The sequence below is a fragment of the Melitaea cinxia genome, chromosome 19 (genome assembly GCF_905220565.1).
Source record: "Melitaea cinxia chromosome 19, ilMelCinx1.1, whole genome shotgun sequence".
Taxonomy (NCBI): domain Eukaryota; kingdom Metazoa; phylum Arthropoda; class Insecta; order Lepidoptera; family Nymphalidae; genus Melitaea; species Melitaea cinxia.
This window is the reverse complement of record NC_059412.1, coordinates 11,722,349-11,794,437: the sequence shown is the minus strand read 5'-3', so window position 1 is coordinate 11,794,437 and position 72,089 is coordinate 11,722,349. Positions and strand designations below refer to the sequence as shown.

At 34.2% G+C, this 72,089-nt stretch overlaps 2 protein-coding genes across 2 annotated transcripts; one reads left to right on the top strand and one right to left on the bottom strand.

Annotated features, from left to right (window-relative positions):
* Positions 1-14,476: 14,476 nt before the first annotated feature.
* Positions 14,477-49,121, bottom strand: LOC123662753 (UHRF1-binding protein 1-like). Its single transcript, XM_045597552.1, has 28 exons — positions 49,078-49,121; positions 48,544-48,745; positions 37,582-37,692; positions 36,885-36,962; positions 35,836-35,940; positions 35,299-35,425; positions 34,541-34,701; positions 33,973-34,123; positions 33,213-33,339; positions 32,821-32,926; positions 32,024-32,108; positions 31,481-31,572; positions 31,177-31,312; positions 29,985-30,160; positions 29,149-29,263; positions 28,625-28,759; positions 26,759-26,928; positions 25,661-25,836; positions 25,070-25,206; positions 24,256-24,396; positions 23,986-24,157; positions 22,348-22,462; positions 21,610-21,744; positions 18,086-18,217; positions 17,391-17,534; positions 16,815-17,113; positions 15,511-15,622; positions 14,477-15,335 (listed from the first exon to the last, which is right to left on the bottom strand). The coding sequence occupies exons 1-28, from the start codon at positions 49,119-49,121 to the stop codon at positions 15,300-15,302; spliced, it is 3,720 nt and encodes a 1,239-aa protein (XP_045453508.1). The 3' UTR covers positions 14,477-15,299.
* Positions 49,122-50,325: 1,204 nt separating this feature from the next.
* LOC123662902 (cilia- and flagella-associated protein 97-like) lies at positions 50,326-54,241 on the top strand. Its single transcript, XM_045597678.1, has 3 exons — positions 50,326-50,814; positions 51,675-51,894; positions 54,117-54,241. Exons 1-3 carry the CDS (start codon positions 50,360-50,362, stop codon positions 54,171-54,173), a joined length of 732 nt encoding a protein of 243 aa, XP_045453634.1. The 5' UTR covers positions 50,326-50,359; the 3' UTR covers positions 54,174-54,241.
* Positions 54,242-72,089: the final 17,848 nt, after the last annotated feature.

The following is a 72,089-nucleotide window of genomic DNA, read 5'->3' as shown; positions in this document are numbered from 1 at the left end:
CAGGTAAAACAAAAAAAAAAAAAAAAGAACTAGATAATTCTATAATATTGTTTATTCAAAATAATTAAACGTTACATTATGGCATATTTTTGAGGATTTTGACAGGTTTCTTATCACTACAGATTATTTTAAGCTAAACGATATCAAAACTCAAATATTTTGAACTTTGCGTTTTTGTACGCCAAATGTTTTTGTTTTTTCACGTCATTATCGAGAACACTTTAGACTTTAAAAGCATCAAGCTAGATCTACGCAGTCATAAAACATAACCAACCTAATTTTCAAAACATATTTATTTTTTAAATACTTAAGTAGTCATTATTTATAATCGAATACAATGTTCTACTAACAAATAGCGAGCGTGCATTGAGAACAATCGCAGACCTCATTTTACTGATGACTAATGAGTCGATTAAATAAATTTAGCAATTGCGTAATTTTAAAATCACTGAATCGTATATTATTATCTATGCTAATATTATAAAGTAGAAAATTTCATTTAAATGTGCTAATCAGGAAACCCTAATGGCTCAAAGGGAAAAATTATTAAAGGTTATAGGGTATTTTTTCCTTAAAGTAACGCATGTAACCGCGGGCACAGCTAGTGTCTATTATTCCTCAATACGAATTATAAAAACCACATTGCTATTAACAATGATCTGTTCAAATATTTATAAACAATTTTAACTTCTGAAACATTCTAACAATATTTAGTAATTGTATCGCGTACCTATATATCTATATTTTATTAGATGTAATGAATTATCTCTATTCTGTATATTTAAATTAGTCTCATTATATTTTAAGGACGTTTGATAACTTAGTTCTTACGCTTATTTTTTACTAAGAAAAAATAATAGATTATTCAATATTTATTATATTTTTTATTGCACTTAAAAAAAAACAAGTAAAAATCATATTTACAAAGAAAGTTGGCAAGGGCAAACTAATCTCTACCAGTCATCCATGGTATGGTGAGAATTGATGTTACCGCGGGGCACAGAAGTGCAAGAGTGATTAATAATAATGATTATTAATCTATAAAACACATATAAATAAACCAAAACGTTACTATTATTGCATTTAACAAAATAGACAATGTTTATAGTAAAAAAACAGCTTAAACCTAATTTATCAAGGGAAGAACTAATGTATTTTCGATAAACCACAAAAGCCGGACCGGATAGAACCAGTTATTTCTACATATGTACTTCCGGAAACGGTCCGCGCCGGCAGCGGAGCGTGATTCCATTCGCTTTTGCTATTTCACCTTCCAACAGGATTAGATATCATTACGTTTCCCGATACAATCCGCGGGGCCATCGCTACGAAACGATCCTTGAGTCGATATTTTGCAATCGTTATAATTATCTATCTAGATTTCTAATCGACTTTCAAGTTTCGATATTTCGAAATGTTCAAATCGTGTTTTAGGTAAATGTTTTTAATGTATTCATACTATACCCTGCAGATGTCCTTATTGAAAACATTCTAGAACGGAATTTCAGTACCGTTTTCTAACTCTAATGATTAGGTGTAAGTCTAAACCATCTACACGTGCCAGTCATCCAAAGACTTCGTGGAAGAGAACCAAGACTGATTTTTCTGTGTTAGTTTATGCCAATCGACTTTTTTCCATACTCACAGAATAATTACATTTATGTTTATTAGTCAATATAGCTCAGTCTGGACATTTTTTTTTTATATCACTAGTTCAGCAAACAAGCGTACGGCTCACCTGATGGTAAGAGATTACCGTAGCCTATAGACGCCTCCAACACCAAAAGCATCGCAAGTGCGTTGCCGATCCAATCCCCAATCCCCCCAGGAGCTCTGGTTACCTTACTCACCAACAGGAACACAATACTGCTACTGCTAATATTATTTAGCTGTGATCTTCTGTAAGGTCGAGGTACTTCCCCAGTCGGGCTGCTCCATATTTTGAGCAGGAAATTCCTGCTGTGCCCTACCTCAGTTAAATTAATTAAAATTTAAGGGTTTATAAAAAAATGTTTTCAGGTCTTAGAATAATCGAGGTTATAGGTCAAGGAAATCATTTACTGAAATACCGATTAATCGATAAAGGTTAATAGAACAAAATAGGAATATACACAAACTCAGAATAATGAACACGAATAAATCCTACCTTGATGATATCGTACGGAAGTTCCATAAGAAATATAGTTATACTAGTCCAGATGATTCATGTGATGAGATAATACAATAAGGCACCAACTTCTTACAGCGATAAGTGGTACGCGAGTGAATTATCATTGACAAGTGGATAACAGTTCAAGAGATAATACTAAACGTACTTAGCAAGTAGTTTTTCCAGAACCGGTCTGATTTTGCGAACCGGGATTTTCGGTATTTTGTCTTAACGGAACCGGGATTTCCCGGTCTTTCAGTTATTTTTAGTTTTTATTATATAAAATAAGTGTTATTCTTCAAAGTATACTACATACAAATGTTAAAGTGTTCCAAGCTTATGCGTGAATAAATTCTTTGGTGAGTAATGAGTAAAAAATTACTTAGGAATATCAAAATATGTTATTTTTACATTGTCTTTGTTTATTATAATTTAATGATAACTAGTGGTCGACCCGAGGTCGAAATTCGACCATAAATAAAAATTAAAATTAAAGGAAACCAAAAATTTATGAAAATAAAGAACCCTTTAAAAAACAATTTGATTACGGCTGTATGGCTTATAGTCTTTTGCCTTTCCCTATTGGGGATAAATTTTAAAACAACAATCAATTTGACTATAGCTGACTCGGCAAACGTTGTCTTGCCACTAAACCCTATTTAAAAATAAGGGTTGGTGGTAGAAGGGTGAAAATTTAGGGTTGTATGTATTTTTCAACGCCAAATCATAATAAAATAAAAAATATATATTCTATATAAAAATTAAAAAAAAAATTGGGGGTGGACTACCCTTAACATTTAGGGGGATGAAAAATAGATGTTGTTCGATTCTCAGACCTACCGAATATGCACACAAAATTTCATGAGAATCGGTCAAGCCGTTTCGGTGGAGTTTTACTACAAACACCGCGACACGAGAATTTTATATATTAGATTAAAAATAATTAGCATTCTGCACTCCTTCTATATATAAAACATAAATGTACGAAATTTCATACTCCTCCGTCCGCGCAATTTTTGTAAAAAGGGGTACAGTTTTTGCTTCACGTAATTAATATAAAGATTTGAACTGTTATCATCTAAAGGTATAATTTCTCAGTTAGTTAAAAAAAATCATATTTTTGATTGGTCAGTCTATCAAATTAGTAGTATTAATAAAGCAGTCTCAGATCAACAATCAACATTGTAAAAGCCATTATTGTAGTTCGTTCAATCCGACGGGCGCAGTTCGACCTTGTCGCGATTATGGCGTGGCCAATTCCCGAATACCGTAATCACATTATCTAGGGCATACCATTGTTTGCCGCCTTGACCGAGGCTCAAGCTAGATTATATCTGCGCTTGTTGTCTCTATCAGTTAAAAGATTAAAATAAAATAAATACAGCGTAAGGTCGAGAGCCTATAGGGATGGCACTATGTATAATAGTACAGAGTACAGGGGCTTTAGTTTTTATTTACTTTTTTACAATTCTTATCATGTTTGTACCGATACGCGAAGGCATGTTTTGTGTAAAAGTAAATATTTTGAGAATATCAAAGCACGTACAAGTCTAGTCAACAAGCAATAAAAAAGGATTTTCGTTTTTTGTTAATAACTCCGGAACTATTAACATTTAAGGAATTTTAAATAAGCTTCTTAAACACCCAGAGTTCTGTCTCTATTATTAATAATTATAAATTAACGCTGAAAACAGGGCTCCGCGCGATCGCCCAGGCATTCCCGCGCCGCTGAAAAAACAATTATGTCCCATAAAATAACTTTTTTTTAAGTCTTAAATAATAATTGAAAAAAGATAATATATATAGTGCATTCTAAAGTAAGTTCATAATTCATAGTTCATTTGTTAAAGTAAGTTAGTAATTCTAAGTTTTAATGTTCATTCTTTAACAAATAGTAATAAATTGTCCCGACCTCTGGCTACATGTAGCTGTGGTTAAGGCAATAGAGAATAGGTATAGCTACCTCAGTTTATAAGAAAAAAAAAAACAGATGCCGTTGTAAATATAATACAAAATAATTAATTTGTTGATTATTATTACGCTTCATAATCAATTTATTTTTATTTGCTATAATATATAAAAGTTTACATGGCCCGTAAAATTAAGATTTGAAGTTTATATTTAAAAAAAAAAAATATGTTGAAGGTTTTCTTTTTGTTTTAAAATAGTCTAATAGTTTATTTATAAAAAAATCTGCTGTGTGGCGACTAAGGGATAACACAGGTCCACTACCACCTTGGAACTTAAAAAGTCGACCGATGGCGGGATAGCCATCCAACTGCTTGCTGGCTTTGAAATACACACACCGAAGACGGTCAGCAGCGTCTTCGGTGCGACAAAGCCAAGCCCTGCGGTCACCAACCCGCCTGCCCAGCGTGGTGACTATGGGCAAAACACATGAGTTTACGTCATTTTTGACGCGAACATGGGATGGCCCATGTCCAGCAGTGGATTGCGATGGCTGAAGTGTGTTCATAGAAAAATATCAACTAAGTAACATTCAATGGTAGCACCTTAATCTGACATATTACTGCCAAAGCATCTGCTTGAAAAATTTAAGTAAGTATCTACTTACTTAAATTTGCCACTAATCCATAGATTAGCAATCAAAGAAATTAAAGAAGCCCTTTCTATAGCTAAGTAGGGCTTTGGCCCTTATTATATCTATTAAGTTTTTCTCTATAGCATTCAAATAAATTTTATTTATAGTGTAGTAGGTACATGTAAAAAAATAATATTAAATAAAGAACTTATTATTTTATTTTAACTAAAATATCAATTAATATCACAGTGCAATAAAAAAAAAGAAATCTAGACGATTAATCATAGATAAAAAATAATGTATAGCTTTTTTGTGTGACATTCAACCCACTGATGTGTAAGTTCAATAATAAAAAAATATTAACAGCCCATAGAATAGGAATAGATATACCTTGGTATTTGATAAGTAAATTAAGAAGTCTAGTTAAAGGCTTTATTCTTACAATTAAAAATTACTTGATCCAAATAGGCTTTAAAGGAACTTATGAACTGCCACTTTACACATTAAAAATTTATTTGATTTAATTAATTAATCATATTTAAAATTGGAGCTACCGCCAATTAAGAATGTAGAACTTGTAGAGAAGAATCGAAAAGAAACTCTGCAGTTACTCTAGTTTTATTATAAAAGGATATTGGATAGAGCATTCACTATACAACTTTACTATAGATTATTTAACAACCATGTCTCAAAATGTTTGCCCATCATTTAGATTTTCTCATATGTCCCGCCTTATTGAGTTTAAGGTTTTTCAACTAAGTATTATTTATTATTTTTATTTATCATATTAATGGTACAACTTTGTTTAACTGAGATAGGGCACAGCAGGAATTTCCTGCTTAAAATATGGAGCAGCCCGATTGGGGTAGTACCTCGACCTTACAGAAGATCACAGCAAAATAATACCGTTTTCAAGCAGTATTGTGTTCCTGTTGATGAGTAAGGTGACCAGAGCTCCTGGGGGGATTGGGGATTGGGTCGGCAATGTGCTTGCGATGCTTCTGGTGTTGCAGGTGTCTACAAGCTACGGTAATCGCTTACCATCAGGTGAGCCGTACGCTTGTTTGCCAACCTAGTGACATAAAAAAAAAAAACAAAACAAAGAAGATAGTTTGATTATACTATGATTTTCTTCAGATTTCTTGACTTAGTATGTAGTTGTCGTTGTTTTGCTCTTTTAAGTTGTAAGAAAAGTGTTGAAGTAAAATTTCTTAACGCATGTTTGACTTGGGGAGTAAGCTGGTGAATGGGTGACGAGAACGTTACGACAAGTGTGACCGGGCGAGGCGAACGAAAATTGAGAGATGTGCGAGCACATATTTTCTTTCTCTCTTTCTATCATAGCCAGATTTATTTTCGTATATCTAAGGCACCGTGCAGGCATATTGCTAAAATAGTTTTACTTCAATAGTGTGATCTAAAGCACACTAATTTTTTTGATGAATGAATGAATAAATACAATCCATTCAAGTACTTTCCGAGTTATTGTTTATCTACTACTTAACAGAGCTCTAAAAAATACTTTACTTAGTGATGGGATTTTCATATAATTGGGATTACCCCAAGACAAGTGGGTTTAAATAACAAAATAGAAGTTTAATTAACACATTAATGTAACCAATACATATTTATCGGTTTCTGAGTGGCTTTTGTCGCTTTTGATGGGATCCTAATGTTTTTTTTAATAGGGCTAGAGATAAGGTAAATTATTGAAACCAGCTATTAGTCAATACTTCTTTGATATTAGGCTTAATTAAAATAAAATAGAGCACAATAAATAAGTAAAATGGATAAATATATACATCATGTGAATGACAGAAAATAATATGTATTTGCTGTAAAGATGTATGCTAGTTTATTAATCAGTAATTTTTTTATTTTTAATTAAATCTATACAGATTAAAAAAGTACACTTTATGTATGATAATTAAAATTCATACCACTAACAAGAATGATAAAGATTCATACTAGTGATGTCACAAAATAATGCCAAGGCTGATTACAAATGATTTTCCTCTATTGATGCTTGTATGATAGCTAATATTTAAATTATTTATTTCCGATAATTTTGAAATGAATATTTTTTTTTTCACAAGAATTTGTTCTTATAGGATTTATAAGGTTTTTCAAATGCCATGTATTATTTATAGTCTCTATATAATAATTATAATATATAACAGTGTTTATAAATATGAATTACGCTTAGTAATACATGTCACAGACATGGATTAATGTGATTGACTTTTCATCCATGAATCAAACTACACATACAATAAAAACAAAGTGCTATAGACTTTGATTAATGATTTATTGACTTGTGAGATATTATTTGCGTTTGTACAAATTTCTTATAAGAACAACTTTACGATTTATTTGTTAATGTAATCTCGGACAATTTTCGTCGCTTTTAATAATTAAATAAATTACAATGTATTTGCTGAGTGTACTGAGCGAAATGACTAATGCGACTACGCCGCTCACTTTTTTAATATCTTGATATAATTTTAACTTTCAGCGGCAAATAGAGCATAAAATTTACAAATTTATACTTTAGGCCGAAGAAATTGTTAATATTTATAGAACATACGCCGCATTATATAACTGTTCTATTATAAAGCACGTTCGAGTGTAAGTAGTGGAATGTTATCAGATTCAATGCAATCTGCTAAACCGCCCGTTATCTCCCGGCTGGAGACGAAGACATCACGCGTATCGCCCTCGTGGCAAAATTACTTCGACGGAAAATCGAAAGACACATTTATTGACCGCATACCACAATCAAAAAGCTCACCTGTCTACTATATTCGTTGTATGAACTGGAAACTGTAATCCAATAATATAAATGATCACTGATCCGATCCTATTACTTTAAGGACACAATAAACATTCTGTGATGTATTTCATGAATAATAAAGTCACAATTGTAATGCACAAACCGACACAAGTTATTTAAAATTAAATTCAATTCACACTATAACACGATTTACAAGCAACTTGATAATTTCAGCACAAAAATACGACAACTACCACTTGCCTCCATTCCAACTGACTGACGGCCATAACTGAAAATGTTGCCACTGACGGCAGTCACGTTATTTTTGCGTCTGCGTGTAAGTTGCCATTTTTAAAATTACACTTACCCCTAAATTGTTCAAGAATTAGTACTGTTGTCAAAAAGCAACAAATTCAATCTTTATTTATTATTTTGAATACGTTTTACTGAATAACATTTCATAATTTTTTTTTGTAATTGAATCGATGTTACATAAATATGAGTTATGGCAAAAATTATATCATTTATTTTTGTTTTCGTATTGTACTTACCATAATTTTTACAATACACTTCAAAATGGGTAACACTGAAACTTTCTTTTAAATATTGCAAAACAGAAATTAATCTTCATTTTTTTATTTAACGTTTATAATAACAATTTATAAGGTTTTCTTAGAATATCCAATTGTTCAGGAGTGTAAATGAAATATTAAGACAGAATATCAAATTTAATTTTAACAATTCCATTTGTAATTAAATAAATTGCAACAACCATTTTTCTACATTTTTGTAACACTGAGTATGCATTTATATAGTGGGATTTACACTGATTATTCAACAGTAATTTAAAAGTTTCATATCTTACCACAGTTCTTATTGAGTAACACTGATATAAAAATAAAATTACTTCTGAAGGAATGAGTGGATTAACATTGTAAACAATTAAAAGTATGCATAATACTGTAAATTTTGACAGTTGCATAGATTTCAAATTCTATCAATACATGAACTATCTGACATTATAATTAAAAGCGCGGTAATATTCTTGTCTTAAACTTTAATATATAACAAACGAATAATGTTACATACAAAATCTACGTACTTAATTTTATATACAAAGAACTAGCGACCCCGATGACTGTTTATATTAGAATATCCTAATAGAAAAAAGGTTACACGATAAGATAAAATTGATAAATAGACACAAGGACGAAATTCATGAAATATTTACTAAATTTCACATATTAATAGTCATTTAATACAATGATAGACATACAATAGATGAGATAAATACGATTATATATCATATAACATATTACTGATACAAGGAAGCGAATTCTGACACAGGCACAATTTGTTTATTATATTTAACGCATAATATTTAAGAAATGAATATGGCCACAATTAAACGAAAACAATGAGACTTTTAAATAATTTTTTTACAAATGAGCAGTGATTATCAGTCAATATATATTTAACTACATGTACATTGTGAAACAATGAAACTACGAAACCATATATCGAGCTAGATAAACTTTTATTTTTATACGATTTAATCGGCAAACAAGCATACGGCTCACCAGATGGTAAGCAGTTACCGTATCCTATAGAAGCCTGCAACACCAGAAGCATCACAAGCGCGTCTCCGACCTTCTGACCATCCTCAGAAGCTTTGGTGACAATACAAATAGTATTATTTAGCTGTGAAGATCGTCACTAAACCGTAAGCTTCTTAGCCTGTTTGCCTATCTCATTTCTAAATGTGGCAAATCCTTTTAAACACATGCAAATTGAATTTTTAACAATTGATATTATATCGAAACGATGTCTATTAGAAAACATCTAATATTTTATTATAATTGAAAACTTATACGATAAATTTATTTTTTATTTTATTCAATGGAATTAAGAACGATGTACAAATTAAATATTTAAAATTATAAAAAAGGCCTATATACATATTAATTATGATTTAAATATTATATATGTGTGTATGTTGAACCAATGACTTTCAGTTATGCCAAAAGGCTTCGCCAATTTCTATTTTTTTTTTTCAAATAAACCTAGCACCTACTACACACCCAGCAATACTAATGGTAGCCCAGTGTTCGAAATTCGACCATAATTAATTTAAACTATAAATTTGAACATTAAACAAAAGAAGTATTTATGCGTTTTTTATTGATTTAATGTATTTTTAAGCATAATTTAAAAAAATGTTAGCCTTCTGCACTTCTTCTCAATATAAATTACAAGTGTGCGAAATTTCATACTCCTCCGTCTGCACAATTTTTGTAAAAAGGGCTACAAAGTTTTGGCTTCACGTATCAATATATAGCTATTCCATATATATACTTTTATACGACGATAGTAATAGTTTCGAAATTAAAAAAAATATTTAAGTCTTTGTCAAATATGCATAAGTTCAATTCTGAGGACTGGTCTAATTATAAGTTTTCTAAACCCTCATTTTCACTAATACCTATATACTACAATTTACACATAAAAGGACACTGTAAACTGCGATCGCGCCGAGGCAAAATGTATGTTTTTTTAAAAATTATACTGTATATTGTCTATTTTGATTTATATGTACAGCGATATATATCGCGTTTTGAGGATAATTTTGAATTTCCGATATTTCTCCTATATGGAAAAAGACGCCTATGCCCAGCAGTGGGATGTTACAGGCTGAATTCGGCACTATTGCAAGGTCACAAGTACACCCACGAACTCAACATGACCAACTTAGGGTCAGTTTCACTAGTTGTAAATTAAATATATCCTACAAAAGTTGTGAATAGACTTTATCAGCAGGAGATAAAACAGGCCGTTAGGACCTGTTTCTCCTCAATCAATAAACTAAAACCTTTGTTTTATATATGGGGTTAGAAATATCTTATAAATAAAGTGGAATTCGATGGTAAAAAAGAATAATATATCTTAAGATTTTATCTGTTTGACCCACAATCTGTGAAACGGGTCCTAGAACAATACATATATACTGTTTTACATATAAATCCGACAGACATCTCAACTTGTATCTTATAAAACTATTGCATATGGCTACGTTTAATACTTTGAAGACAACCATTTTTTTCGGCTATAAAACGTATATTTTTAAACAATTTAAAATAATAAAACATCATCACAGTAACATCAACTGCAATTACAAAATAAATATCACACAAATTGCAGTTGTTTGCACTGTTTTTTTTTTTTTTCATTTAAAAATAACATGGCATCAAAATAGCGAATAAATATATCATTTTTTATTTGGTATGGATGATATGAAAAATTTAATTATTATAAAAAATAAAACAGGTGTCATGCAAGTATTACGTAAGCAAATTTTAGTAATTTTCAACCCCTTCTTCCTTGTCAGCGAAAGTCAGCAAAACCCTCCCCTCCCCCTATGCTTACGTAAACATTGGTATGTATATTTTTAATCTATTCAGAAATAATAAATAAATATTGCTGACGTAACCACCATCTAGACACCCGGTCCCATGTCATCAAAAATAAGCAAAGCAAAAACCTTCCACACCACCTTCGGTTTTTACGTAATACTTGAATGAATGACCCCACATATAAAATTATATCTATTGCAATACTTAAAATTATTTAATAATTGATTTATATATAATCAAGTCCTTTTAGGAACAGAATCAAATTACGACTATTTGAAAATTTTAATTTCATGTACAACTAAATGTGTATAGTTATATCGTAGTATATGTACAGTTAGCTAGATAAATTTGTAGAATATTTTGTTCTAAAATTTTATGTCCAACATTACAATTACTAATACGAAGTAGACGAAAATTAATTGTAAAATGCAATGGTCTTCTGAAACACACATACCTTGAAATGTAGCATTGTAATAAAACACGTACAAAACATTTAACGGAATTCTGATAAACCGACCTAATAAAGTAGGAATAAAACAACATGATCGAAACTTTGGACCAAGCGTATCTTTAATTCATGCATATTACACTCACGCTGTCCGTCTAAAATCTATGTAGTTGTTAAAATTGATTAAATGACCAACATAACAAATCAAATAATAGACTTATTTCAATAAATTTAAAATTTTATAATAATTTTTATTAGATTATATTTTATTTTAATTTAATTTTAATTTTAAGAGCCATTTCACAATTTTACGCTCTGCAAGTTTAGGTAAATTTGGTCGCATTGCGCGAGTCGTACGAGCCGCGCGATCTTTGTGCTAGTAAATATAGTGTGACAACCAAAAGACCATCTTGATCATTTTCTGATGTATAATAAAAATTATAACTATGGTATAAAATGTTTTTTACATAATTAATTTGTTAAAAATTTCAAGTATGTTATATAACAACAGTCAATAAATTTAAAATAAAAATAAAAAATCAATTTTATGAAACAATTTTTTAAAAATTGATTTAGTTTTTTCAGTTTACGAATGAATCTAATATTTACGATATGAATAAAATAGCATTTTATGACATCGACAAACATATTAATTAACAAATAACAAGACAAACAGATTGAAATGCCTATTTGTGCTGATAATGTGAGAAAAGAAAATTAAATTATACATTTGTTTACAGAAATTATCATTATATTATTTTACAGTCATTTTCGTAACATGTTTATTTTATTTATATTTTATTTTAAAAGTATCAAATGCGGTTTATCCGCTATAACAACAGGCGCTTGCCGCGTGTGAGCGAAAGAGACGGCTCCGCAGAATTTGGCGTGGACCTTACCTCTAAGAGCGCTAGCGCTCGACTGATTTACTGGGCTTGATCAGTGTTGCCGTTAGGACAATCTATTTTGTGGCTACATCAAAGAAAAAAGTTGCCAGTTTTGTAAATAAATCACTTTCGAAATTCCGCTAGAAGTGGCTAAAGTGTGCGTTTTCCAATTACAGAGCATAATGTGACTCAGTGGAGCACAATGCTAAATTGTGCTGATGCTTAATTGGAACTTGAATTAGTTTTGAAAAACACCAAAAAAAACTACGAAGACTTTACTTTACTTTGAATTACTAACTATAATATACTAGCTGTGCCCCGCGGTTTCACACGCTTTAATTTAAAAAAAATGCGTATTGCGTATGCGTAAACATTAACAATATTGCGCTCCGTTTGACATTTTGACATAAGTAGTATTGACGTTATGCAAAACAAACTATGCACTACAACAATAGCAATACGGTCTATTTTCATTCGATCGAACCTAAATTACGTTAAAGATAAACATTCATTCGGGAATCCTCCAGCCATAATGCGGACATTATTGGTGTTGTCTAAAATTAACTATGTATTTTAGTTTGGTAGTATTGGTACCGTATGGTGGTATGTATTAGTCGGTAGACTTTTTATAGTAATAAAAATATGTATGTAGTAACAATCTAAAAAGCAGCCAGAAGTAGCTAGATTTATTTTGGTGGCTAAAATGGATTGTTTTTTGGCTAAAACCGTTGAAAATCCGCTAGATCTAGCCACAAAATGGCTAAAACGGCAACACTGGGCTTGATGCGTGGTAATATATACTATCTTTTTATTATTTAATATAAAATGTATTAAAAATGATTACATCTTTTAATTATTTTTTTTTGTATTCCTTAATGATGTAAGTTTACTTTGATGAAGATAGTTCGTTAAAATTTCTTAGTTTTCTAAGAAAAATATCGCTTTTAAAATTGTACTTATTTGGAAAATATTCGTAACTTTAAATTTTTTTTATCTTTTAATAGAGATACAAATGGAATAAAAATCTATGATAGTGGACAACAAAATTATATTCCACATATTATGATATTTTTTTAAAATGGTTTCAACGTAGAGGTTATTGAAAAGTAGGACTTCAAAGTATACATTGCGACCGTTTACCCAGGGAGGAGGCTGATGAAAAGGTTAATAATTTTACACACATAATATAAATCAAAATTCTGATCCGACTACTACAACAAAGGTTGCTTTTTTATATTTCAAGAATATAAATTACATTATTGCATCCAACACTGAGATTAACGACGTCAAAATATTACAATTTCGCGGATTGTTACCGATTTTTGTGAAATGCCTCTTAAATATAAATTTTTCGATTTTATTGAATTTATAAAGCCACATTCACATTACTAAAATTATTCACACTGGTCGCATGGACTATTCGGGAGTTTATAAATCGTATTGTGAATGTTTTAGTTCAATTACTAAGTTTCTTAAATAAGTCTTATATAAATCGTAACCTGAGTAAATCGTAAGTAATCGTAAACTGAGGTAGGGCACAGCAGGAATTGTCTTGCTCAAAATATGGAGAAGCCCGACTGGGGTAGTACCTCGACCTTACAGAAGATCATAGCAAAATAATACTGTTTTCAAGCAGTATTGTGTTCCTGTTGGTGAGTAAGGTGACCAGAGCTCCTGGGGGGATTGGGGATAGGGGTCGGCAACGCGCTTGCTATGCTTCTGGTGTTGCAGACGTCTATAAGCTACGGCAATCGCTTACCATTAGGTGAGCCGTATGCTTGTTTGCCGATCTAGTTACATAAAAAAATTAAAAAAAAAAAAATCGCCGTGCATCTGTTCTTGAGTGAACAGTTGTACGTAGTATATATGTAGTAAATATAAACGTTTGAAAGTATTTTCATAGCAAACGTAGAGAGTAGAACATGTATAAACAGTAGTTTGATGTCAAGATCAGAGACTTTATTAAGAGACAAATTTTCGGCCAATCGTACATATAACATATTTTCATATTGCACATGAAATCAAAATACTTCAGAAATTTGCTTACTATTGTCAAGTATTGTACTTATTTGTAAAATATAATAAATGCTCTTTAAGTACCACAATTGAATTTGTCGGACGATTCTCTATAATAAATATTAAAAAAAAAAAAAAAAACTAACAGAAATGAAAAATATAGTACCTCCATAGTTCATATTGTAGTTTTAAAAACCATTATAAAAAGACCTACATTCACGATAAAATAATTAGAAATTAAAGTCTTTGTGTTAAGGATTTCATTTACCACTACTTGATTACTATAGGTTAGTCATTTTAATAGACAGTTCGCGGTAGCAAAAGTCCACCTCTTATGGAAGTTCTTGAATTTTTTAACAAATTATATTGAACTCTCATATTCACTCACATTTGAAAGTTGATTTTAAGTTTCATAATATTTTTAGGGTTTAACAAGACTCTCGGATCCAGTGTCGTACGGAATCCTTTGTGTACAAATACAATTTACACTTGGCCGCTTGTTCTTATATTTTATCTAGCAAAAAAGTGTAAAAAATCCCCTTCATGCCATTTTATAATTTTATTTCCAACTACTAATTATTTACTTCTGGCAGCTTTGATGATAATTTATAAAGGTTGGCAACATCGAGTTTTTACTGTTCAGGTTTTTAACCTCGTTGTAGTTTCAGTACGTTCGCTACGAGTACATTAATTATACCCTAATATTTGCATCAGACGATGAATATATTCAAAACGCCATAATACCATAATATTAATCAGAGGTTTAGCTTCTATTCTCATGTCATATGCATGTCTTTTATTCTCATGTCATATTCAGAAAGTTGTACAATTTATTCCTATTACACAAATTATGAAAATCTAGTATATTCTATTTGTATTATTATCATGACGGTATAAATTTCTGATTTGCTGCAGTTATCTTCAAGTTTGGGGAGCGAACGTGTCAATGTGTCATGTCTGGTCGCGAACTTCAAGCCCCAGTAGCTCAGTGGCGCAGGTGGTCTAGAGGCGTTGTCCGCAGCAGGCGGTGCAGGCGGCGCAGTCGAGGCACGCCTGCGATCCGCCGCGGGAACGCTATCTCTTTCCGCGGCACGGATCCGACAGTTGCTCCTGAAATTTTACATTTCTTATTTTAATATTGGGAAACAATACAAGTTTTTGTATCTAGCTTATTTTTATATTTCGTTATGGTTTATTGGTGTATGCTGCTTGCACGTTGCCGCTACTACTGGACAGAGAGAGGGAGGCGGGGGCATGTGGGGGGGGAGTGTGGGGAGAAAGTTACCTGCAGCAGGCGCACGGCCTCCAGCAGCTCGTGCTTGTCGGCCAGCAGGCGCGCCGCCTCCTGCTGTGCTGCGTGCGCGCAGTGCCGCAGAGCGCTCACCTCCTCCACTTTCCTATAATTTCAATTACAGTGGATTTTTTCATAATGGATCCTGTAAGAAAATCTCAATGGCTCCCCACAATGGGTGAACCAAGAAAACTTCACTAGCGAGCCGGTAGGCAAAAGTTGAAACTAGAATTTGTAAGTATTAGGTGTGTGGCGAGCGAAAATTTTTTGCATGAAAAAAAAATCGACGAGACAGGTGAACTGCTGGCACTTAATCGATTTTATTGATTTTCGCTTCCCCAATTTTTTCGGCAAAGGAATTATTGACCGGTAAAATGGTAAATGTGCATTTATCACTACATAGTATAAAACAAAGTCGCTTTCTCTGTCCCTATATCCCTATGTATGCTTAAATCTTTAAAACTACGCAACGGATTTTGATGCGGTTCTTTTTAATAGATAGATTGATTCAAGAGGAAGGTTTATATGTATAATAACATCCATTAAATAGTGGAGAAATACTGTTATTTTTGAGGTTTCTAATGTGATGTCGTAAATAATTACATTTTTTGCGCTTACATTGCAAACGCAGGCTGAACCCTACGAGATTTATCAAAATAATGTACTAAGTATTGTACACATTGAAAAGGTCTACAGAAAACTCCGCTATGGTATATGTCTATCCCTTATGGATATCCCACAATAACATTTTTTTATCATTTATTTTTTACGACAAATAATGGCTAATTTTCGAAGTTATCTTAACCAATACAGCATTAATCCTTATCTAATTAAATAACTTAAATACATTGTTCATTTAATATAGATCTATAAGGCCCTTTACAGCACATGATTTAAATGAATATTTTCGAATATATTACAGATTTAAAAATTGCGGGACGTAGCGTTTGTGGCGGTTCCGGCCGGCCGGGCCGGCGGGAGCGTGCCTATAAGTATAATATAAAAAGTAAAATTAATGCAGTGTATGAATTTAGATATTCCAAAGATAGTAGGAAATCTTCATGGTTTAGGGAAAGAAGAATTGTTTTATTCTAAAGTTAAGGCGTGCGGGCCACCGGCAGTAATGAATAAATCAAAACTACTAGATCGATTTTAATAATTATTTCAGTGAATGACATAGGCTATACTTATATTTTATACCCGTGCGAAGTCGGAGCGGGCCGCTAGTGTATAATAAAACCTCATTGTTGATGCCTTATAAATACTATCGAAATCTACAATTAATCAAATTAGCTTACGCCCTCAGCTCTCGATTATCCTCAGCTATCCTATTCAACGTGGCCAATCTTTTCTTTAATCCTTCATTTTCTTCGTTCAACTTTTGTATTTCGTCCATCGCCATTTGCAGTTCAGGTGGTGGACTGCTGGGGGAGACTGTTCTTGAAGAAATCATGGGTCCCAAGTGGACAACACCTGAGGTATCCCGGTTGAGACGCAAGCTCGTGAGATCCAGGTCTAACGGTTGCGGTGGAGGGGATGATATGGCACGCGTTGGTCTGTCTTCGATTAGTCGCAATTTAACGTTTTCTATTAACACCTGTAAGTGAATATTTAGTATAATTGCTATATTTAGTCTCTGATTGGAGGTGTCATAATCGAATATATTGCAAATCCCTTCAAAAGAAATATTTATAGTTAGTTTTCCATGTCTAATATTTCTAGAAAAATAATACACTACTTCTTCACATTATTTCACTGAACAATCTGTCATAATTATTTAACATTTGATATAAAATTATATGTTCTTGAAAACAGCTCTAGACTAGAAAGTTGGCCAATATTCTACACGAAACAATGACATCCTAAAACTTTACCTCTAAAGGCATCGGAGGAAGCACCACCTCATCTTCAATAAACTCAGACAGCGCCAGGGCCGTGTTCATGTTGAGGGCAATGTTCAAGTCCCTGATACGTGCTTCTAATATTTCTTCATACGGTACCAAACCTGCTGGCTTGTCCTGTAATTGTAAATAATTTTCGCTTTTATCAAAAATTTGATTATTGTACACCTGTCTGAAAACGCCACATATTTCTATTTTAGGTTCACTTGTTTGCTAATCTTTAACTATGATTTTTAACGGTTTTGTGTTTACTTTGATACCACATATTAGGAAATACATTTTTTTATATTACATAAGTGGCAAACAAGCGTACTGCTCGCCTGATGGTAATGGATACCTTAGCTTACGGACAACTGCAACGCTAGAAGAATTAAAAGCGCGTCGTCGACCCTGTTTTCGACCATTCTCAGGAGCTCTGGCTGATTTGTCTGTGATAAGATTGAGGTACTGTACCAGTCGACAAGCTCCAAATATTATGATATTTCCTGCTGAGGCCTACTTCAATAATTAAAAAATTTTGAAAGATTATATTGTTCACGCAATAAGACGTTTTGATTCACCTGTAACATTCCACTGTTAGGTCCAGGCCTCTCTCTCCATGTAGGAGAAGAATCAGAGCTTGATATGGATTAAGTTAAAGATAAGACATATTCTTTTACAATTTTTACCATTTCACTTCCAATCCTCGGCAGTTCTGTCCGCATAAGCCTAGCTGCTATTTTTGGAGTCTCTCGAGGTTTTAGTTCGTCACAATCAAACTCTGGCCCTGACCAAGCTCGGGCGCGCATCGAAAACTTACTCTGTTGAAGAATTACATACAAACACATGTACATATTTTTACATGTATGAATAAATACGCATGCAACAAGCAACGTCTCGAGTATAACTATGATCTTCAATGAAGTTCACTAACGCGTTATGTGAGTTTGTCAGTATGATTTTGTTTGTGTTCTAGGGCGTTTTAAAATACATATACATCAAGCTAAAGCTATTTAAATAAGCAAAAGAATAAATTTGCTTGCAAATAAAAAATAAATAAACACTTTGCCACAAGCTTCAAAAGGACTTTTTAGAATATTTTAAAAATTCCTTTGTTATTTCTGTCTATAATGCAGGTATAATATGCAACAATAAATAATGGATTGATAGTTTATCTATATCAATATTTATTTATTTTTTAGTAAAAAATGTCCAATTTACTATTTGAATTTATTTTGAGGCTTTTTTATTTGATGATTTTTATGATATAATTTATTTTAAAATTAACAAGCATGCAATAAATTTGTCTATTCGATTTCAATAAAATATGTGCAATAGTAAACACGACCAGACTATTCTTTCAAATGAAAATGGATTTTATTGAACCCTTGATTAAATATGATCGTTACTTTTCATACAATGTTATTAAAAAGTATTTATTGAAATGAAGAGCTATAAGACATCAAATGACTAATTCAGGTCGAAAACAATGAGATGAGATGAAAACTATATTTACTATCGGATGCACAGTTAACTTTAATTTTTAAGAAGTACACAATACCAATAATAATTACTAGCATTTATCTGTATCTATTACACAGCAACATTTGGAAAATAATACGAATAAATGACTTAAGACTTATTTCGGAATCATTACAAATGATAATTTTATTTAAAAAACAAGTAAATACCACGATAGACTTTGTTCAATATTGGCCGACCAAATCAAAACAAAAATCTTGTTTCAAATTGACCTCACAAGCACTATTAAATCGATATCTAACGAATTTTAATTATAGACCAAGAGCCCGGGAGGGTAAGACTCGTTCGTAATTTTATAAAAGGTGATTTTTTTTAAATGTATCTAGATCGGCAAAAAAGCGTGCAGCTTCACCTGATGCTAAGTGCTTGCCGTAGCTTATAGATGTTTGCAACACCAGAAGCATCGAAAGTGCGTTGCCGACCCTATCCCCAATTCCCCCAGGGGCTCTAGTCACCTAACTGACCCACAGGAACACAACACTCCTTGAAAACAATATTATTTAGCTGCGATCTTCTGTAAGGTCGAGGTACTCGGGCTGCTCCATATTTTGAACGGAAAATTTCCTGGTGTGCCGTAACTCAGTTAAATCTCTCAGCGCATGCTTCCAACTTCAAAATGAAAAATATCTTTATTTGAATAGGCGTCAAAAGCTCAAAAGCACCTTCGAACGTCATTTTGCAAATGAAATTTTTAAAAGTGAAGCTATTAACGGTACGTTATGCATCGGTAGAAGCAGTGGCGAAATATGAAGTGTGACTTTGGCATATCCTCATTGACACTAAGGTCTGGCCCTCGCAAGCTCTTGGGCTATTATATAGAGTGTGTTATTATGAACAAATTGAATATAACTTGGTCGCATTTTAATTATAAACAGCTATATCATGGCATATAAAGGTTTTATAAATTAAAATATAAAAATAAATTATTATGTTATCTAACAATAATGGGTCAACATTGTGCATACTCGATTATTGCTTTAAAAAACGCTTATTTAGTGATAAAATGTGATATAATAAAGCTTGTAAAGATACTGCCACATAATCAACTGTGATAATGATTCTCGAGTGGAAAAGTGGCTCAAATTTAAAATAAAAATACCAAATCAAGTATTTTCTGATAGTTTATTAGATGGAATTTAAATTTTCAGTAATTATTAATAGATATGATTTGGTTATTTTTAATTATTCGTTTCTTTATCAAGCAAGCCACTCTTCCCGTAAATTTAAAATGTTATTTTCATATTGACAATACTTAAGTATCCAAACGAACACCATATAGGACGTCAAGGGCAATATCCTTTGTCTCACTCACTCATACACAGACAAAACCCCCTTGGCTACGACACATAACCTCTACAACTAATTGGCTCAACATAATACCACTACTGTGTCATGAAACACTAACGATCAGTTGATCGCTTAAATACCTTGAGTCGAGTCTTTCTCACGATAGCCGAGCGGGCGGGTGTTGCCATAGAGAAAAAAAACACACACAGACAACATAGTTAGAAAAGGATGCATTCCATAATAACGTTTTTATAAGATAAACAGCGAATTTTGATTGTATGGGGGAACGAAAAATGAGTTAGTTTATGAATGTGATCGTGCAATCAATAAGCCTTTATCATTTTATAATATTTAGTAAACAATTTATTTTAAGTTAGTATTTTTATATAATTTTTAATTTAATATTTGTTTGTATTATGTGCAAGAATGTTTCGAAATAAAACCCAGTATACTCGTTAGTTTTAGGCTTTTGAGTTTTTAGTTGATATCAACACTCAATATAAACAAATATAATGAATTTTATTTTAGAACTCTTTAAAATACTATTCGCAAACTATTGATAGAGGCTTATTCAAAATTGATGAACGATAAAGGATTTAATAAAGGTGATGTTCATGCTACGAATATCTTTTTCATATTATTTGCTATTGAAAATGGGTAAGTTTATCATATATGAGTTTGTATATGAAAATTGAACTGTGGCCAGTATGTTTAGGAGAATGTGTCGGACTATAGGTGGTTTTTGAATGATATCTTTTAACAAGTTAAATGTTTAAAGTACATGTGTGTGATTAAATATGAATGCGAAAAACCTACTGTTTCCTAGGAAGTATTGTTCAAATGTTTATATAGTAAACTTAAGTATAAATCTGTGCTTATGAAATAGTACTGGATTACATGCTTATCATTAAATAAATGGTAACGATTTTAATGGAAAAGGAAACACATAGTCAGGAAACAAAGTAGCGAAATGTCAAAGTGGGTTGTTTGTGAAATTTTTGTCTGTACAAATATTTCATGACCTATAACGATCGCAGATTATATACGAACTAGCAAATCTGAATGTTTAGATGCTTAAAACTTAATTAATTTATTTAATATTGCGAAGATATCTGCGAGTCTTCGATTTTAAGCAATTATATAACCGAAGGATCGCAGAATAAATTTAGACTAGCAACACTGAATTTTGAATTATTTAAAATTTACATTTTTTGACGAAAAAAAAAAACTGAAAAGATCTACGAGTTTTGGGAGACGTTTGGCTCTAATTATATCCAACTTGACTAAAAGCGTAGTATAATTAAGATTTATTTCTATTTTTCCTTCTCAAAAGACCCTTTCCAGCGAAGGGACATTTTTGACGTTGAATTTATAAGCATCGTACCTGAAACTCGTCCCAGGGTATCGAAGGGCACTCGTCGGTCTTCAGGTCATCAGCGACGAAACGCATGCACGATTTACCATTCGTGCTCTGCTGAACTAGATGTATGTTGTTCAGGCGGAACGTGCACGTTGATATCTTGAAAGAGAAGTCTGGATTGTTTAAAACTTTTTGATATGATTATTTATGTGTCATTATGTATGTGAGTCTCTTCATAAAAATCAATTTTGTCGAAGGCAACACACTTTACCCTGTACAATATTTGTATAATGCAGTTCCTTATAATGCCTGCAAAGTTAACGTCCAGATGTGATCAAAATTTAGAAGTATTAGAAAGTAAGAGTAAATAAATATCGATCCAACTTTATCGAGATCGAAATTAATTTGGTAATAATAAGTTAAAAGCTTAACCTTTAAAATGGTGCCATTATTATTATTATTATTATTTACCAGACATTCAGTTCACAAGATTGCGCGTGATAAAACTTTCAATACACCTTTTAAGACTGTTGTAGAAGTTAGGCAAAAATACAAAAATCTTTTTAGGTATCTTGTGCGTTTACAAAAAGTGATTTGTGATTGGAAGTCATCCCTTTAAGCGCATAAGCGCTTGTGTTAGGATATCCCACTCTTACATTACATAAGTATTTGTTAACGAATCAGTATTGAACTGGTTAATGATGTATCACTACCATCTTTACGCGATGTTGTCTGTCTATCTTAGAGTCAGTAAGGCCTCACCACGTCCCTTCGCTTGCAGGAGCTGGTGATGGAATGGTCGCTGGGAGATGAGGATCTCTCCACCACCTCGGCCGCCACCTCTACACCGCTAGCCATGCGTCCGTGCTCGAACTCTCTAAATAAAGACATATATTTTAAAATACACATAGTTGTGGACACAGTGACCAATATCTATATAGGATGTTCAGTCTGAACTCAAATTATTTTTTATGAAATTAAACCTTTTGCATGAGTACATTTTGTAATTGATATCACATGTTAAAAGTGTTTATTGAAAGAAAACCACAAGGCCGTCTGTATCCTTCAAGGTAAGCCACTTAATTATTTGTAACAATTGGCTATATCTATATAAATAAAAATGAAAGTTGCTAAGCGCATAACTCGACCAATTCTACTAATTTACACAAAAAAAAATAACCAATTCAAAAATTCTTTTTGTGTTGGGTGGTTCATTTGCTGAAAAACTCTATAGAGTATATAATATTTTAGTGCGATTTTTTTCTCAAATTTACGCGGATGAAACGGCGGTGCTCAGCTAGTTAATAACAAATATATACATACAAATACTTATATTACTTAAAGATACACCCAGATTCGGGGCGGAAACCAGACCAACAATTTTTAACAGAAAGCAGAGTACTTTCAAACTACGCCAACAGGCCAGTCAAAGCTCTGAAGGGTTTATATCATTTAAGCAAGCACGTTCAATTCCAAGTCAAGACTAACTAGCAATTGGTTGTTCTTAATACAACTTAAGAGTTAAGAGTTAGCTAGATCGGTAGTAGTGAAACTGATAACCAAAGTTGTAAAATCTAAGTTTCAGTATCTTTTAAAGATTTTCGATGGATTAGAAAGAGCAATCTTTTGAATTTGGTACATCAACATCTTATATATAAAATTCTCGTGTCACAATGTTAGTTACCATACTCCTCCGAAACAGCTGGACCGATCTTTATGTAATTTTATGTGCATATCGGGTCGGTCTGAGAATCGGCCAACATTTATTTTTCATACCCCTAAGTTACAAGGGGGGAGGGGAGGGGATTAAGGAAGTTAATTATATTTATGGCAAAGTAGCGTTTGCTGGGTCAACTAGTCATAATATAGAAATTCATATTATGCTGAAATATAAGCCATAGATATAAAATATTTGAGCCAAACTAGTCAATCCCCGGCTAAATAAGTCTGTCACAGACCAAATTCGTTTATCCAGTCTCGTGTAGGACATGGCCAAACAATAAAGTTTTTAGCAGTGTTTATGGTCCAGTGGCTGGTAAGGTAGCCCAAGCTTCTGTTGATAGTTAACGTTGACACTTTGACAGTGATAGGTTCGGCAATATGCTTGGTAAGCTTTTGGTATTTCTGGGGTATTTAAACTATTGGAACCGCTTTTAGAACTAGTGTTGAAGAACATTCAGCTGAAGGTGATGTACTGGAACCTTACGGAGCGTAGCACAGCCAAAAAATCGTACTCCCAATTAGAGTTATGTTCCATTGGTTAGTAAGATATTCAAAGCGAATATTGGTAGACTGTATTGACAAAAATAGGGTAGGCAACATACTTCTACGCTTCCGGTGTTTTAGAGTATTCTTAGAATATTAAAAGCGCTGTTAGAACTGGTAGTAATGGTGACTCACCTGAAAGCGACATCGGCGTCGTCTGGCGTCTCTGCCGCCAGCCCCACCACGACATAGCGATCGCTGTCTGAGCTAGCGGTGGAGGCAGCGTCACTACGTCCGTCATCTCGCGTCAGCGCGCTATCGATAGACGTCACCAGAGAAGTGATTCCACGCCTCATCGATGAGAAACCTGTAAAGACCAAAATTAAAATTAAAGTTTTGGTGAAAGATAGCAGTGAATAAATATCAAATTTTTAAATTCCTTAACTTCCGTCATCGTATTCTTACCTCCAAAATTCAATCCAGGACTCGGAGGTTGTATCTCCTCCACAGGTATAGGTTGGACGGTACACACTTCAATAGAACTCTGTGTTGCCAGCACGCCACTGTCTTTATCCAACATCGACGGAGCCATTGTTGCCTCTGATCCTAATAAATATGAAGAACTATAAGAATTAATAGAGCATTATATGTATTCGCACAACAAAGCTAAAAATAATTAGCTAATACTAAACTGTTGTGTTACGTTACACTGAGTGGACGCTGCAAGTGCCGATCGCTTTTTTTACACAACTACGTCAGCAAACAAGCGTACGACTCACCTGATGGTAAGCGATTACCGTAGTCTATAAACGCCTGCAGCACCAGAAACATCGCAAGGGGTTGCCGACTCTACCCCAACCCCCCCCCCCCCCCCCAAGAGCTCTGGTCACCTTACTTACCAACAGAAACACAGCACTGTTTGAAAACAGTATTATTTAGCTGTGGTCTTCTGTAAGGTCGAGGTACTACCCCAGTTGCGCTGCTCCATATTTTAAGCAGGAAATTTGCTGCTATGCCCTACCTCAGTTAATGCTTGACTGTGTTCTTTGTTTGAATTTTATGTTTATCTACCCTCAGTTTTGTTGATAAAAATCAGTGATTATGGTATACGATAATGTTTACAAAACTTATATGGCCTATAATAATAGTTTTGCTTATATCACCTTATGTCAAACAAAAAAAATAAAAAAAAATATGTTAGCCTTTAAATTTGAAAATCATTTAGCAAAAACTTATATAAGAATATGTTTTAACGTGGAATCCGAAGATAAAAACCTACCTAATTTCAAATCATTAAGGCTGGAAGAATCAAACGGCACGCTATCCAGATCTCTGGAAGACTCTTGTCCTGGACAGTTTGTCGGCAGAACCACGGTTACCTCCACAGCTGGTACGACTAGAGCAACTACTAATGACCTGAGAAACAATATAACCTTTTAAAGCAATTAACACCTTTTGAACAGTACTGCATTTACTAAATGCTCCTGTAATTCCAGGAAACTTTTCAAGCTCAGGGATAATAATAATAATAAGCTACAAATAAGTTCTCAAAGAAGCCGCAACTTGATTGGTTTTCTTTCAAAATAAAATAAATTACAAACGAAATTCCATACTATATTTAGTGCCCTATTTTAAGTTTTAGAAAAATAATGTTAAAATTTATCAGTCCAATTAAAATCAAATTTAGACAGTCTACTTATTGAGGAAGGGTAAAACCTTTCTTAAAACGACACTTTAGAGAAAATTTTTACTAAAAAGTCTATAAATTTGGCAACACTTTAAACTAAGCGCATAAGCGGGGATGTCCATATCGTCAATGCAAATTAATTTTCAAAAGTAATATTTTGATAAATTAATTCAATAAAGTTACCCTTGATCAGCTTCAGGCATTCTGCTAGCCTGGTGTCCAAGCCACGCCGTCAGTTCGCTAATACGTTCCAATTGCCGCAGTAGAAACAGAAGCTGGTAGTGGTTCAATTGCAACCCACTCAACCCACAGGTGCGCCCAATTACCCAGATACGAGAGAAGCCCTCTTCAAAACAGATCTGGAAAATATTAGCGTATATTTAGAATATAGGAGACACGAATCTGAGTGACATTGGAACTTTTAATATGGCAACAAATATGTAATAAATAATAAAGAGATGATGATAAAAAGGTTTTTTATTCAGTGAGTGGCGTTTGGAAAATTTTCATTTTAATCTTTCGAGGATTATTAGTTCTGAGCAAAATCGTTTTGAATCACGTCATTGGCAATGTTGGATCAGCTTTCGTCAAAGGAGCACAGGAATTTAAGAAAGGTCTGAGACTGAACTCAGAAGATCTGACATCTCTGAGCTTTCTACTTCCGGAAGATGGAGGTAGATTTGGCAGGTGTGTTACTTTATCTATAGGGGATTGGTTTCCAAGAAAATTACTTTGGACCATCTCGTTGGTCATGTTGGCCCAGCTTTCGTCATAGGAGCAGAGGATTTCAGGAACCGGTCTGAGATTGTACTACTATACGATGCGACTATGCGCTCGCCATTTCCAAAAGATAGCGGGATAGTTCCAAGAGAAATCACTTTGGTCCATGGTATGTGGTCATGTTAAACTAGCTTGGTCAAAAGTTTTCCAGGAAAGGTCAGAGTCTGTAGTCAGAAAGTCGTGCCGACTACGTGCTCCCTAAATTCAAAAGTTAGAGAGGTAGGCCCAACGCTTCTAATTTCAAAAGCCAGCGGGGTAGGTGTTAAGGGAGGTGTTACCCAGGGGGTGATGACCACTCTGGTGTAATGTTGCGTGTGCCCGGCAGCGCCTTAACAACAACGGATGCGGGTTGGATTCCCGCTCGGAGTGGTATACAAATATTTATTTCCGGTCTGATCGTTAATCCTTATAGGTCTCCCCACCGTGCTTCGGAGAGCACGTTTCTCTCCTATATGGGGAAAAAAGGGCATGCGGTGGGATACCCCAGGCGGAAGCGGTTACCCAGGCGGTGAGCGGCGTGGCGTCCAGAAGCGGCGTAGGGCGGGCGCCGGCAGCGCGCGCGCCGCAGAAGTCCGCCCACAGCGGCTCCACGCGCGCGCACCACACTCCGCGAGCCTCGCGCCACGTGCTCTCCGGCCCGACCACTGGGCCGCGCTCGACGTCGTCCAGATCTACGGAATGTATAATGATAATCTCCATTTCGGGACTAGCCCACGCATATGTGTAGTGTTAAATCTCATCATTACAGCCTATACAGTCCACTGCTGGACATAGGCCTCCACAAGTTTACGCCAAAAATAGCGTGAACTCATGTGTGTTGCCCATAGTCACCACGCTGGGCAGGCGGGTTGGTGACCGCAGTACTGGCTTTGTCGCACCGAAGACGCTGCTGCCCGTCTTCGGCCTGTGTATTTCAAAGCCAGCAGTTGGATGGTTATCCCGCCACCGGTCGGCTTTTTAAGTTCCAAGGTGGTGGTGGTAGTGTTCTTATAATCTAGTGTGCTTTTAAACCATTTCACAAGAAATAATCTTTTACATAACAAGCAGTTCGATTTCACTAAATGACGCTCAACAACTGATGCCGGTGTCGAGCTTTTTACTTCGATAGTCAATGCTTGGGAGGAGCCGCGTGATGCTTTAGGTGTATTTTGTGATTTATCTAAGGCATTTGACTGTGTTCATCATAACACATTAATCAGGAAACTCAGTCACTATGGCATTAAAAATACCGCACTAAAACTTCTGAGTTCTTATCTTAGTGATAGATCTCAGAGGGTTGAAGTAAATTGTACTAGTCATCTGGGTCTCTTAAACAGATGGGGGTCCCACAAGGCTCAATTCTTGTCCATTCTTGTTTTTAATATACATAAACGACCTACCGTATTTAGCAGAGAAGAAGCATGAGATTGTATTGTCTGCTGATGATACTTCATTAATATTTAAATTACGTAGACAAGAAACCAACTATGACGATGTAAAAAATGCTCTCTCTGAACTGGTGCACTGGTTTAGTGTGAATAACTTACTTCTCAATAGTAAAAAAAACTAACTGTATCCAATTTTTTGCTCTAAATGTAAAACAAATTGATAAGCATTCAAAACTTAATTACCATTGATTCAAAATTGCAGTGGGGACCCCATATTTGTCAACTGACGGATAGACTGAGTTCTGCAGCGTACGCGGTAAAAAAAATAAGGTTATTAACAAATGTCAATACAGCTAGATTAGTTTACTTCAGCTACTTCCATATTATGATGTCCTATGGCATTTTGCTATGGGGCAATGCGGCTGATAGTAATGTCATTTTTATTCTGCAGAAAAGGGCTATCCGTTATATGAATGAAAGGAATATGAATATAAATTTTTGATATGATGATTTTATTTTCGATTTAAGCGAACCGTGGCGCCGTCATAGACGGCGTTAGTTCTTTACAGAAACCCGTAACTATTCAAAGTTTCATATTACAATGAAAACCTTTGATGAAATTTCGATCTAGCGAGTACATCGTTCCATAGCTTAATTGGCTAGAGCACCGACACGGTCAGTCGGAGATGCAGGTTCGATCCCCGCTGGAACCGTTCCAGTTTTTGATATGATGATTTTTATATTCGGTCTAAGCGACTGTGGCTCCGTCTATAGTGAGGGTGTGCGTAACAAAAAAAATTATTTCAAGGTTCATAATATCACGTGGACCGTACGCCCACACTACTGAAGTATAACTTCTTTAGCTCCATCTAACTTATATCTCCCTCTTCACTTCCGTTCGCCTCACCCGATCACACTTTTCGTATGGCTCCCGTCACGCATTAACCAGCTTACTCCCAAGTCAAGCGTGCGTAAAGAAGTAAAGAAGTTAGTTACTTACTATCAGCATGTAAAAGAAACTGCTCATGTAGCGGGTCGAGGTCGTCCGATGAGCAAGGGAACTGTCCCCGAGGCGGCGCTGACCTCCTTATAGCTGATATTATTGACGCTAGGTCTGCCCTTGTGCCCGGTGTATCTGAAACATTTCTTAATTATCACTCTATACAAATATAATTACAGTAGTTGTATGCTCAATGGAGCAGTTTTTATCACGCGGAACGTTCCAACTGTGTCCAAACTATACGAATAATATAAAGCTGAAAAGCTCTTTTGTTTATTAGAACGCGCTAATCTCAGGAAATACTCGAATTGTTTTTTTTTTTTTGTGCGATTATTTATTTATCATAGCCATTAAAAGTGAAGGCTATAGGGTAGTAAGGAAAGTAAGTAGGGAAAGTAAGGCTATATATTATTTTAGTAAGATTTTTCTTCAAATTAAAGCGGTTGAAACCATGGGGCAAAGATGCTATTGATTATAACTGCGGTGCGAGACATCCGATAGTGCTTTCTCGCTCGCTAACTTACTTGTTCTTGGCGATTCTCGTACATTGGTAAACGTTGCCCTCGCTGTACATATGTGAAGTTCCTTTGGTCGGTCTCGTTGTTGAGATACATGTTCCGGACCAGCTTCTAGCACAATCTAGAAAACAAATATTTGATCACTTACATTTACTATGACATTTAATTTATAAATGTAATTCATTTTAAATAAAGTGGGTATGAAATTAATATAGGTATGATAAAAATATCTCAGGAAAGAAGATATCTCTTTTAGGAATAGGCGTTTCAATTAAAAATATTTTTAGTAAATAAAAAAGAATCACTGAAACGCATATAAGTACTTAACTTCTTAATAACTTAACCAAATCAGAGAACCGAGAGAGTTTTTTGTGTCAATTATTGTCAGGAGAACGTGTGTATTTAAAAAAATCACAAAAAATGGCGGTACGAAGTTCACTATATCAACTAGTTGTTACATAAACAAACAATTCTTTATCAACCATTCTTGCTCAACTGTCAAAAATAACCGTCACCAAGCATAATTATGTATATAGTATACTAGCTATGCTTCGCGGTTCCACCCGCGTTATTGTCAGGAAAAAACGTACTAAAATATTATATATCCTTCCACAACAAATAAAATATTCAACAGCAAAAAAATGTATCAGTAGTTCTTGAAATGAGTGCATTCCAACAAATGAATGAACTTCAGTTTTCTAATCAGTACAGATTCAAAAAGCTGTAACAGTGAGATGTGAGATGTTACCTATAACACAAGAATTAAGTTCCTTACTGTAGGAACAGACGGTCTTGTGTATGTTATAGCCTATTTATTTATTAGATTATACTTTTGCCCTCACCCTCGGCATGATGGCCTCAGCCCGCACGTCCATGTAGGTGGAGGAGCTGTCAGTGGGCGCATTGTCGGCCGCAGCCTCAGCCACATGAGGAAGGAAGGCCGCCAGCCACAGCACACTCGGGACGTCCACCGACACCCGCACTGGACTCAGTTGTACGTACAGCTTGGGGGGCGGCACTGGGGATTTTTTTTTTTTTTTAATTTAATAAACGCTACACACTCAACGGATCCCCCAGTAGGATTTTCTCCTGTATTGGGGGTCCGGAAACACATACAATATGGTCTATATCTCTCTATATGGTCGATATAAATGTCCGTCGTGAGCGGGAATCGAACCCGCGACCGCTGGCGCAACAGCCAGTGCGTCAACCGTTGCGCCAGCGGGTCGTCAAAATTATTTATTTATTTTTTTAATTTAAATTTTACATCCACAGGCTCAAAATGCCTATGCCTTTTGTTAAACATGCATTATAATTATATTAATACGACGGCGATTTATCATACAAACTACAGATCGACAGTCCTGTGACTGCCTATTAAAACTAGGACGTGGTCTACGCTGACGGTTTTTTTCTTCCCTTACAAGTACTCTTTGATCACTCGTTATTCGTTCATTCATAATTTCTGAACATTTTATTCATTTTCTTATCTATGTCTATATCTACACTTATTTGCTAGTTATCATATATGTACACTTATTTCCTAGTTACCATATATTTACACTTATGTTCTGCTTACAATATACACTTAGCCTATATACTGTTAGTAAGTTTTTTTTTTGTTTTTTAATATAAATGTATATTTATTTATTTACTGGGAAAAATTTATTATTTAGGATCTATATTTTTTTATAGTTCTTACAGTATGTTCAACGTTGTTAGTCTTTGTGGGTCTCCCCACCGTGCCTCGGCGAGCACCTTAAGCCGTCGGTTCCGGTTGTTATCATGTACAACTGATAGAGATCGTTACTTATAGTAGGGAATATATCCGCCAACCCGTATTGGAGCAGCGTGGTGGATTAAGCTCTGATCCTCTTCCTACGTGGGAAAAGAGGCCTACGCCTCAGTGTTTTAGTGAGATATTTACTAGCTGTCTTAGAAAAGCGACATGGAACCTAGTTCTAAACATTGGCACAAATTACCAACGATGAATACTAGACCTAAAAAATTAGAAGATATCGAAGGTTTCCTTACCAGGAAAGCACACATCTCCAGGGTAGTAAAAGAACGTCAGCTCAGCATGTAAAAGACCCGCGTCTCCTGGAAGATTAGCCTTTTCAGCACTCACCAGAGGCCGAGGTGCCTCTCTTGACTTGGAGCCTGTCGTCACCTATTTTAACAAATAATAAATAAGTAATAAAAACGGGTGTACTTTAGACCACTTGACGAAAGTAAAACTTATTTAGCAATAGACCTGCACTGTGTCTTAGCTATACGAAACGTGACTGGCTAAATTACGAGAATATAGTAAAAATGATAATTCACTGCAAATTTTTACCTTGTAAACGGTGAAATCATCTATCCTGAGAACGAGGCAGGTGGTCATTAGCTTCCCGAATTGCTGGAGTATTTTCGATCGGGTGGGTGACGCTAAAGGATATTATAATAAATTAATTTATAAAACTAAAAAATATTTTATTTATTAATAGCAAACTAATAAAGGGATACTTAAAAAGTGAAAAATGGATGTATATAGCATTTTATGTGCAAGATAAGTTGTAGCTTATTATACTTCTATACAACGTACCTACTAAGTTTTACAATCAATTTGATATGACACATTTCTCCTGTATATCTGTTATCTATTTATCTACAGAAGTTTAATGGCTAGCAATAATAACAGTACAGTAGAATGATTTCGACAGAGTTTTGTGGTACTGAGAGTACACAAAGAAGATTGATCAATACGGTCGAGAAAACAATCATGGTAGAATTTTGAAAAAAATATATAGATTTTGCGATTGGGATAACAATCTTGATAGAATTTTGAATAATGTAGAAACAGTGCGTGTACTAAGTCTTTTTAAGCGTGTGTCAGTACCTTGGGTTGCAGTGGGAGTGGTGGGTGCAGTGTGGGAAGCAGTGGTGTTTCCCGCAGGTTCCTCTACTTTCCCGTTTTGACTCATCTGAAAATATGAACACTTTTAAGACCAGGGCGATCAAAACTCTGTTAGTACCAATAATTGTCATTTTTTTTTACGATTAAGGCTAGTGTAACGCTCGCCTGTTAGTGAGCTGTTACCTTAATTTATCGGCATATGCAACACTGAAAGCATCGCAAGCGCGTTGCCGACCGACCGACCCCCTCCCATAATCTCTGGCTACCACATAAAGACAAGACTACTTTAGAGCAGTATTACTTGTCTGTAATTGCTGCCGCGTTGGCGCAACGGTTACAGCCATGGATTGTACCGGTTGCGCTGGCGGTTGCGGGTTCGATCCCCACACGTGCCAAACATTTGTATTGGCCATACAGGTGGTTGCCGTGGTCTGGGTGTTTGTGTAGTCCTTGTGGGTCCTCGGAGAGCACGTTAAGCCGTCGGTCCCGGTTGTTATCATGTACAATTGATAGCGATCGTTACTTATAGTAGGGAATATATCCACCAACCCGCATTGGAGCAGCGTGGTGGATTAAGCTTTGATCCTTCTCCTACATGGGGTTAGAGGCCAGTAGTGGGATATTACAGGCTGAAGCGTAATTGCTCCAGATTTTGAGAAATTTATTTCCAGAACAACTACCAAACAATTTAATTACACTGCACATGTTTACTTAGGATTTTTACTATATAAACGCTATTTTTTTTTTTTTTGCAAGAACAGTGTATAAAATATCATTACCTTAGCACTGGGTGTCATAGGCCTGGTCTCAAATTGCTCCAGCAGGGTGGTACAAAAAGTATTCAACGCTTGTGACAGCCAAAGACTGTGAGGGGTAGCTGCTTCCCTTTAAATATTTTTTTTTTTAATATTAATTTACATATTATATGATGTTCAAATGGTTTTTTATTTGTCTATCCACAACTCTGATTGGAAAAAATTTCAAGCAATTTAAAATATGTCTTACCAAGTCTGATTATATGAAGTGTGTATTGTTTCTGGTGGTAAAATAAAGTATATTTGTATTGTATTGTATTATTATGGAAAGTTATAAGTTACAAAAAAAACATTAATTATCTATATATTATTTTAATTTTTATTCATATTGATTAATTGATGTCTATCATCCATACCTATATCCCCTCCAATGGCGCCTGTCAGTAGAAGCCTTGTGGTAGGGAAACAAGTCTGCTTGCATGCTGACGAGTGTCACTTGCAACGCTCCCCCGTTCGCGAGTTGAGGCATCTCTGACCTACCCACTTTATAAAAAAAATAAAAAAAATAAAAAATGTATACAAACAAAAGTGTTTATTTTTAATTTCGCAATTAGTATTCTTTTTTTATCTGTTGATTTACTATATAAATTCTTTTTCTACATTAAATTTCGAACCAATAAGACAAAACATATTTTAGCTAGTTTTGTCTTAAAGTTATCTCCTTTTCTTTCGTAATATTATTTCCTAAATATTTCTAAACAAAACGAATCGGAGAATAAAAAAATAATAAAAATAGTTGGTAAAAAAGCGATTCTTGATTAAAATGTGCTTTTAAATTGTGACCAACATTAATGTCGATAAAGCAAAGAGTATGCTTAATTTAGACGATATTTGAATTTCGAATGTTGTTGAAAGCCTGTTTAATCAAAAATTACTCTATTCAAATATGCTTAAGAGCACTTTTAAATCGTCTTTTTACAAATAATATTATGCTCGTTTTAATTAATTAATTAATTAATTATATATTAAATTTAAGCTGCCACCGATTCGGAATATAGATTCTGCAGAGAAGAATTGGAAAAAACTACGCGTAATAACATCCAAACCTAAAAAAAAAGCAATAACTTGATCTAACATTTTTCATGTGACGAACAATATTCTTAAAATGATTCTTACATCCAGGGTCGTCGCATAAATGCAGGTCGATCCGGGGCGCCAGCAGGTGATAGGAAGTTTCACGGACGTCGTGACGAGCGAACATGCGAGCGATTATGTCTTTGTCCCCTGACGCTGAACGGCTCTGGATCTGTTCACGGGGCTCTTCGATCTGTAACCCAAAAAATATATTAACATAAAAAAGTTAAGACAGAGAATTTATTAATTTAAACATTATTAATATTAATTTCTATAAATCATCTTAATTTATTTGAAGTGTCGTACTCTGTAGACACAAAACGGCTGTGCATGTACAGACCGATGCGAATTAATTACTTTGATGCGTTTTTTTTTATTTTATTATTACAAAAAATAGAGCCCATTGATATATTAATATATAGTAAAATACTAGGCACAGATGTAATTATTGTAATTGATTGCGTGCGTGCGTACGCGGGAACGTGCGCGTGTGCGTGCGTGCGCGGGAGCGGGCGCGTGTGCGTGAGTGCGTACATGCGTGCGCGCGTGTCGTGTGCATGTGTGCGTGAGTGAGGGCAGCGGTAGAGTCGTACAAGGAGTAGTGTCGCACCTTGTGCGCGGCCTTGGTGCGCGTGGCGTGGTCGGTGGCGCGCTTGACGGGCCCGGCCAGCGCGGCGGCGCAGGCGAGCGCGGCGCGCAGCTGGCCGTCCGTCAGCGCCCACGCCAGCGGCTCCGGCCGCAGCACCAGCCGCGAGCCCAGGACTGCGCAGTCTGGGGGGGGGGGGAGGCAACGTGTTAGCGCAACCGTCACAGCGCTGGATTGCGGCTGTTGCGCTGGTGGTTGCGGGTAAGGTCCCCATGGCATACATTTGTATTGGCCATACAGATGTTTGATGTAGCCATACAGATGTTTGATATAGCCATACAGATGTTTGATATGGCCATACAGATGTTTGATATAGCCATACAGATGTTTGATGTGGCCTGGGTCTTTGTGATTTAGTATTGTATGTTTCTGGACCCTCGAAACATGATTAAATCCTACTAGGTTTATTTATTATTATTTTAGATATATTTATTAGTTTATTAGTGATTAGTTGTCCTTTAAAAATAGAAGTAAAAAAATTGATATAATTCATACGTTCTGTGGCGCCACATTTTAAAATAAATGTTTACAAATTAAAATCAGGATAATTAAACAAACGTTATTTTATACATTTTTAAAATGATTTAGATATATTAATTAAGAATATAAATCTGAAATTTTCGGCAAAAAAAAATATAATTAAATCATTTAATAATTAAAAAAAAATAGTAGAAAATCCAACAGCCTCTTTAGTATGTATTGCACTAAAATACCGAACAAACCTGACAGTCTTTTCTTAATAACTATCCGACAATGCGTGTTCCCCAGAAGCAACCGTAGAGGAGGAAGGTTGGCCGCAGCGACGCCGTGAGCTTTTGCCTCTATACGAGCGTTTTGCCACTCTAATTCCTATAAAAATAACAAGTTTATCTAAAGTTTACGCGAATTTCATTATCATAATCAAAATACATATATTTAAATATCACTTCACTTAAGCCTATCGCAGTCCCCTGCTGGACATAGGGCTCTAAAAATGGCGTGAACTCATGTGTGTTGCCCATAGTCACAACGCTGGGCAGGCGGGTTGATGACCGCAGGGCTGGCTTTGTCGCACCGAAGACGCTGCTGCCCGTCTTCGGTCTGTGATTTCAAAGCCAGCAGTTGGATGGTTATCCCGCCATCGGTCGGCTTTTTAAGTTCCAAGGTGGTAGTGGAACTGTGTTATCCCTTAGTCGTCTCTTACGACACCCACGGGAAGAGGTACGGCTCTTTACTGCCGTAACCACACAGCATTTTTAAATATAATTAATGAATATTACCTTAAATATAAGCAGTTGCCCTGTATCAGGTGATTTGATTCTAGTCAGTCTTAGGTCACCCTTCCTGCCTTCCGGTGTCCTAGATTCCACCGTCACCCTCGCGATCTATAGATTTAAGGATACATATATATCTAAAGTTCGAGTTACACGGATTGCTCATCAAGTTAGTTATTACGTAAGTAGGGCTTTAAGATCCGTTTCACTTTTAATTATTCTAAAGCACAGATGATTTCGCCAATGCCTATTTAGAGTACGGTTATTGTTACTTTTATTTAAATTATCAATTAAAAAATAATAGTATGTAGAGAATAAAAAGTAAACAAAATAATATAGCGTATGTATGTATTAATATGTATATGTTAGTATATTTACACGTTTATGTCTCACTTTAAATGGTATATCACAATTTGTACACCTACACCGACACAAAACCATCTCCTCTGCCCCTAGAGATATGTATGGAAGAGATCGCTTTTCAGTGATAAGGCCGCCCTTTGTACCTTATGATACTTATAAATATGATAATAGAATATAATATGATATATAATATTGATAAATTAAATTATGATATTAAAATCAACCTCATCATCATCATTTACTTCAGCCTATCGCAGTTCACTGCTGGACATAGGCCCCCACAAGTTCGCGCCAAAAACGGTGTGAACTCGTGTGTGTTGCTTATAGTCACCACGCTGGGCAGGCGGGTTGGTGACCGCAGGGCTGGCTTTGTCGCATCGAAGACGCTGCTGCCCGTCTTCGGCCTGTGTATTTCAAAGTCAGCAGTTGGATGGTCATCCCGCCGTCGGTCGGCTTTTTAATTTCCAAGGTCGTAGTGGAACTCTGTTATCTCTTAGTCGCCTCTTACGACACCCACGGGAAGAGAGGGGGTGGCTATATTATTTACTACCGTAGCCACACAGCGAAGCCTTATGATACTTCATTAAAATCAACCTGATATATACTATTTCTATTTTGGTGTACAATAAAGTGTATTGTTAGTTTGCTATGTTACAGCGCCATCTAGTTTAAAAACAATAAATTAAGTTTACCTGAACACTACTGGTGAAAGCATCACATTTGAACTCTATTTGCACTTGATTCACAGCCACTGATATTCCATCTATAACCTGTTAGACAAAGTCATAGCAGGATAAATGTTAAGTTCCAGATTTGTACAAGGGTACGGTCCACCTGATGACGCCTGAAACTCCAGAAGCATTTCATGTGCATTTTCGACCCCACCCCAGTACCCCGGCTACCTTTCTCACCACAGAATCTAGCTATACTTGAGTACGTCCTCCATCGGACTACTCTAAATTTTGATCAATATATTTTCTGCTATACCCTATCTCTTAATTTTATCATATATTAAAATTTGTGAAAATGGTACATTTTTTATTATTTTCAAGAACTCTATTATTATATTTTGTCAGTATATTAATGTGCAGCATGTTATATTCAATGAATTATAAATAAAAATATTAGCTAATTATATTTGCAATCAAATAATTCAAACAGGTTTTAAAGAGTGTCACAGCTATGGACAGCGATTTGCTCACCAAATACTTTTTATTATTTTAATTAATTAACTTTTACTATTTTCTGTCACATATTCTATTAAAAATAAAACACACCTCATGATAAAAGATAAAATACGAGTATATCTATAATATAATTAATAAAGGAATTTTGTATTGTAAAATTTTAATGAGAATAAAGGACTATATATTGTGTATACTTTTTAACCTTATGTATGTAGCTATATTTTCCTGGTATGGGCATAGCACCCGCCGCACTCGGGTTCATCGTTCGGGGCTCCGCACATACTTCAAGAGCTATGTGAACTTCGTCTAGATTCTGAAACAATTATTATTACAATTTTAACTTAATGTAACAGTGACGACGGTTCAAGTGTAGTGTTTCAAACTTTACACGTACGCAAGCACGCACAAACGCGTGTGTATGCCAACTACGCAAGACTAATCAAGGATGTATGGAAAATAAATTAAAATAAGTATTAATATTGTTAACCCTTCAAAACATTTCGTGTTATTAACCACGTTAAAAAGGATTTTTTTAATAATGTTACATTATTATCTTAACAAGCTCGCTCATTTATTTTATAAAGTTACGAAACGGTTTTAGCTTCCTTTTTATTTTCTGACAAACAGCGCGTTTGAATAAAACATCGAAACATTTTCTCGTTGCAGAACAATACACAAAAACATACGACAAAAAGAAATAAAACTTCATTATATTTCAGTACAATCGGTACGAAATTAAAAACGTGAAGAAATATTTATTTCTTAAGAAACTTTCCAGTAAGTTTACGGAGTTTAATAAAATAGGTTGTGAAATTTTAACTTTGCTTAGACCTTATAATGAAACGACTTTTTCGGATTTTATAGCGGTTTATTAAGTTTTTTAAATGGCCGACGTTTCGGATACTTTACAGCAACCATGGTCACGGGAGAACCTTGCTCGTCCTTTACTTAGACCTTTCAAAGCGGCATTTCTAGTACAATTTCAGAAATAAATGATTTCAGGACAAGTAATCAAATGTCATCATCAATATAGACGAATTTAATTAAATACATTTAAATATGCATTGATAGGGATAAACCAAGATCAAGTCTAGCTGAAATATAAATGTAAACATATGAAAAGCACCTGCTTTCGAATACAAAAAGACCGATATACCCAGTGAAAAGTAAGGTAACACACATAAAAAAAATGGGAACATCCTCCTTTTCTTTGAAGATGGTTCAATTCTAAATATAATAGGTACTGAAAAATATTAAATTTTTTTAATTTACTAGATACTAGTGAAGAATGCTTGTTTGTACAGTCTGCGTAATGGTAAGCGATTACTTTGGCCTATGGACGCCTGCTGCACCAGAAGCGACACAAGCGTCAACCCTACCTCCGCTGCCAACAGCAGCACGTCCCCCAGGTGCTCTTACTTATTTACTCTCCACAGGAATTCAACACAAAGTAGAAAACTTGAGAGCAGTAAGCAGTATTATTTAGTTGTGACCTTTCATGAGGCATTTCCTCAGTCGGGCTGCGTCAGACTTAGATCATATATCCATTTTAACTCGGCTATTAAGATTTTAAAAGGGTTATTTAAAAAGATTCTAAATAGTTTTAAATAAAACGTATAAACTTTCATAATTAAATTCTAGTACTAATTAACGGTCGTTAAAACTTTTGTCTCGTTTTATAAAATCCTACGATAATAAGTCAAGTTACAAAACACGTTGATGATAGGCGATACGTAATATCTAAATATGTCTAGCTGCCATCAGCCAGCTTCGCGGTTTAGCCCGTATAACTACCAATCATGATGGAATGTAGAGTAAAAATTAGGCAGTCTTTATTTTATTTTATATCAACGACATGTTGGCGGAATGGTCACTGCGACTGATTGATCTGGTAACATACACGGTTTGGACCATACGACGCAACTAATCAGACGAATCTATGGACCATACGGATGTTTGTGTGGACCATACATACGTTTGTATAGACCACAAAGACTTTTGTATTAATCAAAACAAACAATTGTTGTGGTCTCGATTTTTTGAATGTGTTGCATGTTTCTGGACCCACGAACATTCACCTCCAACTGGAGTCCGACGAGTAAGACGATTATTTAATAATCTCCATTCTGGGTTTACAGATGTATATATCAAAATGTATCCAAATCCGTTCAACTATTCTGGCGCGATTGAGCACTAAACAACCGTCTGAAAGTTTCGCATTTATATTAATATCAGTAAGATTATTTTTGGCGATGCTAATTCAAGCGAGAAATCAACAAAGACTCGGATTGCGAATAAGCGCCGGTAAAGTAAGATCAAGGCCGATGTAATCGACGAAGCGTCTATAATTTAATACATAATTCAAACATTTGGTTCTGTACACTTTTCGTCAGTCCTCAAATTCATTGGAGTGGCAATGAGGCGGCAATTCTTTGAATATTATATCTGCAACGCCTGTTTTGAATTCTAAATGAGATTTCATTTTTACTAACGGACCGATGCCCTGCGACTAACCGAAATTCATGACTCTTTTCTTTTTGACCGACTTGAGAAAAGTATATGTACAGTTACCAACTATATAGGAAAAATCGGTTTAGAAATATGTAACATTCGACTCAAATACATACATATCTTCATATTTCCTTTTCAAATTGTGCTAAACATTTCTCTAGAAATAAAATTATATTTTAAATTTATATAATTAAAATACTCATTCATTATATAAGAACTTTTATAATACGCAAATGTAAAGTAAAATAAAATACATTTAATTAAATCTATCATTCCAAAATACAACAATTTTAAACAACCTTCATTCTGATCTTTATTAAAATTAACGTTGGAATAATTTATAATTTATTTCGATTACAGTTATATTTTATGCCTGATTTAATTAGAAGCTTTTAGTGAACATATCTATATTGTTTATATTTATAAGAATAACAGGTCAAATTCTATACTTCTTATTTTGTAAACAAGAGTACGGCCCACCTGATGGCAAGGGGATACCGTAGCTTATAGACGCCTGCAACACTAGAACCATTGCAAGCGCGTTGTCGACCCCAAAGGAGCTCCAGTCACCTTACTCACCAACAGGAACACAACACTGCTGGAAAGCAGTATTATTTAGCTGTGATCTTCTGTAAGGTCGAGGTTTTAAGCAGGATATTACCAAGTGTGCCCTACCCCAATTGTAGGCTTAATTAAAGTTCAACGAGGACACAGCCACGGGTACAAGTACAATAACAATGTAACTGCAATTTGTTCTTCGATATTCGTTCAAAAGTTAATTATTACCACGCCTCTCTCTAATTTCATATGCTAGGCACGCAAGCACGATCTATTCACCTATATACACAAATTAGTAAATCAATAAACATACGTATATCAAATACATGTATTTGGCAGCGTATAAAATATAGAATATTTTAAATATTTTTAAGATGTTGTTGAAGTGGAACTTTTTTATAATCGTTGTGATTTGAAACTCGATGAAACGAAAGATGCGTCACGAAGAAAGAAACACATAAATGTATAGGAGAGAATAATATTGAGAGTAAGCGATGCATTTTTGATAGCGCTTATGACCTTTTTCACACAAATCAATCGCAACGCTACCTTCCTATGACTTTTCAAACGTTTTATTTCTGCCGTGTGTGAATAGCACGCACACACACATTTTCTTATAGCCGCGCCACGCCCCATAACCAATTAAATAATATTAAATTAGAACGCGTATTCAAATTGACCGCTTGAAGTAAGCCATACGACATAATTCTGTTACGCTTTATACTTAACCTTTTTTCACCTTAGAAATGTCATGTGCAGTAGGTACGTACCAGTAGCTAAGGTTGGCAGGTACTTAACACTAATTAGCGTTAATCCCGTCTTTTGTGTCACATTACATGTCACATACTTATAGTAAATTAGAAGTAAAGAAATAATGACTAAATAATATTTATTTTTAATACGACTAGGGTGGCAAACAAGCGTACGTGCCACCTGATGTCAAGCGCATACCGAAACCTATTGAAGCCTGCAACACCAGTGACCGGACGTATCGCAAGCGAGTTGCCAATCCTACCTCTGACTCCCAGGGACTCTGGTCACCTTAATTACCGCAGGAACTCACCAATACTTGAGATGTTATTTATCTTCTATAAAATCTGTAAGGTCCCCCATCTCCTTTCTTGCATCGGACTAACAGACGTACACCGCAGGCTTTCGTGCCTACCTGATCGATATATCCTTCATACGTACAAAGCGCTTCAAATCATCTTTTTTAATGCGCACGGCCAAGGAGTGGAAATCCCTGCCAGCGTCTGTAGTTCCGAATTCATACAACCCGAACATGTTTAAAGCGCGAATGAACAGGCTTCTTCTGGGCGAGCTCCCACCATCTTCGACCTCGTCTCTTCTCTAGAGCTAGACGGGGGTCAAGAGTAACCCCATGATATAATAAAAAAAGGTTCCCATACTGGCTTTAGATTTTGAGCAGCATAATTCCTGCTCTGACCAACCTCAATGAAAAATGTCATTAATTCTATTATGCAGTAAAGTCTAATTAACTGATCAAATGACGACATAGTCCCAGCTCTGACTTTCAGGCTGGTATTTGCTAATGCAATCCTTGCTCAAGAAATATTTGTGTTTGCAGGTGTTTGCTGCGTGTTCGTGTTTGTCTATTGTATGTGTTTCCGAGTCCCCAACACGTACTTTTAGCAGCTGATATCTGAGAATTGGGAGTCCGACTCAGCTAGCGGGTATGTATACGTTCACTGTACTCACTAATACTACTGTATTGTATATATTTAGTCCATCATAAAATTAGAAGGGCCTGGGATCTTTCTCTACAAGTACAGATCTTCGAATGTTATGCGTTTATTTACAATAACCCTCGGGAAGAAGCAATCAACCGATCAGATCCGACGATCCGATCCGATTTGATTAACAACACAACTAGTACATAGAAGTACAACTGAAAGTGTTTGTTGTATTAAACAATCTTTACGATTTTATCTACGTCTTTTTAATATGTACGATTTTATTTTTGTGTTACCCACACATTAGGAATTCTAAACATTTTTGAATATCATATCAAAAATTGACCGCTCCAGCGGGATTCGAACCCGCGTCTCCGACTGACCGTGTCGGCGCTCTAGCCAATTAAGCTATGGAACGATGTACCCGCCAGAGCGAAATTTTTGATATGATGATTTTTACTTTCGGTTTAAGCGAACCGTGGCGCCGTCTATAGTGAGTTCTTTACAGAGACCCGTAACTATTCAAAGTTTCATATACGTCTTTTTAGCCTATTTATATTAGACTTTTTATAGCCTGCTTTAACTCAAGAGTAAAGTTTCTTCCTAACTTTAACGAAAAAAAAAATATAATTTAAGTAGTTTGTGTTTGAACAAAATAAATAAATAAATATTTCATATTTAAAAAAGTTTGAATTCTATATTTAAAAGGAAAACGTGAAAGTAAATAGTCATGTGTTTAAACTATTTAGTTGCCATTACTCATCTGATATCAAATGATATCAATATAAAAATTAATATAAATTTTGATCGTTTGAATAAGCAACCTCTTTATCTAATCAGAATATAGTTTACATATACCGCAATACAAATGCGGTTAAATGAAATATTAAGATAAGAACGTATTACATCGTACTGTAATCCAGCAGTATTTTGCAAACACTAAAATTATCTAGACTGTAATTATGATAATCTAGCTCATTCGATGGCCGATGGATGGATTGATGATCTAGCTAAATATATGAAGTTTTAATAATCGTTAAATCTGATTTTACGATTTCCTTAATTTTTTATTGATTTAAAATCTTCTTCAAGGTATAAGATAATTATGTTTGCTAGCAAACGAAAAAAAGGTGACTTCAATTACATCGACAATACAACGTAAGTAGACGTAATAATTGTGTTTGTTCGCAAACGAAAAAAACCGACTTCAATTACATCGACGAGTAACGTAGATCGACGAAAAAATAGTCAAGTAACTACGCGTTATCAAAGATTACTCAAAAACTTTAACTGAGGTAGGGCACAGCAGGAATTTCTTGCTCAAAATATGGAGCAGCCCGACTGGGGTAGTACCTCGACCTTACAGAAGATCACAGCAAAATAATACTGTTTTCAAGCAGTATTGTGTTCCTGTTGGTGAGTAAGGTGACCAGAGCTCCTGGGGGGGATTGGGGAATGGGTCGGCAACGCGCTTGCGATGCTTCTGGTGTTGCAGGTGTCTATAAGCTACGGTGATCGCTTACCATCAGGTGAGCCGTACGCTTGTTTGCCGACCTAGTGTCATAAAAAAAAAAAAAAAAAAGTAGTTATCAGATCTCGATTAAATTTATATGTGACCACAATATGATAAACATCAGCTTTCGATTAAATTAAAAATTATCAAAATCGAAACACCCAGTAAAAAGTTATTGCGGATTTTCGAGAGTTTCCCTCGATTTCTCTGGGATCCCATCATCAGATCCTGGTTTCCTTATCATGGTACCAAAATAGGTATATCTATTTTCCAACAAAAAAATAATTATCAAAATCGGTACATCCAGCAGAAAGTTATGCGTTGTATTATGTTATAATACAACGTAGATCGACGAAAAAAGCGTCAAGTTAAAACGCATTATTAGATATAACTCGAAAAGTTATTGTTAGATCTCAAATAAATTTAAATGGGACCAAATGGAACACACCACCTGTCGATTAAAAGAAAATTTGTCGAAATCGCTCCACCCACTCAAAAGTTCTGAAGTAACATACATAAAAAATACAGTCGAATTGAGAACCTCCTCCTTTTTTGGAAGTCGGTTAAAAAGAATTATCAAAATCGGTTCATAAACGACGAAGTTAGCCGCGAACACATAAAAAATATACCTATACGGTCAAATTGAGAAACCTACTCATTTTTCGAAATCAGTTAAAAACATGAAAAACAAGATGAATTACACCAGTAAAGCCATTCTCAAGTTAGGCGCGACCAAAAGAAACAGGCGTTTATACATTTTACAATTCATGACTCCAAAATGGGGCCTGGCACCGGTGCCGGAGTGTACTCACAAGACCTTAATATCAATTTATCACTAACGCTGGGCCAACACAGCTCCATCTTCCAATGTGAGTGTGTTGCTATAACCCACGCAGCCACCGCCGTCCTGTCAAAACGCATTAGGGATTGCAAAATCCGTATTCTATCGGACAGCATGGCTGTACTCAAAGCATTAGGGAGCAATTCGACTAACTCTAGTCTTATATACGAATGTCACCAAACCCTGGAAGTATTGGCCTCACATAATGAGGTAATCCTCCAGTGGATAAAAGAACATGGTGGATCACACGGAAACGATGCCGCCAACGAGCTTACAAGACAGGGGTCCAAAACAAAGGTTGCCGGCCCTACCATCCTAATGCATGCCGCTACCATTTGGACAACTGCGCTCGTGGGTAAGGCAACGCACACGTGCAATGCCCTTTGGGCAAACCAAACCGGCTGTAGACAGTCCAAAATGATACTCACGGAAGTATCACCGCACCTATCGTGCCCTCTGCTCAGTCTTAACCGCCTGGACATCAGAATAGTTGTTGGCACGATTACCGGCTACATGGCACTTAATCAACCTTCCTCTGGAATCACTTTATTTACTAAAGAAAACCGCATTCAAATCCGTTACGTAGTTTTAAAGATCTAAGCATACAGATGGCGGGAAGCGATTTTATTTTACTATGCAATGATCTTGTGTTATTTGATCCATAAAATGGACCACTCCCTCCCACTTTGTCAGTAACACTTTCACTGAACACTAACTAATATTACAACACAAAAGCTAGACCATCCCGTCATAAATGATTTTGTGATTAAAATAGCATACAGATAAATAATTTGTTTTTCTTTTATTTTGAAGATATAAAAAACATATTCCTATTGTCACATCTCGTCGCGCTATGCAATGACCCTCCGTCGTATTTGCGAATGTATATGGACAAACATTTTATAATTTTAATGAAATATAATTTCAGTAATAATTTTGTTTATTTTTTAAACTGTTCTAAATTCCACAGTATACAACGTGTTGTATAATAAAACATTTGTTATTTTTATTGCACTCCTAATTATTCCAAAAGCTTTTTTTTTTCAGAATAAGTAAGTGCCTCTAAAAAAACCGATCTTAATTAACGTTAATTCGAGACACTGAGTTTTAGAGCCATACGATGGTTTCTATTAGAAATCTGAAGAAGGCCTATGCTGAATGCTCAGTTAGTAGAAAGGTGTACTAAAAACATACATATCCTCCTTAATTTCTTGTAGGTAGATTGAAAAACGAAGCGACATACGTGATCAATACGTGACCGTGAAAAATGCCAAATTATGCGAGCACGGAAATGTTTTTGTAAAGTACCCGTATGTATTAAGTAATGTGCATAATTTTTTGCTTGTATAAGTAGTGTGTTTTATTTACATCGTTATGATGCCCGTTTGATCAAAGATCCAAAACAAATCAGTGCTAATACTACTAGGTCTACTAGAATTTAAATACTATATTTGTCTAAAAGTTTCAACTTCGACATTATATCTACCCCTCCCCTGCGAAACAAAAAAAAATGTATTTTCCTAGAAGCCGCAAATTGCAAATTATTGCAAGTTTATGTCAACAGTTCCGGGGTAGAATTACGAATACCTACTCGCTTTAACGTCGACCATTTGATACCCGCTTGAGAGAGTTATTTGTTATTATAGCCCCGATTGTTATCATACGACACCTGATAGCGATCAATACTCACGGTAGGGTATCCGTGAACCTACAGTGAAGCAGCGTGGTGTATTAAGCCGCTATATGGAAAATCAACTTAACCTACAGTTTATAAGCTAATAAAGTTCAGTATGTAGGATCGCTGGTGGAGATTGGATAAGGATTACGGCAACCCAGTCTGGCGCGAACTTGGGGAGGCCTATGTCACGCTGTGGATTTCAATAGACTGAAGCGAAAGTTCAGTACAAGTACATGTATTGTTGAGTATGTTGTAATTTTGGTTTTAAGTTACGAAATATGTCTTATTTAAACGAAGAAAGCCAACCTTTGTGGGTTACAAGATATCCTCTGTAGCAACCACCTCTCTAGTCACTTACTATATTTAGAATTGTTTTTTTTTTTTTTTATATTTGCTATATTCTGCTAATATCCTTGTTTATTAGGTACCTAATTATCATACGTACAAAATGTGTTTCAACCTTCACAATCGTTACGAACATTGATCGATAAAAAACTAGTTAAGCAAAAAGAAATAATAAGTTAATATTTCAATTTTTAAAAATAGGCGAATTCCCTCAATTTATATAAGGAAAAATAATAAATAAAATAAGGTAAATAACAAATTATAATTTAAAAAAAGTGCAAAGGTAACCTTATCACTAATATTGATAAGGTCTTAATTTACATACCTATGTTGCATATTAAAAAATAGTTTTTCCTTCTTTTTTAACATTTAAACTAATTTATTGTTACAAGTAAGCAATGTAATGTGCATGCTGTTGCAGTCAGCAGTCAATGTTGCCTTGTAATGATTTATAATCACCTATTGTCTTTTCATATGTTTTGAATTGTTAAATGGCATGTTTTCATATCCATAGTGGGTCAATTTATTCTATTGCTCCATAACTATATTACTATATGTCTGTCCATTTATTTGAGACAAACTTATATGTACGTAAATTATAAATACAATTTTCTCAATAAAAAAGCCAACAACTTACTTAATAAATAATTAAAGTACTCTCAAGAGTCTACTATTTGTCTGTCCATTTATTTTAGCTTGCTATAATATGTAATTTTAAATACCGCGCCATGCATGAAAATTAATAGTACTAAAATATTGGGAAGGAATAGTACTAAAATATATATATTTTTTTTTTCTACAAATTATTGCTAATGTTGCTTGCTTATTTTATTTGTTTGGTGTACAATAAAGTGTTAAATAAATAAATAAAAATAAAACATTTGGGAGGATAAGTCTGGGAACCATTCCGTGATACACACAAATTACACACACAATAAGTTTTCAATATTTTTAAAACCATAATATACATAATTATGGTTGGTATGACAATATGTTATAACAAAAAAAAAAAAAAAAAAATTATAACGTGTATGAAAAATAAAAATAATATGAAAAGCTTATAAACTTCATGTTAAAAAATACATATTGTAAAATATTATACTGATATGGACTTTAAATTGAGTATGGTAAGTAACACTTGGCTGCTATTGTAAATTTATTATTAAGAGAATCTTCTGTATGTAAATAATGAAAGTGAAACTTATCATCACTTAGGAAGTGATAAGTGTTATTTATGTTCTATAGTTACAACTTTCGTGAATCATCTTGTTGAAAATATGACGGAGTCAACAGTGCACGGTCTAAATTACTGTTAATTGTTCAAGACCTCTTTCTTGAAAGAATATATTTTTAACTATGTCATAGATAACAACTTAAATGGTACCCTATATTCAAAGATTTATTTATACAATTGTTGCCATGAAAATATTTTTGACTAGCTGCCCGTACGAACTTTGTTCTATCAAAAGTTAATAGTAATTTTTTGTTTTTTTTTTTAGTATTAAAACCTTCCGTGGGCCTTTAGGAACACACTTAAAATACACATATAAATTAGTTGAATTGGTCGAGCCATTCTCGAATTATGCGCTTTGCAACATTCATTGTTATTTGAGGTAGGTAGCCAGGAATATTCTTAAGAACATTGGAGATAAGAATATGATATAGTATTTCCCTCACACTCATTTTTTGCTAAGAATATTTATCAGATAATACAGTGTGATCATTAGTAGATACAATAATAAAACTTTTTGTTGTACACCAATAAAAGCTACAAAAACAAAAGTAGTACAATTAGAGGAGGATGTACAAAGGCAGTCTTATAGGTAAAAGAGATCCAGACTTTGGGTAGAGGACCAGACAAAAAAAAAACATATTCGCTAATATATAAAAATTATGATTCAGTCGTTACCAAACTCCTCAAAATGGTTTGACCGATTTCTATGAAATTATTTGTGCAAGTTTAGTAGGTCAAAAATTGCCGGTTTGCCGAGTTACATTATAAAAATAGACCATGCAATCCTTACCAAGACAATAGGAACTGTTTTAAGTTTGGTCCATTGTATCCTGAATGAGGCTCGGTTGCATTTTGCCGAGGTCAACCGAACCCAGCCAGGCAGTTCCAGGAGATCAGTTAAGAGATCCTCGTCTAGGGTCAGGTCTTGCAGCTCACCGGACCCTCGGAGAGCCGAGAGGGAGATCTGCTCTGGTGATAAATTTTTTGTGTACCTATAAATAAAATTGTATTTTTATTACATTACATTAGTTCGTAAATTTATGTCAAAACTTAATCGTTTTTACCGTCATGACTATGCGGAGCCTGACTCTAAACTATGATAAATAAATTTTTTATTCTTATAAGATTTTTCAAAAACAAACTAATTTTAAAACGAAAATATACAGAAATTTTACAAATGCGCATTGATTGAGAGTAAATAAAGATTGAGACGTAGGATTTAAATATGTATGTTTCTAAACAAACAATTTGGATACATTGTTATTTTATTAAATTAGTACTTGTTTTATCATTGTTATATATAAATATAAGACGAAAAGCATACCTCGATAGATGTTTCAGTAACTGATTCTTTATTATAGTAACCATATTGAAGTTTTAACGTTTAATAAATTATTAACGTGAATTTTAACGAGAAATCATTATTTCACTCTGTAAATTTTTTCTACCCATTCAAAGATATTGTCTCTCAGTTCTACGTTATGAATGCCTCGCTCGTGAATGACTTCATGAATTAATTGTCAAATTTGTCAATAATGACAAAAGAACCAGCTGGGCGAACCATCGTTTACAAAGAACGTAAATAATAAATAAATATAAAAGTTTTGAATAAATTTAGTATTGTATTAAAAATTATTTATCAAAATAAAGAATAGTACAATACTTTTCGTTATGTCCAAATTACTATTCTCACAAAATTTTAGTAAATAATTAATTTACTCATTCATTCTATTATGCGTGTAAAGTAGCGTACATTATGGAACTTCAGAAATCTGATTATAATAATTGTACAACTTGAATGTTGTTAATGATAAATATTCCCCCTTTTTAGGGAAAATTGACTTTGACACACAAAATGTTATTCGATATTTCAACTTACAACAACAGTAACATTTTAATATTTTAGTAAATACAAAGTATTGAACTAATATAATATAATATTTAAAATTAAATATTTGTAATGGGTATACTTTTTTAATATAAAATAAAATAGTATGGTCTGAAACAGAAATTACTGAATGAGAATGACAGCGGTCAATGACCAAATGGCGCGATATTTGTTTGGTTGTTGTTATGTTTGATATTGATTTTTTTATCATTAATTTTATATTTGTTCAATAATATAACTATCCGATTACATTTTTATGAAGAGGATTTTAAGTGTTTTAAATAAAAGCCTGACAATTTTGAGTGAAGTGAATTTATAAATTGTAAGATTCTAAAAACAAAAATAATGACATAATATAAAAAAATATTCTTATATTTTGACTGTTTGTAGTTTTTGTTGGTAGTTTCGTATTTACGCTTTGATAATTTTAATTTAATACTACTTTGCGCAGTAGTAATTATTGACGAGTATTAGAAAATAAAATAATTTCATACAAAACTTTCGACGAAAGATTAGTGAGTAAAAACGAATATTTTTGTAAATGTTGTCACTTGATAATGCTTTTAATATTACATAAAAATACTAAGAAAGTTTAGATTATAGTACTTAAATTCTTTTATTTAATATGAACACAAAGATATTTACAAAATAATGCACAGTTTTAATTCTATATTTTAGCTGCTGTCTGGTATATTAGATTTAGCGGCACGCTTACACAATGTCACTAGGCGAGAGCAACGTAGAAACAATAAATCGTTATAAAGACAGGGACTTCTCATCCGGGGATTCTAACAAAATGAAATGTAAACAATTTTATCAGGAGGAGAATAATAACGAGATAGATGAGCTCTCAAAAGAACTGTCCGGAATGGGTTGTATAGTTGACGCTGTTAAACGACCACCCAACATATGCGTAGAAACTTGTGTGTATGAGGAATCTGAGTCAGATAATGATAAAAATGAGTCACATAATAATGATGATGAGATTCATTATTCAGATGAATTTGAAGAGAAAGATATTAGTGAAATTGAGACAACAGATAAAAGTCAAACTGTCGTTAATAATAAAACAGTGATGCAGGTCAATAAAGATTCAGTAAAATTATCAAAAAGTCAGTCTTCAATGTCTAGTCGTAAACCTCCATCTGTTTCGGGAAGATCCACAGATTATGGGTAAGATTATTTACAAAATAATGTACGAAATTTATATATAAATAAGTTTATTTGTACTTTTACTGCAAACAAACACTCCTATAGATACAGATTGTGTAGCACAATGGTAGACTTATGGTTTTCTAGTAATTTCAGACTATCCAAAAAATATAAAAAATAAAATTTTATATTTTGAGAACTGTTTTCAACCACCATTTACTATTGTGGTGAAAACGCCATAATCAAACATTTGTTTCTTTTACCATAAAATCACCTCGACCAGTTATTATTTTATTTCTATTAAATAATAAATGCCTCATCATAATTGTTACACTTAATAGGGATATCCACCAAGTTGGTATCATTCAGTAGTAGAAAAATTCAGTAACAGCGTAAATACTTTGAAGATGTATTAATCTGTAATATTTTTTTTGTTTAGATGAAGACTTTACCCAGGTATTGTATATATCTACTCATTTTAAGTTAAAACTCTAATCTCAATTTTCAGTTATTTAGAATGTTACACCATAATAAAATTTATCTTCAAATTATTCTTATTGTGCTAGGAGAAAAAAATATGAGGTGTAAAATCTACTGAACTAATGACCTCGTTAGGTTTTTGTTAACGCCATCTATCCGAACTAAATAGGGCTTCGATACGACGATGCGATTGTGTTACGACGTTTTCTAATAACGCTATCTATCTGACTCAATAGGATTCCGATAGATGGCGTTATTTGATTCCTTTATTTACGATTTCATATGGTATTAATCTTTTTCTTAGGCTAGTAAGCCTTTTTTATACCTATTTAGACAGCCGATCTAAAGGAGTAAACTCCAGTCGTGCGTCGGAGCTGACACAAACATTTTTTTTATTTCAGATCAGTATCCGTACCACCAACAAGACGCATCAACATGTCGTTTACAAACGAGAGGCTTCGTGAAATTGAGCGACACAATCACATACTCTTAAATAAAATATTAAGTGCAAGAAATAAAAAGAAATCTTCGATACCGCCTCGAGACCAGCCTCCTCGCATGGTGCCGCCTGCCGCTGTTCATAGAAAGATGCAGCAGAGGAAAATTGATCATGACAATATGGTATGTCACTTCAAGGTGATTGTTCATTGGGCATCTCTTATTTTTTATTATTTATCATAAATATCATCAAAAATTGGCTGTGTGGCTACGGCATTAAAGAATATAGCCACCCCTCTCTTCCCGTGGATTTCGTAAGAGGCGACTAAGGGTTCACAGTTCCACTACCACCTTGGAACTTCAAAAGCCGACCGATGGCGGGATAACTATCGAACTGCTAGCTTTGAAATACACAGGTCGAAGACGGGCAGCAGCGTCTTTGGTGCGACAAAGCCAGCACTGCGATCACCAACCCGCCTGCCAGCTTGGTGACTATGGGCAAAATACACGCCATTTTTGGCGCGAACTTGTGGAGGCCTATGTTCAGCAGTGGACTACGATAGGCTGAAATAATGATCATTAAAAAACTGAAGAAGTCCTCTTAAATAGAATAGGAGGTTCTCACTTGGACTGTTTTTTATGTGTAGTAGTTAAGTAGCTTTTCTCATTGTACCGATTTTGATGATTCATTTTTAAATTTGTAAGCTATTTATATGCTTGTAGTATGGTCCTATTTAAATTTGAGCCAGATCTGATCATAGAGTACCGTTGAAATTCTAGCCTCAAATCGAATACTTATTTCTAGTCCGAACTGTACCTCTGAGAGCATGTAAGGTCCCGGTTGTTGTAATAAACACATGGTAGCGATTGTTACGTGGTAGAAAATTTTGCCAATCCATATTGGTGCAGCATAGTGGATTAAGCTCCAACCCTTCTCATAAATGGCGTAAAAAGTATTTGCCATACATTGGGATGTTTCAGGCTGAATCAATCTATACAAATAAATAAAATTGGAGTGTCTGTTGTAATATTAAAATAACCACTTGTTACTAAGTGCATATGGATGTAGGATAGACAGTACATATACCAAAATAAATTTTTTCCAATTTTCGTCTGTCTGTCTGTTTGTTCCTGCTAATCGCTGTAACGGCTGAACCGATTTTGACGGAACTTTTACTGGCAGATAGCTGATGTAGTAAGGAGTATCTTAGACTACTTTTATTTTAGAAATTTATTTATTATATAAATATGCGAACTGAACAATAATTTTTGTTGTTAAATTCTAACCGTAAGAATAAGATAACTTATATAAATGTAACAATTTTAAATGGGATTCCTGTCGAAAAATAAGAGCAATATCAACGGCGAGTTTATTTGCTGTTCGATGGTCTCTGGAATATTTATAGTTTTGAAAAATTCGGAGAGTATATTCAGTTTCAAGTCAAATTGGGGTGTTAGATTGTTCTCTGCGCTGTTGAGGGAATAACATGGATTTTGGTCGTCACGAGTCAAATATGATTGGAAAATATACAAAGGCAGAATCTCTACATATCCTTATTTGGAGAGAGTGGGTGGGCATGATAAGGGGGGGGGGGGGGGGTCAAACTAATTCTGATATTTTATAATAGAAATCAAGCGATTAAGTGGTTTGGCAGGGATCATATTTCATTTGCAGGGATCAAAAATCTTGATTTACGTTGAACTGGTATTTTAGAGAAATGGATCCTTTTCTAAAAACATTTAATTATTTAAAAAACGAAACGGAACCTTACGTAAGAATAGGAGGGATCAATTTGAACAATCTTACGTACGCTTACATGAGGGTAGAGAAGGTAAAAAATTACCAAAATCATCCTTAGAAAACTAATGAATAGTCCCTAACTAGTGGACCTGGTAGACGTTGTCCTATCCAGAATAGCAGCTACCAAATTTGATTGCTGACATACCGACAACAGCGCCACCTACCTAGCCCAATTGTGTTTTCAAACCACTCAGGAACCCATTAAAATATACATACAAAATTTAAACCAAACGGTCCGGCTGTTTGTGACGAATTAGGTGGCAAAGTCGTGTACAGATATAAGTGTAAGATTTTAAGATAAATAAGAACGCAAGGCAACATATAAAAAAAATCAAGTTTATCTTTACCGTAGTCAGTAGTAATATATTTGAAATAAAACTTCTTTACGTACTCCTGACTTGGGGAGTAAGCTGGTGAATGAGTGATGAAAGCGTTACGAAATGTGTGTTTGGGAGAGACGAACGGATGTTGAGAGGGAGATATAAGTTAGAGGGAGCTAAAGAAGTTTTACTTCAGTCGTGTGGTCTAAAGCACACCTCTTTTTTTATTAATATAGTAAGAAATTATTTGCATACTTAGAAAACTGCTTTAATATTGTTTTCAGATATTACTTAAGAAGATCCAACGCGCTAAGTCGTCAGCGTACAGTATCCGTCGTTGATACAGATGTCGCGTCCGATACGCGGACGCGGAGGGGACATTGTTCAATATATTTTATAATACTGTTTTTATACTGACTTTTATTTCTATTATCTATATTTGTATATATTAATACGTGAAGCATAAACTTATTACCCGTTTTGTCGAATATTTCACGGACGGAGGAGTATGAAATTTAGCACACTTATAGTTTATATAGAGAAGGAGAGCAGGAAGATGATTACATAAAATCAATAAAAAAACATTACGTGTGTACTACCATGTATTTGACACACACACGCACACACACACAAACATACACGCACGCGCATATATATTCTTGTTTATTATCACATTTATTATTATAGGAGTATAGTCTTAACAACAGAATCTTAATAATGTTCAAACTTATAATTTAAATTAATTATAGTCGAATTATGACCATTGGGCGACTACTAGTAGTCTTTTTTATTATTATTGGGAAACAATCAATAGTACATCCATACACGTTTTTCCAACTAACTATAACTTGGGTATCTTTAAGTCAAGAGTGAATAGGCATCTTCTAGGCAAGCGCGCACCACCTTAGGCTGCATCTTCACCTACCATCAGGTGAGATCGCAGTCAAGCGCTAGTCTATATATATATAAAAAAAAAGTATTTTAAAAATATAAAAGAAACAAAACAAAACAAATAAACCATAATATTATTTCACCATTATTAAATAATTCCCATCACACCATTTATTATATAATTTCGATTAGCAAACAAAAAGGATACAAAAAGAATTATAATATTTCCATCAGCTTCTGTCGTACACTCCTTTTATAAATACTTATTGAGGAGCCAAAAGGGTCAATGTTTTGTAAGTGTTGATTATAAAAGTTGCATGAACGACGTATGAGCTTTAATACTAGCTATCCGTTCTTGGCTTTGCTGGTTTGGATTAGGTACACGATTTTTTCTGTCGTCATCTCCGATTTTTTTTATTACAGTGTCGTGCGATGTGCATACTTACTATTCACCTGCAACACCCGTAGCATATGTAAGTGCGTAATCTAAAGACTGTGTGGCTGTGCCCGCGACTTCCCAAAAGTTATTGTTCAGTTCGCAGACTTATAAAATAAATAAATGTCAAAAATAATAATAGTCTAAGATACTCCTTATTACATCAGCTATCTGCCAGTGAAAGTCCCGTCAAAATCGGTCCAGCCATTTCAGAGATTAGCTGGAACAAACGGAACAAACAGACAGACAGACAAAAATTGTAAAAAATGTTATTTTGGTATATCTACCGAATATACATCCATAATATGCATTTATTAAAAAGCGATTATTTCAATATTACTAACAGACACTCCAATTTTATTTATTAGTATAGATGCCTGTGAATCTCAATGGTAACTTAGCATTCTCTGGGTAAAGGAAATTTTAAATCGGTCCAGTTGTTTTTCAGTTCAGTTTTTTTTTTTTTTTTTAATATTGTTTTCTAATACGCAAATTTTACTCATTATAATGCAACAACTTTTTTTCGGATTTTATCGCGGTTTATTAAGTAGATTTTTTCGGTTCTAGCCCGGACAGTTCTGACGTGACCATGGTTGCTGTAAAGTATCCGAAACGTCGGGCACCTAAAAAACCCAATAACCCGCGATAAAACCCGAATTCATTTGTTTCATTATAATCAGTTTTTTTTTTTGCTCAGCTGCCTGCCGGATTAAGCTCAAACCTTATCTTACTGTCTTACATCGAGAATGCGTTCTCTGACTAGCATTAGGACGTTACAGGCTGTTCTTCGGAATTTTTTTTTACTATAATAGATATCTAATCCAGTTTGCATCTATTTTTTTTTTTGTTTTATTTTACGTTGGTTAATTTTGTCTTAATTTATTAAAACCCGGCCGGCGGTAGGATATAGAGACAGACAGTAATCGCTTTTTAATTTGTATTCCTAAGCACTCGTTGAAAAATGAGGAACACGTACGTGATTTTGATCACGTATAATTTAAGGGTACTTATATGTACTAGTAGGTACTAGTTTTTAGTAACTCCAGTTCCACAGTTTCCAGTCCGAAACAATATAAAAAAAAAAAAACTAAAGTTAGAGATATTGACATGATTATTTAATATACGCACATACTATACTACTTATTTATTTTATAAATATATCAAATTATGATAATACATAATTGTGTTATTTAAGTTAACAACTGTTTTACTTGGTTACCTATTAATTAAGTAGGTATTATCTGTTTACTTTCGAAGCGTGTCTTAAATTTTTTAAAACGTGGAGTTCAAATGGCTATGTTACTATCTATACAAATAAATAAAATTGGAGTGTCTGTTTGTAATATTAAAATAACCGCTTTTTACTATTTGGTATCCATTTGCATATGGATGTATACATGGTAAATTTACCCAAATAACATTTTTTAAATTTTTTGAGTCTGTTATGTGTATATGTTGTGTTTGTTCCGGCTAATCTCTGAAACTTTTGTCTCTGAGACTTTCACTGGCAAATAGCTAATGTAGTAAGAAGTAACTTAGGCTACTTTTATTTTAGAAATTTATTTATTTTCTAACTCTGCGAACTGAATAATTTTTTTTTAAATTCCACGCGGACGAAGTCGCGGACACAGCTAGTTATTTATATAAACAAAAGTGAAATGTTGTTATTTATATAAACAAAAGTGAAAAGTGTGATGTTCACTCTTTCACTGTTTGATCACGAAATCTCGAAAACAAATAGATAAAGAGTTTGAGAGGCTGTGAGATCTATGAGAATGTGGTCTGCATTTGTCCATGTTTTATGAGGTTATAAGTGAGTTTTTCCATAGGGATCTACTAGCTCTACGCGACATTGTAGGAATCAATAAACAATGCTCCACTGGCATAACTGAAAGCCATTAAATTAATCAATCGATCAATCAATTAGATCTACGAAGTTATAATTTTACGCAGATGTAGGAACTAGGAAATATCAATTAAAACTGAAATTTAGGAATGGCGCTAACCATTGAAAGCTATAAACAACAAGTTGAAGGATTATATATTACAAATGTATGTTATACTATATTACTCTACATTTTTGGAGTTACCTAGCTACAAACATCCTTTAGAGGGTAAAACTTATGAATGAGGAATTTGGTTTTAAGTTTTTATTTGATAGTAATGTTTTGAAGTTAACTAATGCTATTAAATAGATAGTTACGAAATAACTTAGTACTAGGTAAAGTACCTACGGTCAAGTACCTCTGCTAACACAGATAAAACCATGGGACATCACTTGAAACATATATAAAGAAAATCAAAACATTCTCGTACACGAATCGGGCAAGAAAGTCGTTTATTATCACTTGTGTTTCCCCGCAGTTACTACTGCTGCTATAATAGATACATATAATAGAAGCTAGTCCAAAGACCGCCCACGTGTTTACAAAGTGATCTACTCAAAGGGCATCAGCAGGACCCTTTTATCTACGAATGTTATTCTGTATATGAGTACATAATGTTTATCATTGTATTCCAAGGCTGCAAGTGTTCAAATTGGCGGGCCCTTATTAACTTTTCTTAAATACCTTGTTAGAAAAATGATTCGTGAATCTTACGCCTAAAAAATTTAAATTAAAGAAAAAAAATATCATCATATGATTTTTCTCAGAAATAGTAGGGTTAACCTTAAAATTGGGTTATACACATAAGTTGCAGAATATTAAATTCTTAACGAGAATTGTTTACCAAGGAATTTTCCCACCATTTCAGAAATATCGCGGTTTCGAACAGCGAAAATACTTTTATGCGACCACATACATACGTCATAGAAATTTTAAGCAGATGTTATGATTAAAAAATAACAAAACCCTGTCCTATATGCTCAAAAACTACAAGATAAGTATAATCTATACTCTATACAAATAAATAAAATTGGAGTGTCTGTTTGTAATATTAAAATAACCGCTTTTTACTAAATGTAAATGGATGTATAATGTATGTAGTCAGGAGTAACTTAGGCTACTTTTATTTTATAATATTTTTATTTTATAACTCTGCAAACTGAACAATAGCTTTTTGTTAAATTCCACGCGGACGAAATCGCGGGCACAGCTAGTTATTAAACAAATCAGTTTACAGTAATAATTAAAAAAAAAAAACAAAAAACCCGCCTGCGTGAAGAATAACTAATAGAAAATCAACTGAAAAAGCTGGAACAACATAAAAATTCAATATGCACACAAAGTCAGCGAAATAAATAGAAACAATATCAAACATTTTGTGCTGTACATTTAAAATATATTAATACGGTAGTCCTTCGAAACTTTATGCAACGTCGTACATAACATGCAGTCGGAGACATGCACAAAGAGAGAATGATTTGACTTATCCTTCAATTTAATACTACTGGAGGTAGTAAAGAATACTACATACAAACATACATACATACATACATACAAGATACGCGCGAAAAACATAACCCTTCCTTGGCAGTCGGGTAAAAATATAAACGAATGTTTGTACCACGTAGGTATATTATAATAAACGAGATCTTTTACAACTTAATTGCTACAGTTACCACAAATCCGATTTCAATTTATTTATATGCTACTCTTGTTGTATACAAAGGTCTTTTATACATAACATTATAAGCATTTTTGAAGTAAAGCTTCTTTACGCACGCTTGACTTGGGGAATAAGCTGGTGAATGAGTGACGAGAACGTTATAAAAAGTGTAATCGGCCAAGACGAACGGACGAGCAAGAGAGAGAGGTGCGAGCACATATTTTCTTTTTCTCTTTCTCTCATAGCCAGTTACGTTTCGTATTTCTAAGACACAGTCCAGGCTTATTGTGGAGAAGATATTGAACTTCAGTTGTGTGGTCTAAAGCAACTCGTTTTTAAATATTAGTTAAAAAATATATTTAAAGTTAAACAAAATATAATTTTAGATGAAAGTATTCATTGGTTCTTTAATATCAATTACCAAATACTTTTTCCTAAAAATCTGATATTTTGGTGAAAATGGTAGTTACCTGCCATCAAAAAGCTTAAAGCTGATTAAAAAAATATTGGTAGTTAATGGACAATTATCATTCTTTCAGATAAGTGAAACCGTATATCCCGACTAGAAAAAAGGTCAGGCTCAACCAGATTATGTATCTGGACCGGATCAGAATAGAATGAGGCATGCCAGATTCGGCAAGCTCTATTAGGACCAGGTCTGGTCCAGACAAGGATAGCCTGATGTAAAATATATAATCAAGTTATGGTAAGGCATACTAGATCAGGACCCGGTCCGGTCCAGATCAGGATAGCCTAATGTAAAATATAATCAAGTATAAAATAACAACGACATGATTTCGGTCTACCAGTGTATGACCAGTGTATACTCTGCCATGCCATGCCTATACTATTAAAGTGATTATAAATCCAAAATGTTTATTTAACAATAAAACCTTAATACGACGCGATGGCGCAACGGTCACAGCACTGGGTTGTGTTTGTCGTGGTCTGGGTGTTTGTACACGCCTTGTGGGTCTCCCCACCGTGCCTCGGACAGCACGTTAAGCAGTCAGTCCTGGTTGTTATCACGTACACCTGATAGTGATCGACACATAGTAGGAAATATATCCGCCATCCCGCATTGGAGCAGCGTGGTGGATTAAGCTCTGATCCTTCTCCTACATGGGGAAAGAGGCCCATGGCCAGCAGTGGGATATTACAGGCTGAAGCGTACCTTAATATTTAGATTAATTAACAAAACAACAACTTAAATCAGCTGTTTGTTAATAATTACAGTCAACACGTGATAGTCAGCCCAGAGGTCGAAGGTCGTGTGAGCAATACGATCATTCCGCCGTAAACATTTCATGAGAACACCAAATAATAATAATGTAATTTTATTAACAATTGCTCGGGAATTGTTTTCAATACTTCTAAACTGGTCATCAAAAAAATCGGCCCACCTGCGTTTTTACCGATAATCACGTTTTTTTTAAACAAATCACAACAAAACTTTTTAGTACTGAATAATGTTTTATTGAACTTGTTTATTTACAACAATTTAATCACAATTAAAACATCAAAATGTTTTTTTTTTTAAATTTTGATTTAAAAATCAGAATCTTTAATTTTACACGATTTTTTGATTAATTTTTAATACGCTCTAGTTTTTTAGTCTTAAATGGTATGCATACAATTGTTGCAATTTAATATTGCGTATTCCCTCCTCTTGCTCGAATGACGGCCTGCATCCGCCGTTTTAATGACCTTATCAAGATTTTAATGGTCTCTTGAGGGATTCGGTTCCATTCTTCCCTAATGGCGGTTTCCAGGTCTCCTAATGTTGTAGGGACTGGATTACGGGCTCTAACCTTTTGTTTTAGGGTGTCCCACATATGCTCTATAGGATTGAGATCGGGGCTTCTTGCTGGCCAGGACATTACCCGAATGCCAACCTCTTGAAGGTAATCGGTGGTGATGCGCGCTACGTGTGGTCGTGCATTATCATGCATTAATTCAAAGTTTTCTCCAATATAGCCGGCATAAGGCATCACATGGTCTTCTAAGATCTCTGTGATATAGCGTGCAGCAGTTAAAGCACCTCTTCGTATGAAAACCAGCTCCGTCCGTCCAGTCAAAGATATTCCACCCCAAAACATTACAGAGCCCCCACCATAACTGACAGTTTCCCTTATGCAACACTGGGTATAACGTTCACCTGGCCGTCGCATGACATTACGGCGTCCATCAGAACCGTGTAAAGTCATTCGACTCTCATCACTAAAAAGAACTGACTCCCATTGGCCTATGGTCCAGTTGATATGATTACGTGCGAATTGAAGTCTGGCTTGTCGATGAGCTGTGGTCAATTATGGTCCTGTTGCTGGCTTATGTGGTCTTAAATTCTGCTCACGAAGTCTCCTTCTTACAGTACTGTCACTTATAGCCACCCCCCGATCTTCGCGTAAGCGTCGCTGGAGATCAACAGCAGATAGGTGTCGATTCCGTAGAGCTGATAACACTATAAAGCGGTCATCTCTTTGAGTTGTCACTCTATGTCTTCCAGATCCAGACCTTCTTCGATACTGCCCAGTCTCCAGAAACCTTTGGTAAACTCGCCGAACTGCAGAACGGCTCAGATTTAACCTCCTGGCCACAATACGTTGACTTATGCCTTGTTGCAGCAAAGCCACAACTTGGGCCGCCTCAGCTTCTGTAGTGTTCATTATTTTTAGTCAAAATGAATCAAAATACAGCCACAGTAAATAAACTTAACGTTATTAACAAGTAATCCCTACAAAGGGCTCTTCCGGACTCAAAGAACGATTCGAATTTGTTACGATGTAAAACCATCAAATCAGTACTCAACAGTGTTTCTGTATAAGAAATGGTTAAGTACCTTCAAGTTCAATAAGATTTACGACAAATAAGATGCCAAACATCGTAACCGACCCTCAAAATAAAAAACAAACGTGTGAAACAGCTTATCTGTGAAACAATCGATAAATATTAAACAAAAAGTGGGTGGGTCGATTTTTTTGATGACCTGTGTATTTTATCTCTAAAATTCTTTAGGCTGATGTTTTATAAACATTATAACTCACCCATATTAATATTTAAAATGATTTCTTATTTTTCTTTTGATTGATTCTTTAGCATCATTCAAAAATATATAAACACTTTATTTTTTAGAACTGTTTTTATTTTAAAATATGTCAAAATTATCGAATGGTAAGACGAAGTCGCGGGCACAACTAGTATATAAATAAAACTGGAATGAACGTGCGCGAATAACCTTCGAACGTCTATATCAAATATGTTATTCCTTTTCCGATATGTTCATTTTCGTTAGGATATTTTTTAATAAAAGAAATTTAATATATATATATATATATATATATATATATATATATATATATATATATATATATATATATATATATATATATATATATATATATAATTAAAAACACAAAAAAATGGTTTGACATAGTTTATCGTGTAAGTTAGTCAGAATCAAAAATATAATGTACTTATTAGAAGTTTTTATAGGTAGGTAAGTACCAACGTACCACATTTTTACCAAATACGTAAAAACACTAGTCAAATAAAGATGGATACAATAAGAACGTTATATCAAAGTCAAATAACTATTCTTTAAAAGATGGAACACGTTTCTTACTAACCTTGGAGAGACAAAACTTGAAAATACATTTGTATAAATGTTAAAACAACTGAACACATAATTGTACTGGATCAGTTACTTTTTTGAAACGACCGTTACACCGCCGCTTCTATTACTGTGTCTTTTTTCTTTTATTACAAATTAATATGGAATAATTGTTTGGAATAAAATAATTGTGTTTGCTCGTAAACGAACAAAAAAAACCGACTTCGGAAAGTAATGAAACATACATCAGTCAGTAAAAAAAAAATGTTACATGCAGTTAGGACTGCAATTAGAAGCAAATAAGAACAGCATCAGCTCATATTTCCATTGCTGAGCTTTATAATTCAACAATCTTGATTCCTGCACCTTCTGAGTTCAACAACAATTACTTCCTGATATTCTATTAGTGAACGCAACAATAAACTTAAATCCTGTTCCTTCTGAATCTCAACAACAATTAGCACCTGATAAAATGAACTCAGACTCTACATTTACTCAAAATGAAAATTTACAAGTAACAGATCCTTGGATTGCTTCTCCTTTTGAATTTCAACAATACTTCCAACCACGCGTTTATCCTGTAGACCTAGGTTTGGATTTGAGGATTACTAGGACCAAAATCCACATCTGATAAAATCATAGGTGACTTCATCATATCAGGATTGTAACTCAAATTACACCTATTCACATTCAAGCTCTTTCATAAAATTATAATCAATATATTTCGTAAGATAACATGTAACGTATAAAATCCAAATGATTATATACATTTGATATGACGTATATTCGGAGCTTAAAATTAAAAATAAACTTTTTATGCGATATTATAATCCAACGGGTGTAATAATCTTTTAATATATTAATCTCTTTCTATTTACTTTTTAAATTATCTTGACATTGTTGATAGATCAGTTATTATTTATAAATCCCGTTTATTATGATAATTTATATAATATGTACTATAGTTTAATAGTCAATCTTAGTCATGTGACACATTGGTAATATTTTAATATTATCGAAATTATCATATCAATATAACGACATATTTATGATAGGTGTAATGCGTAGTACTTTTTGGATTCCGTCATCAAATGATGCCAATAAAAAATATGTTACGAAGACGTCAATGGCTGTCCATTGTTTCTATTCACAACGGACATGTCCGTAAAAATGACAATTTTTACTAAGATAGAGCACAACAGGAAATATCCTGCTGAAAATCTGTAACAGCCCGACTGGGGCAGTACCTCGACCTTACAGAAGATCACAGCTATATAATACTACATTCAATCAGCGTTGTGGTGAGTAGGGTGACCAGAGCTCCTTGGAGGGATTGGGGGTAGAGTTGGAAACGCGAAAAACATTGTAAACATTAGACATTTTTGTACTATGAAGGTTGCAAGCACGCGCGGTCCGACTGATGGTTAGCGGATACCGTACCCTATAAACACCTTAATACCAGGTGCTTTGAAAGCGCGTTGTCGACCTTCCCCAGGAGTTATAGCTTCATTAATTACCAAAGGAAAACAACACTACTTGTAGGCAGTGTCATTTACCGTTGATATTCTGAATGTTGGAAAGTTTAAGGTACTTTCCTAGTCTAGCTACTCCAAATTTTGGGCAAGATGTTTCCTGCTCAATAAACGTATTTGTAAATATCAGTGTTTACGGCCTGTTGCATCCCACGCTGGGCATGACTATGTAAGGGTCGGGGCCTGAACTAAATATCATTGTCGTCATACACATTTATATTGTCAAATGATGGGTTCATTACAATTATTGCGAGTAATTAAATAACAAATAATAACACAAAGTACTCGAGAGATTGTTATGCTCCTATTTATAAGCGTAATCTATTTACCGATTATGTTATTTATTTCATGATAATAAAAATAAGCCATTAGAAACAAAAACGTTAAATATACAAAATGTTACATTTGTAACGTAAAGGTCCATGATTAAACCAAAATTTTAAATATTAAACGGGGAATTATTATTATTTATCCATTAAAATTTAATGTAATTTTCAAAATTAATGTATAGTGTGATGCGGAACCCTACATAAATGCAACTCGCACTTGATTGGTTTTTATATATATTTTAAATTATGATAAGCGTTTAAATCGACATACAATATATATAGTATATTAATAACTCCCAGTATTGGGTCTAAATTTTAACCTCAATATTTATCACACGAAGTGATTGTCATCTGACCTTCGACAACCCTCACAGGCGAACCACTTAATAATTACCTACGTCTACGATCGTTATCAGATACGGTTTAACGTACCTTTCAAGGTCTGACGTGAAGAGCCATCGAACTAAAGTTTTAATACCTACGTGTAGAGCAAAAGTGATACCTGAGCGAATTTTATGATTTTGTCAGTTAAAACTTTATCTACAAAAGCAAGTTTAATTTACTACAGAGGTTCTTCTCAGAAATTACTGAGTATAGCGAAATTTTCAAATCCAATCCAATCTATAAAATTTATATTTAATTATTAATCAATGCTTTATTACACAATACTACATTGAATTGTACAAAAAAAGCTATTATATAAGCATTCTCGTTTAAGAATGTATGTTTGTAGGAGTGCAAAATAGGAAAATGAATAAATTCATATTAAAAACGACGACTAAAGATGACATAAAAATAATAAACAATCATTAAATTAAATACACGAGCTATAAATGTAATAGTAATATGAGATAAAAATTCAGTCAAATCTGTATTAATTAATGTGTATATAATTTTTTATTTATGGTAACAACTAGTGGGTACATAAGAAAAAAAAAAACAAATTGTTTGTTTAACATATAATAATCTAGGAGGCACATATATACTTATCAAAAATAAATAAAAATTACAATATGTAAGTTATTATAAAAATAGTAGATAGACAGTTGCTTAAGGATTATTATGAGGTCAATTTCATCCGCCATCTTGGCCTTACGCTCTTCTACGCATCTTGACCTACTTGCGACGGGGGCCATAACTATAACAAAGTGATTATAAATCATGGTTACCATATTATGTAATATTTACTCGGAAGATTTTCTAATCTATAGAAGTTTTACCTTTCACACAACTTAGTTTTAAATACTTATTACCTACATTTTAATTATAAGATAAAAAAATAGACATACTTTAACCCATTTTAAGACTATAATTAAAAAATACATATTGAATTTTCTTTTTTTTGATTTCGAGGGTAGGTAGGTAAGCGTATACCGTAGCCTTTGGACGCTACCACCTGGAGCATCACAAGCGCTTTTCCGACTCTATTTCCCTTGTCTTACACAGCATATCCTCAAGAACTGCTACTTTCCTTGTGATAGGAACACAACATTGCTAGTGAGAAGTATTATTTGGCTGAGATTTTCTGTAAGGTTAACGGTTTGACCCAGTCGGACTGCTCCAGATTTTGAGCGACATATTCCCTCCTGAGGTCTACTTCTATTTATCTCTGGTAAAGCTAACTGCTTATAAGTTTAATAACATTTATTTATTTAACTTATAAAAGTTAATGATGGATTTAATTCCCACTATCCCATTCCCATATTCCAATTAATAGAATAGTCGAGAACACAGAAGTGGTATTAGCCATATGGAGACAACCTGTTTGATTATTTTGTTTCCGACGGTATATAATTTTTATATTTGTAATGTTTACATAAAAATTAACTACTTCTAGTACGATATAGGGTAATCAATGTGGCTATCCGTTTTGCTTATGTACTTATTATAAATATTAGGATTTACCCGGGCAAATCTGTTTGTTTTTGTAAATAAAATATACGGTAAAATTGTTAAAAATTATTCATCCTTGAACGCGTGATAAAAATTTTAAATATTATATTTGAGACGAACAAGTAAAGTTATATATAACAAAGATTTTATATAAATTGTATATGAAAAAAGATATCTTACATTTATTTAAAGCATACTTGTTATTACATTTTATACTTACATTAATTCTAGATCATCAAGGATGGATCGTCAACTACCGATGTGTAGTGAGCGCCTCTCATCCTGTGCATTTTAGATTGAGTCCCATGAGATTAGATATATTATACTCAAGCAATAACAATTACTTGACAGGCGTTGGCGTAGCGCTCACAGCACTGGTTGTTGCGCTAGAGGTCGTAGTTTCGATCCTCGCTCATGGCAAACATTTGTATAGGTCATACAGATGTTTGTTGTGGTTTGGTCCGATACACACAAGCCCAGACACAGAAATAAATCTTACTGGAGACAGTTAAAGCATTTAATAATAATAATAATAATAATTTCTTTATTGCACACCATTAAAAGATACAAACGAAAGTAGTATAATTAGAGGAAGATGTATAAAGGCGGTCTTATCGCTAAAAGAGCGATTTCTTCCAGACAACCTTTGGGTATAGGACAGCGCATAGAAAAGCGGTTAGAAAGTGTACAAATAATTTTACTACAAATATACATTTATGTATTTACTTCTCAAAGTAAATCACATATTTTATTGTATCTAAGTGAGCTTGGTAACATATTGCTTGTAACTTAAGTTCTTATGTGGACTGAAACAGCCTAAAGTACCTACAACTGTACATTTTTACTGTTGGTTATATCGACCTCTCCAGATTAGGAACATTTACAGATTAATTCGCTAAAGCTCCACTGTATGTTGGCGGAAAATTTCTCTGTATATAAAAAGTAACGATCGTTTCTAGATTATAATGAACAGATGTGAATATTGTGTTCTCTTTGAGGCAATGTAGGGGAAACCCACAAGGATAAAGATCAGATCAGAAACCCAACAACCACAACAGAAACAACCAACAACAACAACCAACAGAAAGGGGTTCGAACCCCGCTGGAGCGGTCAATTTTTGATATGATATTCAAAAAAATGTTTAGAATTCCTAATGTGGGTAACACAAAAAAATAAAATCTTAGATATTAAAAATAGCACGGTGTCGTCTCCTGTCAAAGATTTTCATTGTAATATGAAACTTTGAATAGTTACGGGTTTCTGTAAAGAGCTCACTATAGACGGCGCCACGGTTCGCTTAAGGACGCTATCACATTTTTCCACAAATATCAGTGTTTTTCACGTACCATTTTAATTAATTAGGAGTCACCCTGAGAGGATATTTTGGTTTCAAATGAAAGATAATATATTCATCTCCGAGTGAGACCATAAAAATTCTATAGCCCCATACAAACTTTTCACACAAATACAGTTTAACCATCACAGAAATCGCAAAAAATTAAAAAAAGACGGGTCTGAATAGGAACCATTGTATCTAAATACACTGCACTAAGAAAAATAACTACACTAAGAAATTGTTGCTTATTTAGTCCTCTATGCGTAGCGCTAGATATTTTATATAAAAATAAATAATATTTCCATTTATGAGAAAAATAAGAAACGCTCTCAAATTTCTTCATACATTTTTTACAAGTGAACCATCGTCGTTCGTCATTCCGCGCCGAAACGCGCTCATGGAAGCACGGCTGTATCGCTTCAGCGCAAGTAATAATTACGTAAAAAATGAGTTCCTTGTGTGTACTGTGCTTGGACGAAATTGATACTTCACAATCGATTGTCTTTGCTATACATCTGGTTTATATATAATAATCAATAATAATAAGTAATCTTCGCAATTTGTCTTCTTTTCAACCGATTTCAAAAAAAGGAGGAGGTTACTCAATTCGACCGTATATATATATATTTTTTAATGTATGTTCGGAGATAACTTTTTCGTTTATGAACCGATTTTGATAATTCTTTTTTTGTTGGAAAGGAGATAGTAGTTTGGTACTATGATAAGGAAACTAGGATCTGATGATGGGATCCTAGAGAAATCGAGGAAAACTTTCAAAAATCGTACGGGTGACTAGTAAATTTAATCATGTTTTCATTAAGTACTATAAAGCACTACTATTTAATAAAGGTCTGGAGTCGATCTGGTGATGGAGAAGAAAGATAGTCGAGGGAACTCTTCAACAATTTATAGCAATTACCTGGTGTTTGAACTTAATTCGTTTCTATCGATGAGAACTTTGCACCTATATGAGTTACAAGTGCCATTACAGTCTGATGATGGAGACGAAAGATAATAAAGGGAACTTTTCAACGATTTATAGCAATTACCTGCTGTGTGGTCATCTGTGTCGCAGGACCAGGTTTGATGATGGAGCCCATAAACACTCGAGGGAATTTCTCAACAATTTACAGCAGTTACCTTTTGCTGTTTGACGACCGCTTTGATATAATGGTGCATGTGCCGTGTCGGCGGCGCCTAAACACCGACGGTCGCGGGTTCAATTCCCGCTCGGAGTAGATATTTATGTTCATACTAATATTTTATTTTTGGTCTAGTTGTTAATCCTTGTGGTTCTCCCAACCAACCTAGCCTCAGAGAACACGCTAGGCTGTCAGTCCCGGTTGTTTTAATAATAATAATAATAATAAAAAATACGTTGTTATTACGTACACCTGATAGCGAACTTTACTCATAGTATGTCGACGCGTTAGCGCAGCGGTCACAGCACTGGCTGTTGCGCTGGCGTTAGTGGGTTCAATCTCCGCGCAGGACAGACATTTGTATTGGCCATATAAGATGTTTGTCATGATCTGGGTGTTTGTGCTTGTATATTGTAATATTTTATAATATTGAAGTCGGTGCCAAGTAAATACTACAACAACCTGACTACAATAACAAATACAAACAACACACACAAAAAACAAGTACAAAAAATATTATTAAATATATCAAAACAATAACAGAATAATAACAGTATTCAAACTAATTTATAGTCAATGAAACAAATTATGAAAGAAAACTGAATACAACTTACGAGTAGATACTAGAGTAGTTATTTTTTTACTTGGCACCGACTTCAAAATTATAAAATATTTATTAAATCATTTCTGATTAACTAAATCAAAATACGAATTACTTTGTACTAAGTAAATTTATTTTTCACTTTTTAGTTTCCTGTTTGAAGTCTTTTTTTTTTTTGTTAAAAATTATTTTATTTTAAATTTACATTCATCATCATCATCATTGTTCCGTTTGCAGAGTTATAAAATAAATAAATTTCTAAAATAAAAGTAGCCTAAATTACTCCTTATTGCATAAGGTATATACCAGTGAAAGTACCGTCAAAATCGGTCCACCCGTTTCAGAGATTAGCCGGAAGACACAGACAGACAGACAGACAAAAATTGGAAAAATGTTATTTTGGTATATGGACCGTGTATACATCCGTATGCATTTAGTAAAAAGCAGTATTTTAATATAACAAAAGGACACTCCAATTTTATATATTTGTATAGATTGTTTACGTAAAATATGTTATGTTTATATTATTATAATGTTAAAACTATAATTATATAACTTAAAATTGTATGTGATTTTGAATTATAAAAATAGGTGTATTATTGTCTATTATATTTTATTGTATAGTACGACGAACGAGTAGTAGATACTTTGACGCCTTAAGACATCGTCATAAACAGAGTAAGGGAGAGGTTCCGTGAATAGTAGGTAACAGTAACTTAGTAACAGTTACCAAGTTCGAATTTAAACTTACAACTAAATTTACTAATCAATACCAGTAAAATTAAAAATTAATACTTTCAAGTACCAAGATTAGTTACGTCGGTACAAAATCGAGCAGAAAGCGGTATCAATGTGTGCGTACGTGTAATGTTATTGTGTTGCGATTTAAATACCTAAACTTGAGCGAGTTAAAAATGTGATAGCGTCCTTAAACCGAAATTAAAAATTATCATATCGAAAATTTCGCTCGAGCGGGTGCATCGTTCCATAGCTTAATTGGCTAGAGCGCCGACACGGTATGTCGGAGGCGCGGGTTCGAACCCCGCTGGAGCGGTCAATTTTTGATATGATATTCAAAAAAATGATCAGATCAGAAAATAAAACGTTATCAATAAACAGATATATATATATATATATATATATATATATATATATTTCTTGTGTGCGTGTGTATGTCACTGAACTCTTCCTAGACGGCTGGACCGATTTTGATGAAATTTTTTGTGTGAGTTCAAGGGAATTCGAGGATGGTTTAGGTTCATAATTTGGTCCACTGTAAAATGTTTATTTAACTAATTTTTTATTTATAAGTAATGTTTTACATTAGATCCGGTAGATTGCGCTACCATCGCAGCATCAAATATTAAATATTATTCTATTTTAATTTCAGTTTGTCCTGACAGTCGGTGCTGCGATCAAATTGAGAAAAATATTTGAAATTTTGTGTTATGGCAAAACAACGTTTGCGGGGTCAGCTAATTTTTTATAAGTTTTAAATATAACACAAATGCCTGTGATTTACTTTGTATTAAGAATAAAAAACATCGGTAGTCTGTTCCTATCTTCATAAGTTAATGTCTAAGTATGTTATAAATAGCATCCAATTATAATATAGCTACAATACACACATATGTTGCAACCCGACTCGCATTTTAATTCGAACCCACAACCCTTGGAATGGAAAGCTTGTTCGGCGCAAACTTTGCCATGCCGATAAACTAGTATACGAGTATAATATAAAAAAAATGTGTAAAAAGTGGTCACATAGCTAGAAGAGCGTTCCCGTCAAACTACCTTTGAGTTAAGGGCAGGAATAGAACGAAACATAAAGAACAAATAGTAAATATACAAATATCAAATACGGTATATACAATGGTAATTGTATGTACGTGAATAATATCCGAACGACTGAATCAAATTAGGTAATACTTTTTTTTGTATTTCTTAACTGTCGTAATAAAGTTTGTGTAAAAAAAATGATCACGAAAAAAAAATTGATGGCACGAAGCACGCAGGGTTATCGAGTAGTAAATATATATAAAATACAAGCTAGCCAGGGACTATTCGTAATGCCATATTTTTTTCTTGATTTTGAATTTATTACACAATTTTCTAATCGAAAAATCTAATTGTGTGCCGTCGTTCGGAAGTTACGCGCGTACATACACTTATTAGATGGTTCATTTATTCTTTTGATTCCGCAGTCAAACTGCTTAAATAGTTTCGCGGGACCTTGTCATAAATACTATATAAATAATAATAATAATAATATAGATAGCCTAGTAATCAAAATAGAAAATACTCAATTACAGAGAATTATTTATAATCTTTCGGACCTTATCAACGTTATTAAAAGATGATTATTCTATAATGTAACGCGTTATAGTATTTTTAGACTTGAATAACGACTGATATATTATTTTATTACTTGTTTTGATATTTCTTCTAGAAGAAAGTCAGAGTTGTAACTTTTTAAACCATCGTAATTGCAAAGGTTATTCATATTATTGGTACTCTTTGACGTATAAAATGACTTTAAAGTAATTCATCTCAGTCGAAATAGCTAGTTTTTTAGCTACTTATAGTTAGAAAAAATTGAAATCATGTCCCTTCGCTCGCTCGCTTCAGTCTGTAATATCCCACTGCGGGGCATAGGCCTCTTTCCCAAGTAGGAGATGGATCGTAGCTTAATCCTGCTCCAATGCGAGTTGGCGGATATATTCTCATTAAGAGTAACGCTCGCTACCAGTTGTACATGATAACAACCGGGACCGACGGCTTAACGTGCTCTCTGAGGCTCGGTGGGGAAACCCACAAGCACTGCACAAACACCCAGACTACGGCAAACATCTGTAGGGCCAATACAAATGTTTATCATGTGCGGGAATCGAACACAAACTAGTGCTATGACCGTTACGTCAACGCGGTGTCATTTCC

What these genes read in the sequence shown, in the direction of transcription:
- LOC123662753 (XM_045597552.1), bottom strand. Translation starts at nt 49,121, where the DNA reads ATGGTTACTATAATAAAGAATCAGTTACTGAAACATCTATCGAG. An exon ending in ATGCCTGAAGCTGATCAAGG is followed by an intron (nt 25,207 to 25,660) that starts GTAACTTTATTG and finishes ATTGTTTCTCAG; the next exon opens with GTCATTAGTAGTTGCTCTAG. An exon ending in TACCCTGGGACGAGTTTCAG is followed by an intron (nt 18,218 to 21,609) that starts GTACGATGCTTA and finishes ATTCTTCAACAG; the next exon opens with AGTAAGTTTTCGATGCGCGC.
- LOC123662902 (XM_045597678.1), top strand. Translation starts at nt 50,360, where the DNA reads ATGTCACTAGGCGAGAGCAACGTAGAAACAATAAATCGTTATAAAGAC. An exon ending in GGAAGATCCACAGATTATGG is followed by an intron (nt 50,815 to 51,674) that starts GTAAGATTATTT and finishes TTTTTATTTCAG; the next exon opens with ATCAGTATCCGTACCACCAA. An exon ending in AAATTGATCATGACAATATG is followed by an intron (nt 51,895 to 54,116) that starts GTATGTCACTTC and finishes TATTGTTTTCAG; the next exon opens with ATATTACTTAAGAAGATCCA.